At 47.1% G+C, this 71,459-nt stretch overlaps 3 protein-coding genes across 3 annotated transcripts; all 3 read right to left on the reverse strand.

The window, feature by feature from the left end:
• Positions 1-4,161: 4,161 nt before the first annotated feature.
• Positions 4,162-17,021, reverse strand: LOC135744238 (tripartite motif-containing protein 16-like). The gene is made up of 6 exons (XM_065262241.2): positions 16,394-17,021; positions 16,184-16,279; positions 15,741-15,974; positions 15,448-15,607; positions 15,305-15,343; positions 4,162-4,920 (listed from the first exon to the last, which is right to left on the reverse strand). Exons 1-6 carry the CDS (start codon positions 16,982-16,984, stop codon positions 4,391-4,393), a joined length of 1,650 nt encoding a protein of 549 aa, XP_065118313.1. The 5' UTR covers positions 16,985-17,021; the 3' UTR covers positions 4,162-4,390.
• Positions 17,022-53,430: 36,409 nt separating this feature from the next.
• LOC141282326 (N-lysine methyltransferase KMT5A-like) lies at positions 53,431-54,401 on the reverse strand. The gene is made up of 2 exons (XM_073815066.1): positions 54,183-54,401; positions 53,431-54,107 (listed from the first exon to the last, which is right to left on the reverse strand). Exons 1-2 carry the CDS (start codon positions 54,262-54,264, stop codon positions 53,698-53,700), a joined length of 492 nt encoding a protein of 163 aa, XP_073671167.1. The 5' UTR covers positions 54,265-54,401; the 3' UTR covers positions 53,431-53,697.
• A 2,658-nt stretch (positions 54,402-57,059) lies between these two features.
• LOC135744134 (uncharacterized) lies at positions 57,060-60,777 on the reverse strand. The gene is made up of 6 exons (XM_065262104.2): positions 59,095-60,777; positions 58,529-58,999; positions 58,261-58,430; positions 57,923-58,177; positions 57,573-57,821; positions 57,060-57,484 (listed from the first exon to the last, which is right to left on the reverse strand). The coding sequence occupies exons 1-6, from the start codon at positions 59,834-59,836 to the stop codon at positions 57,248-57,250; spliced, it is 2,124 nt and encodes a 707-aa protein (XP_065118176.2). The 5' UTR covers positions 59,837-60,777; the 3' UTR covers positions 57,060-57,247.
• Between the last annotated feature and the right edge of the window lie 10,682 nt (positions 60,778-71,459).

The raw sequence follows: 71,459 nt of genomic DNA on the forward strand, positions 1-71,459 counted from the left end.
TAATCTGCAAATCCCGCAACTATCCACAAGATGGCACCACTAGATTACCCAATTTATGAAAATACTGAAAACAAAACGTTATTTACTAATTTTAAAATCTTTTGATATTCATTCTGAATCTGATATCTAACAAAATTCCTTCACAAAAATGAAATTATTTCAGCTTTTTGCAAATTTTTTTTTTTTTTGGAGAAAATACGTAAGAGTTTATAAGCAGAAAAAATATAGATAGGATGAAACTGTTTTTCCCCGTTTATTTGTTTAGTGTTTGTTTGAAAGCAGAGGGTCTGTTGTTTCATTTGATATATTTCTATGTTTATATATTTTTAGAAGAAAATTTTCCTGGAAGGCATTTTGTGAAACTTTTATGAAAATCACAAACAAAACAAAAAAATGCTGGCTACTGAATTGTTTTGTTTCAAAAAGTTACGATATTCCCGCTGTAATAGACCACCTCTCACTGGTCTATATAAATGACATTTAAAATTCTTAGCTCTTAGGTTCTGTCCATTTTATTATGCAATTCAGACAATACCGTTTTGGCGCTAGAAAATATGATGTGACAGATCGATTTAGCACCTCAGTTCAAGTAAACCGATCATCTGTTATGTTTGTTTAAAGATAAAGTACAACTTACTCAAAGCTATATATGCCATTTACAATTATGGACAATTTTGTCACTGAACGTTACATTTACCTCAAGAAAGCCATTTAAAGACCATAGCAGGTTAGTTGAGAAAAATAACCATAAAAAGGAATATTTTGCTAAATATGTGCACTATATTACATATTTATTATATTTTCACTTGTGTGGTGCTTGTGTCTTTTTCTTTACTTGCATGCTCTTGTTTTTGCCATTATAAACTTAAATTTGAATCTTTCAGCCCTGGGTAAGAACATGAAACACCGTCACATTTTTTGGTGCAGTGTTTAGAACATATTGTTTCTATTTTTGTGCGTTTGTGACATCATCTGTGTTTTATTCTCAGGCTAGGGCCAGTAGGTCCGTATTATAGGACAGTGGAGAGGAGAGAGGGCATGAGGCAGGAGAAGAATGTGAAGAAGAGAGAGGAGATGAAAGTACACAGGACAGAGAAGAGAGGGAAAAAGACAAAATTCATGAAAGGCTTATCAGCATTGTCATGTGTAAGGAATCGACTGGACAATATTTAGTCTTGTTTCAGAGCTTTACTGAGAAGCTCAATTTGGATCTGAGCAAGTGCATCAGTCATGCTACAAATTGTGCATCTAATTTGCAGGCCAATACAAAGGCTTTTCTACTCAGATGTCCAAAGTGGCACCAAATCAAGTGCATGTTTGGTGTTATGCGCATGTACTCAACCTAGTTCTGGCTGACACAACACAAACAGTAATAGAAAGTGGTTCACTGTTTGCAGTTCTTAATGATATTGTTGTGTAATTTTGCGAGTCATACAAAAAGATGAATATGTGGGAAAGTAAGAGCCAGGGCAAGCACCAGAGGCGACTCTCACCAATTGGCGAAACAAGGTGGTGGGCCAAAGATAATGCTCTACAAAAAGTGTTTGGATCATTTGCAAATCCAGATAATTCTCTCTATGTGGATGTCATCCTTGCACTGACGGCGATACAAGAGGATATGACCATGAAAACAGCTGCTCGCGTTCAAGCACGAGGATTTGTTGAAGCTCTGCTTATGTATGATATGATACTGACAGCACAAACCTTCCTCAGGATATTTGAGCAGACATCACCACTGTCCAAATACCTCCAAACACAACGGATGGATATTTTCTCTGCCCACAGAATGATTATGGCAACACATGAAAGCCTTGAAAAGCATGTCAAGAGACTTTTTCTCAGTCAATGCAGCTGCAGAGAAATTTGTTCTGAGGGCAAATGAAAAGTTGCAGGAGCAAAAAAAGAGATAGAGCTGGAAGTTGAGTCTGCATTACCATCAAAAAGAGGAGGAAGAAGATAACCAGGGCTGGAGAGATTCCTCATGCTGAAACAGTCACAAATCCAGAAAAGATTTATGAAGTTACAGTCCATAATCAGATCATGGACACAGTTACTGAGACACTGCACAGGAGGTTTCTGGGTCATGGAAGACTCTATGTTGACCTTGCATTTCTAGACCCCAAGAACTTCACTCAGTTAAAGACGTCCTCTCTTTCACCATCGATGTTACAAGAGCTTAGCAAATGTCTGTTGAGGTTTGACAGTGAAGCAACTGCTGAGAATTTACAATTTGACATTAGATATTTTGTTCTACAGTGGGAAGAATTGAAAATGTATCCGCCAGATGAGTACAAGATCAAAACAGGGGGTTGAAATCAGATGCAAGGAGTGTTCCTCATGTAATGAATGTCCACTCTGTTGCTATCAGATTCTTGCGAGGTTCAATCTGATGTCAAATGTCTTCCACCTCCTAGATCTGGGATACAAGTTCCTGCTCACCCTGTCAATAACTTAGGTTGCCTGTAAATGCACATTTTCAACACTTAAATTAATTAAAACCAGACTCAAAAGCAAGCTCTCACAGGAGCACTTGGAAGCTTTTATGTTGATGGCAACAGAGACGGTAACACAGTCTCACCCCATTTCGTCAATATTTGACGACACTTGACCATTCGTCATATGTTGACGTGAAGGGTATACCTTTCGCGTAATTTTTTGACGAACTGGGGACTTCAATACTATTACGTCCGTTGCATTCTCTTTCCTATTTTATTACCATTTGCGCATCGGTTTAGGGTTAGATTACGCAAAATTAAACAGTGTACGCGAAATTAAACAGTGTACGCGAAATTAAACAGTTGTCACCTGGCGTTGGGGTTAGAAACAGTTGTCACCTGGCGTTGGGGTTAGAGTTAGGTTTGGGTAGGGATGTCATTATGTAAATCTAACCCTAAACCGACGCGCAAATGGTAATAAAATAGGAAAGAGAATGCAACGGACGTAATAGTATTGAAGTCCCCAGTTCGTCAAAAAATGACGCGAAAGGTATACCCTTCACGTCAACATATGACGAATGGTCAAGTGTCGTCAAATATTGACGAAATGGGGTGAGACTGGGTTGGAGACGGACATCCTTTTCTCACTTGACTCTGATGTAATCATTGACAAAGTTGCAGAGAAAACTGAACTGTTTTCTAAGCTTCTTCTGTATGCCCTGGCAGTGATGTTGCACCTCATGATATATAGTTACAGCAGACGTTTTGTACCCAAAGCATTAATATTTCTATTAGAATAATAAGCAGCACATCAATTAGAACCTTTAGATATTTACAATAAAGCCTGATAAAATCATTTGCATTTTCTTGGTTTATTATATTAATAGTTTGTTTCTTGGTTTTGAAAAGTAAATAAATTCAAATAATTTATTCAGTAATTTTACATGCAGATTAATGTATGTATAGACGTGTGTGTGTGTACTTGGTAATTATCACGTTGTGGGGACCAATTGTCCCCATAAAGATAGGAATACCAGTGTTTTTGTGACCTTGTGGGCACATTTTGATGTCCCCATGAGGAAACAAGCTTATAAATTAAACAAAATGATGTTTCTTGAAGATGTGAAGTAGGAGAAAGGTTCCTGTGATGGTTAGGGAATGGGGTAGGTAAGGGGAATAGAATATACAGTTTGTACAGTATAAAATACATTACGTCTATGGAATGTCCCCACAAAACATGGAAACCAGAGTGTGTGTGTGTGTGTGTGTGTGTGTGTGTGTGTGTGTGTGTGTGTGTGTGTGTGTGTGTGTGTGTGTGTGTGTGTGTGTGTGTGTGTGTGTGTGTGTGTGTGTGCGTACATGCATAGTGGGCCGGTCTGGATGAAGTCCAGGGCTAATTTTTTGTCCCAGTCTAGCCCTTAATTATAGCACTTAAACATAGAAAATTTAAGATTTTCATGGTATTTCGCCTTTAATGGTTTTATTGTACTTGGACATTTTATTTAAGTAATCTGCAATTCAAACATTAATTAACTTTAGTGATGGTCTTTAAACATATTGTTAGAAATGTTTACTATACCTGTACAGTAAATCCACTGTTGTATATTCACCATTGTATATTTTGGATTAAACTAATGTCAAACTAAATGTGAATCGAGTTTAATTACGAATTCAGATGCATACATTTTAGTGGCTTGTATAACATTTTATTAGTGGTTTATTAGTGATACACATAAAAGAATACATGGCTGTAGATGAATAATATTAACTGTGAATATAATTACTGTACAACTACCTCTGTTGACAGGACAAAATACAATTATTAAAATATAACATTACAATCAGTTATTTAAAATTGCTGATTACAAAATGAAAGACTTATTATTTCTTTGTTGTTGATTCATCATGTTCAGACTTCTAATATGACAAAATTATTTGTAGACTCTTTGTATCATCTATATTGTTATATCACACAGTTTCACTGATCCACAAACATTAAACCCAGGATAGAGAGGTTTAGTGAATGTGGTGTTGACTCTGTGGATGAGGGTCATTGTGTCAGAGACGCTGTAGAAGGACAGAGATCCTGCACTGTGATCCACATAAACTCCTATTCTAGAAGATCTGAACCCTACAGGGAGTTCAGTCTCAATTTTATTGTGCCAGAATGAACAACTGCAGCCAGAGCACCACAAACTCCAGGACTGATCATTATATCCAAACACACACTCATCACCCCATCCCCTCCTGCTGATGCTCTTATATGACACTGATATATCCACCTGACCACTCATCTCAACCTCCCAGTAACAGCGTCCACTCACACTCTCACTACACAACACCTGAGGATAAAGAACATGATCAAATCTGTCTGGATGATGAGGATACGGCTGCTCTGTGTAAGTGAAAGTAATCACTCTGTTCCCCTCAGACAGACGGAGATGTTTATGTGCTGTGTTTGGATCTGCAGTGAAGTGATGATAATCTGATGGAGACAAATCAAAAACATAATGTAAATGTAAAATTGTACATTTCAATAATTAAAATAAAACTTCAAGTCTTATTTTTTTAGTTTTTGAGGACTGTTAATGTGTTAAGAAGTGAACAGAAATCATTTACAGTATAGACAGAATCTAATCTGATTGTTTTACTGTTATATTCATCATAATCCTGTGTGTGTTAAAGGTTTGTGAATGTGTGAACATTGTTAAAGTCCATCTGTTCTGTAGTTGTACACTTTAAAATATATTTTGTTATCATTTAATATAAGTGTTAAGAATCTTTGTTTATAGAAAAACGTAATGGCTTATGAAATTTTAATATCAAATAAGAAACTTGATTTATTAACTACTATTTGATCTCACAGTTATGTTTCATTGTGGGCGAGCAGAGTTATTTATTTTCTGTTTATTCTGCACATTCAGTTTGATTCATGAGTATCATTATAGAGGAGTTTAAAATGACTGAAATAAAGATATAAACAGCACTGGTCCAGAAGCACTTCATGTTTCAGTTTTTAAACACTACATAAATGCTGGGATAAAATCCAACCAACAGAACATATAGAACTGAATCAAAAAGTTAAACCCACATTGGTAGCACTTTATTTTACAGTACGTGTATTTACCTTGTACATATATGGTAAATAAGTTGTACTTACCGACAAATGTGTGGTACTTACTTTTAGGTATCTACATGGTAATTAATTGGTATCATTACTGTACTTACCAGTGGTACATACTTGGTAGTTATTATGTAAATCTAGATAAGTACTGGGTAATAACAGATACATACTTATAGTGTAGGTATACTGTAACTAACTGGAACATTACTGTACTTACAAATAAATGTACAATATAAGTATTTAGTATTTACAGGCAAGTTAGGGTAAATGACAGGTATTTATAGTGTATATATATGATAACTAATATCAAACACTACTGTACTTACAAATTGTATATACACAATAAGTGTGTACTAGTGAATGTACCCAGTAGTTAATGCATATGAGTCAATAGTTGGGTTTGCCTCACAGTGACATGTATATGATGCTATATCTAAGGTGGTAGGTCCTATGTAATAACTGTGTAAAAAGCAACACTTTATTTTACAGTCCTGTATCCATGCAGGTACCATGGATGTACTAGTGAATGTACCCAGTAGTTAATGCGTATTATAGTCAATAGTTGGGTTTGCCTCACAGTGACATGTATATGATGCTATATATCTTAGGTGGTAGGTCCTATGTAATAACTGTTTAAAAAGCAACACTTTATTTTACAGTCCTGTATCCATGCAGGTACCATGGATGTACTAGTGAATGTACCCAGTAGTTAATGCGTATTATAGTCAATAGTTGGGTTTGCCTCACAGTGACATGTATATGATGCTATATCTTAGGTGGTAGGTCCTATGTAATAACTGTTTAAAAAGCAACACTTTATTTTACAGTCCTGTATCCATGCAGGTACCATGGATGTACTAGTGAATGTACCCAGTAGTTAATGCGTATTATAGTCAATAGTTGGGTTTGCCTCACAGTGACATGTATATAATGCTATATCTTAGGTGGTAGGTCCTATGTAATAACTGTTTAAAAAGCAACACTTTATTTTACAGTCCTGTATCCATGCAGGTACCATGGATGTACTAGTGAATGTACCCAGTAGTTAATGCGTATTATAGTCAATAGTTGGGTTTGCCTCACAGTGACATGTATATGATGCTATATCTTAGGTGGTAGGTCCTATGTAATAACTGTGTAAAAAGCAACACTTTATTTTACAGTCCTGTATCCATGCAGGTACCATGGATGTACTAGTGAATGTACCCAGTAGTTCCCTTTCAGTCGGTCACTACGACGTCACGTCGTGACCGACGAATTGGGAACTCGCTTAGAGAGACCAATCTGCTTCGAATACTACTAAAACGCCAATGAACTTGGCATTGAGATATTTGCATAATGCTGGCGCCGCCCCGCCAGGTGCGTATATAAGCAGCAGGTGCAAATGAGGAAATTAGCTTTTTATCGCTTCGAAAGCCGGCAGTATCTGCTACTGAGAAGCTACTCTACTCTGGTGGGATTCGATTGCTGAAGTTGGTTGGACTAGCAGTACCACAGCGGACGCTTCGCTTAATTCCACGACTCTACATCTTTATTTTGTTTTGAGTTTAGTGTGTGCGTTGCCTTCCTGTGCGCTCATCAACTAAGCATCTGAGTGAATTTCCCTAAAAGAGTGATACGAGAGAGCTTTGTGCCTTGTTAAAGGCAGCCACTCTCTCGTATATCCGGACATCAGCGTCCTTTTCAGGATGGCTTTTCGTCCGTGCGATCTTGGGTGCGGCAAGTACATGGGTCCGAAGGACGGTCACGAGCGTTGTCTTTCGTGTTTGGGCATCGAGCACGCAGAGGCAGCGTTCGCTGGGGGTAAGTGTTCTCACTGCGAGAACATGTCCCTTGTGGATTTGCGCAGACGGTTGTCTTTCCTCCGGGAAAAACGCAACCCTCGTCATGCGAGTGCTGAACGCCGCCACGGTGCGGCTGTGAAGCTCTCAAAAGACGACCTGCGCATCACTGTGCTGAGCCGAGCGGGGGATTCGTCCTCAGGCTCTCAGCCTTCTCGTCCACAGCCGGTTGATGTGCCGATGGAGACTTCAGCGTCGTGTTCTACGATGACTCTAGAATCCATCGTGCCGCCCTCCGGGTCCACCGACGCCGCAGCATCCGAGGGTGGGCCTCCTCCCCCTGACGTGGACCCCGACGCCCTTCCTCCCTCTGGTCGGGTTGGGACGCCGGAGTTCGATCCAGAGATGGTGGCCGTGCTCGCTCGAGCGGCGGAGACCGTAGGGTTAGAGTGGGTTCCCCCCCCTCAGCCCGAACCGTCCCGCCTGGATGATTGGTTCTTTGGAGCTGCCCGGGTTTCACAACCCTCTCCACCGGTGCCTTTCTTCCCCGAGGTGCACGAGGAGCTGACTAGAACCTGGAAGTCGCCGTTTTCCATGAGATTACGGCCGTTTCAGCCCTCCCCCCTCACCTCCCTCACCAGCGGAGCCGCTAAGGGTTATACGGGGATCCCTCCCGTGGAGCGTGCCGTCGCGATGCAGCTGTGTCCGGCACACGCTCCCTCTTGGAAGGACCGCCCAACCCTCCCCTCTCGTGCCTGCAGACAGTCCTCCGGTTTAACGGGCGCTGCCCACCAGGCATGTGGAGAGGCGGCCTCAGCCCTGCACGCAATGGCGTTGCTGCAGGTTCACCAAGCCAAAGCCTTGAGGGATCTGCACGAGGGAGGACACGACTCGCCTGTCCTTTCGGAGCTCCGGGCTGCCACTGACCTGGCTCTTCGCGCTACGAAGGTGACAGCGCAGGCGATTGGTCGTGCCATGTCCACGATGGTGGTCCAGGAACGCCACTTATGGCTATGTCTGGCTGACATGTCGGAAGCGGACAAGAACAAGTTTTTGGACGCTCCAGTGTCACAGGCTGGCCTCTTCGGTGAGTCGGTGGAGTCCTTTGCCCAGCAGTTCTCCGCCGCCCAGAAGCAGACAGAGGCGATCGCACAGATCATGCCCCGGCGCAAGCGACCTGCATCTCGCCCTCCAGCGCCGGCGGGCCCGTCTGCTCCTCGCCGAGGGCGCCCTGCGGCGGCTGCCTCCGCCCCCCCCACTAGAAGATCTTCCAGGCCACGGAGGGGGAACAGCCGTCGACAGCCCGCCCCGCCCGCCCCACCCGCTTCCCGTGGCAAACGGAAGACGAAGCGGCCCTGAGACGGGCGACCTGGGATTGGATGGGATCACTCTACGGGAGACGGTGATGGCATCGCTCCCTCCACCGGTAGAGGGCCGGGTGGAGAATCTTTGGTTTCCTTTTGTTTCTGTTCCGCCGGCTTCTCAGCCGGCACCCACAAAACCACAAAAAGAGTGCATTCCTATTCCTTCTCCAGGTCTTCAGAGGATCGAGAGAGATGTGAGCGGGCATTCACATGCTCTTCCTCCCTCTCCTCTATCGCCAGCGGGTGTTCTGAGGAGTTCCAGCTCTCCGCTGAGGAGACGGGACCACCAGCACCCTCCTCGGAGTCTGTGCTCTCCGCTGAGGAGACCAGACGACCGTCACCCTCAGCGGGCTCAGGTCAGTGTCACACACACACATACTGTAGATACTTATGCTGCCTCAGCAGACGTACCGGCAGTACCACCTGTCCCGCTCAGCCGCCCCACCGCGGGTACCCCGACAGTGCCGTTAATTCCCCTCGTACGGTCCCTGGGGGCGTGGCTTCAGCTTCCCAGCCCGTCTCGTTGGGTTTTACGCACTGTTCGCCTCGGTTACGAAATTCAATTCATCCGGCACACACCCAAATTCTCGGGCATTCGTTTCACCACGGTGAAAGCGTCCGATGCACACGTACTGCGTGCAGAGGTCGAAGTCCTGTTGGCGAAGGACGCGATCGAGCCGGTCCCTCCAACCGAGATGAGATCGGGCTTCTACAGCCCGTATTTTATAGTACCCAAAAAAGGCGGCGGGTTGCGACCGATCTTGGATTTGCGCGTTCTGAACAAATCTCTGCAGAAGAGATCCTTCAGGATGATAACACCGAAGCAAATATTCAATTCAATTCGCCCCCAAGATTGGTTTGCGGCAATAGACCTGAAAGACGCGTACTTTCATGTATCCATAATCCCTCGTCACAGACCGTTTCTCCGGTTTGCGTTCGAGGGACGGGCATACCAGTACAAAGTTTTACCGTTCGGGCTATCCCTCTCTCCCCGTGTGTTCACGAAAGTAGTGGAGGCGGCGTTAAAACCCCTCAGAGAGAGCGGCGTTCGCATATTGGCTTACCTCGACGATTGGCTTATAATAGCGCATTCTCGACGGACGCTGTGCGAGCACAGAGATTTAACGCTTCGGCATCTCGCCCGTTTGGGTCTTCGGGTCAACTGGGAAAAGAGCAAACTCTGCCCCACGCAGAGGATCTCTTTTCTCGGGATGGAACTGGACTCGATCGATTTATCGGCGCGTTTGACAGAAGAGCGCGTCCAGTCAATTCTGACTTGCCTCGCCTCATTCCGAGGGAAGAATGCGGTCCCGCTGAAACAATTTCAGAAGCTCCTGGGGCATATGGCTGCAGCAGCGGCCGTGACACCGCTCGGACTGCTCCATATGAGACCGCTTCAGCGTTGGCTTCACGATCGAGTCCCGAGGAGAGCGTGGCGCGCCGGCATCCATCGTGTAACCATTACACCTGCGTGTCGCCTAACATTCCCCCCGTGGTCGGACCCCGCGTTTCTCAGGTCCGGTGTGTCCATGAGACAGATCGCTCAGCATGCTGTTGTACACACAGATGCGTCCGACACGGGCTGGGGTGCCACGTACGACGAGCTTACGGCTTCAGGGGTGTGGACAGCACCCCAGTTGCACTGGCATATCAATTGCCGAGAGTTGTGGGCAGTATATCTGGGACTCGTACGCTTCGCTACGGAGCTGCGAGGGAAGGATGTACTAGTACGCACCGACAACACTGCGACCGTTGCGTATATCAACCGTCAAGGCGGTTTGCGCTCCCGTCACCTGTCGCATCTCGCTCGTCATCTCCTCCTTTGGAGTCAGAAGCATCTGAGGTCCCTTCGTGCCATTCACATTCCGGGCTCGCTCAATACAGCAGCGGACGCGCTTTCTCGAGCTGCGCGCCCCGGCGAATGGCGACTCCACCCCCAGACGGTCCAGCTAATTTGGAAGAAGTTCGGTCGTGCGCAGATAGATCTGTTTGCGTCGCCGGACGATACCCACTGTCGCCTGTTTTATTCACTAACCGAGGGCAGCCTCGGCGTGGACGCATTGGCACACAGCTGGCCTCGGGGGATGCGCAAATACGCATTCCCCCCAGTGAGCTTAATCGCACAGACACTGTGCAAGGTCAGGCAGGACGAGGAGAACCTTTTACTGATCGCCCCATATTGGACGAGCAAGAATTGGTTTCCAGAGTTAATGCTCCTCGCGACAGCCCCTCCCTGGCGGATTCCCCTGAGGAAGGACCTTCTTTCTCAAGGAGGGGGCACATTATGGCACCCGCGCCCCGACCTGTGGGATCTCCATGTGTGGTCGTTGAGCGCGCGCAAGGTTTAAGTGATTTACCGCAAGCGGTATCTAACACAATCAACGCAGCACGAGCTCCGTCTACGAGACGGGCTTACGCGTTTAAATGGAACCTTTTCGTCACCTGGTGCTCTTCGCAACGCGAGGACCCCAGAGAATGCCCTATTAACACCGTGCTTTTATATCTTCAACATAGGTTAGACGGTAGGCTGTCACCCTCCACCATTAAAGTTGATATCGCCGCTATTTCTGCTCATCACTCACTTATTAACGGCAGAACAGTTGGCCAGCATGATTTGGTTGTTAGATTTCTAAGAGGCGCTCGTAGGCTAAACCCCTCGCGCCCTCCTTCTATTCCTCCCTGGGACCTGTCCATGGTGCTGAAAGCCCTGCAGGCCCCCCCGTTCGAGCCTTTGCAGTCTGTGAGTCTGAAGCTTTTATCAATGAAAGCTCTGACCCTGCTAGCATTGGCCTCAGTGAAGAGAGTAGGGGATTTACATGCATTCTCTGTTGACGACTCGTGCCTTCAGTTTGGTCCTGCTGCCTCAAGTGTAACATTGAGGCCCAGACCAGGTTACGTGCCCAAAGTTCCCACTACTCCTTTCAGAGATCAAGTGGTGAGCTTGCAAGCGCTGCCTCCGGAGGACGCAGACCCAACCGTGGCTTTGTTGTGCCCCGTACGCGCACTGCGACTCTACGTGGATCGCACGCAAAGCCTCCGGACCTCAGACCAGCTCTTTGTTTGTTATGGTGGCCAGCAGAAAGGGAAAGCTGTCACTAAGCAGAGGATGTCTCATTGGATAGTTGATACTATCGCCCTGGCTTATAATCTTCAGGGCATTCCTTGCCCCTTTAATTTGAGAGCGCACTCCACACGGAGTGTTGCCTCATCTTGGGCTCTAGCTCGTGGTTCCTCGCTAACAGACATCTGTAGAGCTGCTGGTTGGGCGACACCTAATACGTTCATTAGATTTTACAGTGTTCGTATCGAGCCTGTATCCTCTCGTGTTCTTTCCTCACCAGGGAGGGCACGGAGAGCAGACTCGCAGGTCGGCTTGCAGCCTCCAACTGATGCTTCATAACTGTGTCAGTATGGAAGGCCTTCAGAGCAAAAATGCGTAATGGTTTGAATTGCTCTTCCTCCGCTGCCTTGGCAGCCTTTGTTGCGGAGCATTGGCTGTCAGCCTTCACTAGCTGCATCCTCGCGAACCTATGTGTTGGCTCGGGCTCCACATTGTGTCCCACCGGGTTCCTTTGTGAGTATTTTTCCGTGGGGTTAATCCTACTAGCCCACGTTTCCCTTAGCAGAGCACTGCTTTGCTTACACAGCCACGGCTGTCATTTTACCTCAACTACGGTTGACTTTCGCCCACCATTAACCCTTAAGACGGGTGGTGGCTTCCGCAGCGTTCCTATCCCGCTCAGGTAGGGCGCTTCCCAGTCGCTGGCACTTCTGTGGGGTTAAAGGAACATCTAGTGCCCGGCCTTCTGCCTTAAAACCTAATTCTCCTTATCCTTAAGTGGAACCGGAGGGCTTTACGCAGACACTGGAAGAGGTCAGCCCCTAGTGGCGTTTTGGTAGGGATTCCCAATTCGTCGGTCACGACGTGACGTCGTAGTGACCGACTGAAAGGGAACGTCTCGGTTACGGATGTAACCCTCGTTCCCTGAAGGAGGGAACGGAGACGTCACGTCCCGTCGCCACAGGTGCTGCCACCTGCTGTTACGGCCGGTCACACTTTCCGGCTTTCTCAGCGAAAAAGAAGCTAATTTCCTCATTTGCACCTGCTGCTTATATACGCACCTGGCGGGGCGGCGCCAGCATTATGCAAATATCTCAATGCCAAGTTCATTGGCGTTTTAGTAGTATTCGAAGCAGATTGGTCTCTCTAAGCGAGTTCCCAATTCGTCGGTCACGACGTGACGTCTCCGTTCCCTCCTTCAGGGAATGAGGGTTACATCCGTAACCGAGACGTTAATGCGTATTATAGTCAATAGTTGGGTTTGCCTCACAGTGACATGTATATGATGCTATATCTTAGGTGGTAGGTCCTATGTAATAACTGTGTAAAAAGCAACACTTTATTTTACAGTCCTGTTTCCATGAAGTAACCATGGATGTACTAGTGAATGTACCCAGTAGTTAATGCGTATTATAGTCAATGGTTGGGTTTGCCTCACAGTGGCATGTATATGATGCTATATCTTAGGTGGTAGGTCCTATGTAATAACTGTGTAAAAAGCAACACTTTATTTTACAGTCCTGTTTCCATGAAGTAACCATGGATGTACTAGTTAATGTACCCAGTAGTTAATGCGTATTATAGTCAATAGTTGGGTTTCCCTCACAGTGACATGTATATGATGCTATATCTTAGGTGGTAGGTCCTATGTAATAACTGTTTAAAAAGCAACACTTTATTTTACAGTCCTGTATCCATGCAGGTACCATGGATGTACTAGTGAATGTACCCAGTAGTTAATGCGTATTATAGTCAATAGTTGGGTTTGCCTCACAGTGACATGTATATGATGCTATATCTTAGGTGGTAGGTCCTATGTAATAACTGTGTAAAAAGCAACACTTTATTTTACAGTCCTGTTTCCATGAAGTAACCATGGATGTACTAGTGAATGTACCCAGTAGTTAATGCGTATTATAGTCAATAGTTGGGTTTGCCTCACAGTGACATGTATATGATGCTATATCTTAGGTGGTAGGTCCTATGTAATAACTGTGTAAAAAGCAACACTTTATTTTACAGTCCTGTTTCCATGAAGTTACCATGGATGTACTAGTGAATGTACCCAGTAGTTAATGCGTATTATAGTCAATGGTTGGGTTTGCCTCACAGTGGCATGTATATGATGCTATATCTTAGGTGGTAGGTCCTATGTAATAACTGTGTAAAAAGCAACACTTTATTTTACAGTCCTGTTTCCATGAAGTAACCATGGATGTACTAGTGAATGTACCCAGTAGTTAATGCGTATTATAGTCAATAGTTGGGTTTGCCTCACAGTGACATGTATATGATGCTATATCTTAGGTGGTAGGTCCTATGTAATAACTGTTTAAAAAGCAACACTTTATTTTACAGTCCTGTATCCATGCAGGTACCATGGATGTACTAGTGAATGTACCCAGTAGTTAATGCGTATTATAGTCAATGGTTGGGTTTGCCTCACAGTGACATGTATATGATGCTATATCTTAGGTGGTAGGTCCTATGTAATAACTGTGTAAAAAGCAACACTTTATTTTACAGTCCTGTTTCCATGAAGTAACCATGGATGTACTAGTGAATGTACCCAGTAGTTAATGCGTATTATAGTCAATAGTTGGGTTTGCCTCACAGTGACATGTATATGATGCTATATCTTAGGTGGTAGGTCCTATGTAATAACTGTGTAAAAAGCAACACTTTATTTTACAGTCCTGTATCCATGCAGGTACCATGGATGTACTAGTGAATGTACCCAGTAGTTAATGCGTATTATAGTCAATAGTTGGGTTTGCCTCACAGTGACATGTATATGATGCTATATCTTAGGTGGTAGGTCCTATGTAATAACTGTGTAAAAAGCAACACTTTATTTTACAGTCCTGTTTCCATGAAGTAACCATGGACATACTACTGAATGTAACCAGTAGTTAATGCATACGGTTATTTAATGCTTGGTTAAAAGGACAAATATACTGAGTACCAAAATGGCATATCAGTAATGTTTGTTCTTAGTTATAATATACGTATGGTATAAGTATGGTATAAGTATAACTTACCACACACTTATTTGTAAGTACAGTAGTGTTTCTTGTTAGTTACAGTATACATACACCATATGTGCCGGTCATTAGCTTACACTGGCCTACAGGTACCACACACTTCTCATGTATATACAATTTGTAAGTACAGTAGTGTTTCTGGTTAGTTACAGTATACATACACTATGTATGTATCTGTTATTACCCAGTACTTATCTAGAGTTACATAATAACTACCAAGTATGTACCACTAGTAAGTACAGTAATGATACCAATGAATTACCATGTAGATACCTCGGGTAAGTACAACTTATTTACCATATATGTACAAGGTAAATACACGTACTGTAAAATAAAGTGCTACCCAAACATCTTTAATATATTTGTTAAATAAAGAAAACGGTTACAAGAAGTGTTTCTGGACCAGTGTTGTTTAAATGTTGCAAAATGGTCTATTATCACTGTTCATGTCTTTATCAGCATCAGTGTGTTTATTTGTTGTTTATTGAGACTCACATTTTAGGAACTGTTCCCTGGTCTCAGGTTCAGGAGTAACTATGTTGAAAAAATATTCATTCAGAATCAGTGAGTAATATTCTCTCTATTTCTACAAAATATAATATTATTTTTACATGATATTTTTGAAATAAGTGCTTTACCTTTATAAAAAAATTTCTCTATCTCTTCTCTACAGAAATCCTTCAGTTTCTCTCTCATATGAGACACAGATTTTCCTACATCATCAAAAGAGATGAGAGAGCTGACAGTGATGCTGAGTGAGTCTGAAGATCCAGGAGGAACAGAGAGAGACTGAAAACTCTACACAAACACAAAGACAAACAACACAAACATAAACTGATGACACTGAAACATTTCATAGAAAATATAATCTCAGTAAAACATGCTCTTCACTTCCTAAAGATCACTGTTGTGTTTTTCAGATCTCTGTTACCTGGAGGAAATGGATGTGATCATCTGTGTGTGAAAGCTGCTCCAGCTCAGCGTCTCTCCTCCTCAGATCATCAATCTCCAGCTCCAGTCGCTTCAAGAGTCCTTCAGCTTCACTCACTGCAGTCTTTTCCTGATCTCTGATCAGCTGTGTCACCTCAGATCGTCTTCTCTCAATGGTTTGGATCAGTTGATTAAAGATCCTCTCAGTGTCGTCCACTGCTGTCTGTGCAGAGCGCTGTTAGGACACACAGAGAGAGGAGCATTAGAATCAGCAGCATTCACTCAGCTCTTACTGGTACATCACACAGTCTGTTACCCACAGTGAACTTCAGTGAAAGTCATCCAGCACTGAACTCCTCACTGACTGATTGGATGAGAGTCCTAACTGAGTCTGAAACAGATCTGAAACAGCAGACAGCAGTTGTTCTTCTGATCAAAACTCACCTTATGAGTCTTCACAGCATCTCTCAGCTCCTGAAGCTTCTTCTGGCTCTCCTGGATTCTCTGCTGGTATTTTCTCTGTGTCTCCTTCAGTTTTTTCTGTTGAATGTGGAAATAATAATTAAACAGATGAAATGTACGTTAGAGTGCTTTTTGCTAGTTTATCTCAGATCTGATCACATTAACACATCATTCAGTGTTTTTATCTTTTACCTGTTTCTCAGTCCTCTCTTCTTTAGCTGGTATAGTGTTGTGATTTTTGTGCTTCCCCACCATACACAGATAACATATACAGAGCTGATCAGTTTTACAGTAAATCTCTAAAAGTTTCTCATGTTGAGGGCAGATCATCTGCTGAAGTCGTCCAGTGGCGTCTATCAGGTTGTGCTTCTTGCCTTTGAAGAATTTCTCATGTTTTTTAAGATGATTTTGACAGTAAGAGTTCAGACACACCAGACAGGACTTGACAGCTTTGTGTTTTCTCTCAGTACAGACGTCACACTTCACATCTCCAGCTTTATCATAACTGAGAGAAGTTCGATCAGTTTGGAGTTTTGTCTTCTTCAGTATCTCCACCATCTCGGTAATCACCACACTCTTATTTAAAACAGGTCTTGTAGTGAAGGTCTGTCTGCACTGAGGGCAGCTGTAGTTTCTCTTCTGATCATCTTGATCCCAGCAGTTTGTAATACAGCTCATACAGTAATTGTGTCCACAGGGAATGGTCACTGGATCCTTCAGTAGATCCAGACAGATTGAACAGATGAACTGATCCTGAACCACTGAAATACTGGCTTCTGCCATTTCACCGTATGTACTCACAGAAAGAAAGACGAAAAAACAACAGCCCAACAGTTTTAGTTTCCCTTAACTCAAAGTATTTCCTGGTTGTGTTTATGAAATGTGTGCAAACAGGTGTGTCAGACATATGATAAACAAGTCCACTAGATGTCAGTCTCATATAGAAAGTCACAGTCTCGCGTAGCCAAACCTTTCTGAAAATGCTCTGTCATAAATGCATAAATATGAGTTGAATTTTGTGGTGAAATAAGAGAATAACAGATCAAATCCCTCTGATGTGTGTCACTAAACTGATTCAACATCCAAGCCAGTGTGAGTGTTTGTCCTCTAGTGATGAGATATTTAAACATACAATTCACATTTGGAATAAAAATGTACATAGAAGTTTAAACTACAGATAATTGATTATACACTTTTTAAAATGAATTCATTAAAACAAACATAAGCTCCTATAATGTTAAAAAAAAAATGGCCTGGTTTTACAGACAGAGATCAAGTCAGGAATAAGTTTTAGTTAATGATGACTTTTAAGTAGCTTTTAGTTGAAATGTGTCTCAGATAAAAACAGGAGTCTACTGGTGTGCAGTATGACACCAAACAATGGCACACTGTTAGACATTTTCAAGGATTTTTACAGTAACCTACTGGCAACACTGTTGCCAGTAGGTTACTGTAAATAAGATTTACAGTTCTAAACTGTATTTCCATTTTACAGTATTTAAATGCTATACTGTAAATATGTAATACAGTGTGCTTCTGTAAAAAAAACAGGTTTTCAGTATACTACTGTATACTATACTACTGTTCTTTTTATTTTTTATACATTCATTTTTATTATATTTAAATTAGCTATCATTTTTAGATAAAATTAATTTTTACATTTTAACCTACAGATACTGCTAACATTTAATTCAAAGAGACAATTTCAAATATTGAAGCCTTTATTTAAAACAATACAAATACTTTAAGAAGTTGTGTGAAATTACATTTAAAACATACACATTTCAAATCATTTGCAGTAATACATTTAAAATAACACAAATTATAAACATACATACGTATAACACTGATTACAGGTTTAGTTAATCCAAAAATGATAATTTTATAATTTAAACAATGATTTTCTTTGGTTTTCCAGTTACAATGGGAGTAGTCTGTGACCGCATTATAAAATGGCTCCACATTATACGTGCTATATATTTCAAGTGTCCTAAAGACATACAAAAAGGGGTGATGAAAATATAATCAATATAATCAATTTTGACCCATCATTTCTCTAAATAAAGTAAAGTAAAGTTTACTGTCAGGTCTTCAACAACCAGGATATACCAACAAAATATACACATCATGAAGAATGTGTAGATGCAGTATTTAGAGAGTCTTTGGCATAGGACTTCACACGGAATCATGTCTGTACTGTAAAAAAATTCCATAGAAATTGCAGCTGGGTTGCCGGTAATTTACCGTAGATATAAGTTTATGTTGTTTACTGGCATCATTTTGTTCAAAGTTAAATGAACATTAAACATTTACAAGTCTTTGTCTTTACAGAGTAAAACTAAAATAACAGCATCAAGCAAAACATTCTGGGAAACAAAATCTGAAGCAAAAAACAGAAAAAGGTTGATGATGAATTCTGGTTCCCAGAATGCTTTGCATGAGGCTGTTATTGTATAGTTTTATTCTGTAGATATAAAGACTTGTTAATATTTAACATTTATTTAACTTTGAACAAACTCTTGCCAGTAAATAACATAAATTTAAATCTACGGTAAATTACCGGCAACCCAGCAACAATAACATTGTAATTTCTACGGAATTTTTTTACAGTGTGCCTTTAGACGACTTTAAATTATGTCAAGTTACATGGAGTTATGCTATAATGATTTGGTGTTATAAATGTTGCATCCTACTTTTGAAGCTAGAGAGGTGATCATGATCCACTACCACTGTAACCAGAAAACCCATAACACCACAAAATCAGCATCATAATAGCAAAATAAAAAATTTTGTAACCCTTTTATTTAGTCTAGTTAAGTTCTCTTAAAATAGAACTGGTTTAAAATGAAACAATGACTGTCTGTCTTTTCATTTATCTTCACATTTACAGAAAAAGGCAAATAACATACAGTGCAATGCAAAGTATAATTTTTTTATCAGCATGTGCATTCCCTTGTTCGAACCCATGGCATTTTATGTTTAAAACATGTTTTTTAAACATTGCGAGTACATTTAAACATGACATTGTCTGAAAATAAAATGTAACATTCATTCGCACAATCAAGAAACATTCCTAAACAATTTAAAAACTGGACACTTTTATGTTGGCTTAACATTATTGGGTACTTTGGGAACGTTGTTAGAACTTAGAACTAGAGGAGATATACTCTTTAGCCTTTACTTACAGTAAATACAGTAGATGTACTTACCAACTTACAGTTCTGAATGCATATCAAAATGAATTGTCATAAGAAATAATACAGTTGCTTCAAAAAAATACCATACTTCTGCCTGGTATAAAATAATCAGTCTTGTTAAAAAATTATCCTGTGAGTCCTGTAAGCAAAAGAAAGATGGTCATAATTATTTTGAACCACAGTTTTTTACAGTACTGTTTGTTACAGCTGTTAGTTAATTAGGGAGACCTAACTAACCCATATATGCAGCACATACTGTATCTTATTCAGAAGTGTCTCACCTAATACAAGTTGTTTCACTCAAACTCTGTGAGGTGGTGAAGAAAGGATGGATATTTTGTTGTCCTCTTCATCCTCACTTGTCTCTCATTCCAGTTCTTGCAGTGTATTTTGTTACATGAATTTTAGACAGCAGAATAAATGCAGGGAAAAAAGGACATATTTAACACATTTAATAGATGATGCTAAACACTCATATTTTTCAGTAAATACTGTTTTGAAATGATAACCAGAGTAGATGTTCACTACTCGAATCACTGCACCATTGCCACAGGTCTGTGTGTTATGAAAGTGGGACGTGGTTTTCTGATCGAGGCTGAATATTTACTGTACAGCTACCTTGGCCTCAAAAGCAATTTAATACAAAAAAAAAACACATTTTAAAACTTTATTTTATGCAAATTAGGTTTCAGCCTTTATGTTTAAACCTATTCACATTGAAAATATAATGTTTTTCCAATTGGCCACCACACACACATAACATACGCTCATATGTTGAAGTCGTTTGTAAAACTAAATGTTAAGCAAACTCTTATTATGTTCACATGGGACCTTCTAAAATGCTTAACGTAGTTTAACGAATTTGAAAGATAAAATTAGTTATACACCTTAATAATAACGCATAATTTATGTAACAGGTAAAGCCAAGCGGATGAGAATATAAACACAACGTGGTAACTTACACATTAAGAGTTTTCCTCCCAGCTTCATGTAATTTAGGGTACTTTTTAACTCTTTCACCGCCAGCGTTTTTAAAAAAAGTTGCCAGCCAGCGCCAGCGTTTTTCATGATTTTCACCAAAGTTTAATGCCTTCCAGAAAATGTTCTTCTTTAAATATATAAACATACAATATACCAAATGAAAGAACAGACCCTCTGCTTTCAAACAAAAAAAACCGTTTCATCCTACCTTTAGTGGTTCTTTTGCAATCAGCTTTTGAATATGGGTAGGTTTTTGCAAAAACACCATATTTTGAGCAAAAAGCAGAAATAATTCCATTTTTATGACGGACTTTTCATAGAGATCCGATTCAGAGCGATCTTTAAAACAGACACGGACATGCAGCAGCTTGGCATAGGGAAATACTTCCGGTTTTAAAAAGTTGCGGAAGGGCGCCACCTGGTGGATAATAGCGGTATTGCGGAAAGACGGAATATCTCGTCATTGGCGGGGAAGCGTTTTCTCTTAATTGACGAGAAATCTCGTCAATGGCGGGGAAAGAGTTAAATATGCTTTTATATTAATAAATTATTCTCTCAGGTAACGTTATATGCTAAATCTGATCTTTTCATATCATTGACGTATACATTAGGCTACGTTAAGCATTTCTTCATAATAGTTTTATAAAAGGAAAACACTAGCGTACTAGTAATTTAACGCACCACGCGTGCTCGTAGGCTTGCATACACATAGTATGATTTATTAATAAGGTTTATACTGACTTTGGTAAACTAATATTACCGTTATACGTTAAGCAACGCGTCCGGTTAACGGTTTTAAAATGTCCCGTTCGGGTAAACAACAACCGCGGGTCTGATAATAAATAACTTATATAGAATATAGCTGTAGACAGCGATACGGGGCCAAGCAACAATGGTCCTGCAACTCGCAACGAAGCTGAAAGGACATGCAATTGAAGAATGCAATGTAGCAGATATGTATGGGAACTATCAGCACACAGGACTCAGATGAGAATGAACATAATGAAAAAATAAAAATTTTGAAGTATAATATTTATTTGCATGCTGAAAGAAGGACCGATTAGTCCAATGCTGACCTAGAAAACAATTGAACCACCAAAGCATCATACATGTTACACATGAGACTTAAACCAAAAGAGCACAAACGAAATAAAACCTGTAAAACTAATAAAGTAAAATACAAATCATGAATTGAAACTTTTGACTCTAAAGTAAGAGACTTCAATTGCTGCCCTAGCCAGGATTTGAACCCATGATCTCCAGGTTTCACGCCTGTCACTCATCTGGTTGAGCTACAGGGGAGACCACATACATACAGACAGCTGCTTAAGCTAGATTGCTGTAGTGACAATGTGTATGTTCAAGTTTGGAGAGATTTTTCTCAAGAACAGAATATTTTTTTAAATCCCCTGTAGGTAGTCAAACCTGTTCGAACATTTGACTCTACATGACACAAATTTGTCAACCATTTTAATTGTTGCCCTACGCTGGATTTGAACCCGCAACCTCTGGATTTCATGCCTATCACGCATTTGGTTGAGCAGTCGTAATTGCTCGTACTAATACAGATTTTTGCCCTTTTCATTCCATGTCCCGGTATCTGGGTTTTCGCCCTCATGCACGTCCTGACGAACCGTTATTCATAACTGAGGAGAGAAAAGCCATGTCGAGATCCTGGTTTGCTGCTCGTCTACGCTTGGCCTGCCAATCCTGCGGTCTCTCACCAGAACTTTACACCTCGCACTCCTTTCGTATCGGAGCAGCTACAACAGCAGCTTCGGTTACAACGATCCCCACATTGAAAAATTTGGGACTATGGTCCTCTGTAGCATACGAACGTTACGTTTGTCCAGGAATCAAGGACATTTTAGATGCGCAAAAAGTAATGGATTCAATGTAATTATGGTCTGTCAATTATGGTTTTTTTATATATATATATTTTATTTAACCTTTCTTTGTTTTTGTTTTTTGTTGTTGTTTTTTTTTTTCTTTCGTGTTGTTGTTTCTCTCCTCTCTGTATGTTTTGAATATCAAGCCCCATGAGCAACCAGCGTTTTCCACAGGGCGCATGCTTCCCCTGTCGTGATATAGGGTTGGATGTGGATATAGGCTACAACACGCTTGTTGTTACATTGCTGCTGCAGGGGTGTATTAGCTTCACACTTCACGATTCCCCCTTTAATTGACTCCGCAACATGCTTGTTGCAAATATGCCGCTATTTGCTCCGCACGGGGTGACGCTTCCCCTGATCTCGATTAGATCCGGTTGTACTAGCTTCATACTGCAACAGTTATGTTGGGGGTTTTTTCGGCATATGGTTTGTTTTGGGGGTCTTTTTATTTTCTAGCCGCTGCTCTCCAGGCTCTGTCTATGCATGCGCATGGACAGGCGAGTGAAATCTTCGCCCTGAACAGAACCATACCGCCAACACTAACTGTATGCATATAATTTAATAAATATTTATTTGACAAAGTGGTCCTGACTGAAATCAAGCATCGCGTTAGTTCAGGCATGCCACGTCAGTCAAGCATGCATAAGCTGATGATCAGCTGTTCATGACGCGCACCAATCATCCACGACATCCGTAACAACCGACCTTTTAAATTCCCATTCATTGAGCCCAGTGCTTTAAGTGGCCCAAAAGAGGTGCCGGTACTCTATTTTTTTTTTTTTTTTTTTTGCTGACTCGACCCTATATTGAAGGGGTTTTATATTCAGCAGTCAACAGACGACCTTGTAAAAAATAATAAATCATTTTATAAATTTGTGGATTTGCTTGAGCTAGAAATAGCTACTGAACATAAATAAAATGTGCAAAAGGATTTTGAAAAAATACCATTAGAGCTACTGTAGAAAGAGCTTTTGAACATAAATAAAATGTGCAAAAGGTAGATATGTGAGTAAAATTTTCAGCATGGTTAAATGCTAAAACTAGTTGTTCAGATAGAAAGAGCTTGAAAAAAAACTTTAAAATGACACCAAGACCATGTCTATGGGTTCAAGAATAACAAAATACTGGCCATTTGAAACTCTAAAGTCATTTATTTTGTCCCATTGTTTTCCATTTTGCGGGTGATAAAACTACTGTGCACGTCGTTCAAATTCATTGAAATTTCGTTTACTTGTAATTTAGCAATTAAACTAAATGTATATTACAATTTCAAGAATGTTTTCTGCACATCGCCTGAGGAAATCCGAAGTTGCTTCGAGGGGAACCAAACTGACAGCCGCGACAGCGGAGATTATCACGTACCTACAAGGCTTGCGTCTGACCTGCAGCTATCATTCTGGCTTGGTGGGATGTCAGCGAGTCCTCTGATTCTGACGGTGTTTTTTTTTACTACTCAGAGTCTAAAACAAGGAGGGCATATTACGTGTTCATTGTATTTTCATTTTAACCGAGCAGCTATGGTTGCGCGTTTCACACACAAACACACACCTCTCCATAGCACGTTGACACTGACTGACGGACGCATGCGCTTTTAACTTGTTAACACAAGGGTGTATGGGTAATGTAGTCTCTGCTCGCGGTGGGACGAATTAGGAAGCGTATAAGGGCACTCTGAAAAGCGGCAGCGCAGCCAAATTATTAAATTAAACCTCTGTTTTTTACGGTACGCTAAAAGCACGTTCTGGGCGCACGGAGAGGTGGTGGTACGCTCAAGAGCTATTTTTAGAAGTGGCGGTACTGAGTACCGGGGCGTTCCGGCCCACTGAAAGCATTGATTGAGCCGCTTTCTAGCGCATTGCTACTGTCGCTGCTGCTGCTGCCATTCAATCTCCCTCCTCCAACCCCGACTCCACCTGTTGTTCGTTTGTACCAATTTAACGCTATCTTCATTCTTCCCTCTCTCTCTCTCCCCCTCTCTTATTTTTATTTATTATTAATATTTTACACTTTTTTTATTTTATTTTATCGAACTTGTAAGTTTGCACATTAATACTATGTATGATTAGCCTATTTGTTGTTCTGTTCTATGGGGGGTCTATTTTATTTTCTAGCCGCTGCTCTCCAGGCTCTGTCTATGCATGCGCATGGACAGGCGAGTGAAATCTTTGCCCAGAACAGAACCATACCGCCAACACTAACTGTATGCATATAATTTAATAAATATTTATTTGACAAAGTGGTCCTGACTGAAATGATATCAGGAAAACAGCTACAAAAGGCCCATTTTAAAGAAAAAAAAGGTGATTTAGAAAAAGACTAAAGATCAAATGTAGAGAGGGGGCTAAGGATCTGAAGTGCATAAATAAATATTATACTATGAAATATATATTTATAATTTTATTTCATTATGTACATGATCTAAGTGATGATAGAAAATCTCTGACCACTATGCCATGTCTATGATTTAATGGTGTTTCACCTGATGAAGTCTGTGCTTCACCTGTGTCACTCTGTGGGTCAGTGTTAAATCATGCCTGGGCTTCATGGGTGTCATTCTGTGGGTCAGGTTAGATGCACAGACACTGCAGGCAGGGGTAACTTCTGTCCCTCAGTAATTATTATTATGATAGGCATCATGTGTTTCTATTTGTTATACCCATTTACTGTAACATTGCCACATTGTCACTTAAGTAACATATGTTAAGATTTCTGGCTCAATAATGACAATGTATTTTCACACACATTTATTAGAATTTTAGATTCATCTCAAACGTTAGTAAAGGAAAGAGATTGATGTGGTTATTTAATAATTGACAGAATTGTTATGGAAAAGTACTTTATTGTTAACATTTATTACTCTGATGGAATTGTGTTTCATTAATCATGGACATAATTAAATGTTCAGTATTTAGTCCGAACACATATATGAATCAATGTTTATTAATAATGGGCATAACTAAATGTACTTAGTACAATCACAAATATCCAGTGGCGTGTTTACCCACCACGCAAACCACGCAATTGCGTGGGGCCTCGCGGGCTTGGGGGGCCCCCTACTGGCCACAAGGTGTGGGAAAGTATGTCACATTTATTCAGACCTGAATCTAAGGTAAGGCTAAAGCACGCGCGAGCGAGAGATGTGGGAGTATGCACGTAGAATAATATTTGCGCTCATCCTCGCAAGGGCACATATAGGCTACTTCATGAGCGAAACTCTACGGGAAAGCGCACCTCTGCTCAGCGCGCACAAATGCAGCCACACAAGTGCTGGAATGAGCGCTCGCTCGACTCTCTCTGTGCTCTCGTAACTGCACAACATTCACTCGATGGTCAAGTTTACTTTAAAGACTTTGGGCTTCACACCTGTGATTGGTGGTTCGGTTTGATGACACGCATCTTTTGTTCCACACTCGTACAGGTATAAACATGATAAAGACACCACGCAGGGGTTTAAATCACGTCGAAAATACATAAATCATATTCTGTATCTCATCATTGTCATTAAAATATCATCTTTAGTGTATTTCTAGTCTATATGCTTGTTGTATCTCACAGTAAGTTTGTTTTTGCAATATGAACATGAGAGTTATGTGATTCCCATCCATAAATTCAAGCAATAACCAACTTACAATGTTGTTTGCTGGTGTTAATTGGTTCAGTTTGTTAGATCAGTATGAATCTTAATCTAATGCTTCCTCTTTTTCCTCATTTAGTTTTTTTTAGTAAGATTTCAGACACTGAAGTTGCAGTTTTAATTACATTGTTTTAAATACATCCTATAATATATTTGCAAGCAAAATATATATCTGAGAGGGGCGTGAAAAAATTTTTTAAGCCAAAAATTTTTGTCATACCAAACTAACAATTTAGTGTTATTTTAAGCAGTGTAAAACAAAATAAACCAGGTTTATATATCTCACTTAATTCTATATACTGAATATTACTGTTGTGCAATTCAAATGAAAAACCTTGGGCAATGCTGGGGCATGGGGGCCCCGGTTCTTGGACTTTGCAAAGGGCCACCAAAATGGTAAACACGCCACTGCAAATATCAATCCATGTTATTTAAAAAATCATATATTTTCTAAGACAGCAATAAATATTCGCGACTGTAAATGTAATAAAATAAATGCTTTAACATTGTAATATTATGCAAAATACATGCTTCCACCCCCGCTGCACGCTCATCATAAGTACACGCATGCGCAGTCATCCTCCGGAGCCTCGTTTTATAAACTAAAATGAACTTACCCTGCAACATAACCTGCTTCGGAGCAGGTTATCTTCAGGGAGTCAGTTGCTATGGTTACATACATAACCTGAAAGTTACCTCTGTGTTTGGAACCGAAAGCAGAGGTTATCCGGTTACTTACTCCTAAATTTACCCGGGTAAGTCACATAACCTGCTTTCTGGAATACACCCCAGAAAGGCAATGTAGTTTTTCTCTGCGTGTGTTTAGGGGTGGGAGACACATATCTGACGATGACTGGTGTGTGTGTCTTAGAGGGGGTGGGATAACCACATAGCTGATGATGATGACTGGCTTAATTTCCATCGTAAGCCAACAAGAGGCAGCAGAGTTCATACACAAGCACGAACAGTCAGTCCGAGCAGAAATTATTTTACAGTGTAAAAAAAGTCTGCGCAGTCTTGCCAACTTGGTGACTTCGTCGCTAGATTAAGAGCAGAGGTGTAAAATACTTGAGTATTTTTACTTGATTACTGTACTTAAGTATTATTTTTTGGGTATTTTTACTTTACTTGAGTACAATTTAAAATCAGTACTTTTACTTAATTACATTTTTTAAGAAAAAAAAAGTACTTTTTACTCAAAAATTTTATTTACAGTCAAAAAGTACTTATTTTTTAGAGATCACTTTATTCTATTTTCCCTTACTCCGTAGCCCAGAGGGGTGACTCGAAAGCGGGCCTGACAGGGCGGCCCTCCCTCCTGGAAGTCCGGTTCCTCCAGGGCACCCGTCCCTACCTCCGTAGCCCAGAGAGGTGACTCCGAGGCGGGCCTGACAGGGCGGCCCTCCCTCCTGGAAGCCCGGTTCCTCCAGGGCACACATCCCTACCTCCGTAGCCCAGAGAGGTGACTCGAAAGCGGGCCTGACAGGGCGGCCCTCACTCCTGGAAGCCCGGTTCCTCCAGGGCACACGTCCCTACCTCCGTAGCCCAGAGAGGTGACTCGAAAGCGGGCCTGACAGGGGGGCCCTCCCTCGCGGAAGTCTGGTTCCTCCAGGGCAGCCGTCCCTACCTCCGTAGCCCAGAGAGGTGACTCGAAAGCGGACGCGGGGGGTGTACGTGGCGCCCCCCCAAGGCCGAAGAGAGGTCTCGTGAGCGGACGCGAGGGTGTACGACAGAAGGCCTGGAAGTCTCGGACTCGTTTAAAGGTCAGGCGGTGGTATGCCGTATCTCGCCCGGGCTTAGGGTTAGAGAGAAGCGGGTTGGCTCGTTGGAAAGGTCCCCTCCAGTGGAGCAACCGACCCAAAGGGCGAGTCGATCCGAGCAAAGGCACCCGAGCTGCGGCCGTGGGAAAATCCGCGGAGGGACCGCCGTATCTCGCCCGGGATTAGGGTTAGAGAGAAGCGGGTTGGCTCGTTGGAAAGGTCCCCTCCAGTGGAGCAACCGACCCAAAGGGCGGGTCGATCCGAGCAAAGGCACCCGAGCTGCGGCCGTGGGAAAATCCGCGGAGGGACCGCCGTATCTCGGCCGGGCTTGGGATTAGAGAGACGCGAATTGGCTCGTTGGAAAGGTCCTCTCCGGTGGAGCAACCGACCCAAAGGGCGAAGTCCTGGGACTTAGTGCGCCGGAGCTACGGGCGTTTAAAAGTCAGGCGGTGGTACGCCGTATCTCGCCCGGACTTTGGGTTAGAGAGACGCGGGTCGGCTCGTTGGAAAGGTCCCCTCCAGTGGAGCAACCGACCCAAAGGGCGAGTCGATCCGAGCAAAGGCACCCGAGCTGCGGCCGTGGGAAAATCCGCGGAGGGACCGCCGTATCTCGGCCGGGCTTGGGATTAGAGAGACGCGAATTGGCTCGTTGGAAAGGTCCTCTCCGGTGGAGCAACAGACCCAAAGGGCGAAGTCCTGGGACTTAGTGCGCCGGAGCTACGGGCGTTTAAAAGTCAGGCGGTGGTACGCCGTATCTCGCCCGGGCTTTGGGTTAGAGAGACGCGGGTCAGCTCGTTGGAAAGGTCCCCTCCGGTGGAGCAACCGACCCAAAGGGCGAGTCGATCCGAGCAAAGGCGCTCGAGCTACGGCCGTTTAAAGTTAGCCCCTGGGACAGGCTGGGGAGGGACCGCGGGTCTAGAGGCTCGCGGGTAGGCTCGTTCGAAAGCTCCCCTCCGGCAGAGCGACCGACCCAAAGGGCGAAGGCCCCGGTCTCGGGGCGCCCGAGATACGGCCGTGGGAATATCCGGGCATAGACCGCCGTATCTCGGCCGGGGAAGGGGCTAGAGGCTAGAGGAAAGGGCCCCTCGGGCGGAGCCGCCGACCCGAAGGGCGAAGGCCCCGGACCCGAGGCGCCCGAGAAACGGCCGTGTGAAAATCCAGCGGGGGGCGGCCGTATCTCGGCCCCGGAAAGGGCTAGCGACGCGCGGGTGGGCTCGTTCGAAAAGCCCCCCGCGGCGGAGCCACCCACCCGAAGGGCGAAGGCCCCGGACCCGGGGCGCCGGGGCGCCGGAGCAGCGCGGTAACGAAATTCAAATTTTCGACCGGAAGTATCTCGGGCCCCCGGGGTCGCACGGACCCGCGGCCGGTCGGATGAAGGCCATCTCGGGTTAGGAGGAATGGTCTACCCCAGAAATGCTTCCAATTGTCTATAAACCCTACATTATGCTGAGGGCACCACTTTGACATCCAGCCATTGAGAGACACTAATCTACTATGTGTTTCATTTCCCCGGTAGGCGGGGAGGGGACCAGAGCATATTACATTGTCCGACATTGTTTTTGCAATTTCACACATCTCCTTAATAGTATCTTTGGTGATTTCCGACTGTCGGAGTCTTGTGTCATTTGTTCCGGCGTGAATAACAATCTTAGAAAACTTCCGTTTAGCATTAGCCAGCACTTTAAGTTTGGATCTAATGTCAGACGTTCTGGCTCCCGGTATACAGTCGACCAGGCCAGCTGACAGTCTTGCCTGGGCCCGGGACAAGATCATCTTAGAGGGCCCCCCACCCCTTACTTTTTACTGGTAACAAGAGATTTGGCATTATCAGATTCAGGACCCACGAATATTGCATATTATACATTGTATAAAACATTTAGTTAAAGGTGCTTTTCGTAATTTTTAGAAGGATCTCTTGACAGAAATGCAAAATAATATACTAAACTATATTATCAGGGGTGTATAAAGACCTTTTTATAATGAACCGTTATGTTTTTATTACATTAGAATGAGACGTTTTTATCTACATACACAGAGGGTCCCCTTATGTGGAGGTTGCCATTTTGTGCTGCCATGTTTCTACAGAAACGTTTAACGGACAAACTTTTTTTACTAAGTTGTCTCTGACGATGACATGTTTTACTGTAGCTTATCTATGCGTTTCAAAAGCGAGGGGTGAGCAGTGCTGTGTTTGGACTAAATATTGAATAAATATTACTCCTCTCTTTAGAAATTTGAAGTAAACATATAAACTCAATCAATATTTCTCCAAACATGCACGCCTTTGAACCAAAAGTCCAGAGGGATATTATTTTGTAAAGAGCTTTCATGATGAGCATGCATTAGATTTTTCTCAATGAATGCGACTGAGGGTAGAGCCCTGCATTTCAGCCCAAGCCCGACCCGACCTTTTTACACCCCTCAGGTCGGGTTTCGGCCAATTTTAACGTCACAGCTGATACGCGGGCGGACCTCGGGCTTATAGGCTTCTCCATCTTTTTATATTTTTCAATTTAATTAAAATAACATTTTGACAGACGATGATTGCAAAACAAACGTAATAAGACTTTTAACCTATAGCACGAGTCCGCTATAAGCACAGCCAGCCACACATTTACAATGCAGCTGTTGCGTATTTAACAGCAGGGCTTCAGCTCACCGGGAAAAAATATTAATGGAGGACTTGATTAAAACCTTGGATACTGCACATAATCTATGCAAACAGCATCCAAGACATAATCTATAATATATATATATGCATAGCGAAGTTGTAAGATAAGGCAGGTTGCATGTTTATTCATTTCATGTTTATTTCGTTTCGTTTTGTAGCTATAGCCCTTTTCATTTTTTTATTTCTGCACCCGTTGCAGCTGCAAGCAGCAGAGCAACCTGCCTCCGCTTTTTAAAAATAGTGTGTGTTGATAATAAACGTTTAAACTAACACTGTGATATGCTGAAAATATATATTTTATATAGTTGTTATTATAGGCAAGTGAAGTGTTGATTTGAGAGTTCAATTCATCAAACATGTCGTCAACTTGCTGTCGGCTGCGAACCGCTTGTTGGAACAAACAAAAATACTCTAAAATGTAAATAAAAAAAGAAATATAACTATTTTGCCATTTAAAACAAATCTGAACTGCTTTAATTGCTGCAAGAGTAGTACAGCTGTGTAAGGAATCTGTGTAAGGAGTTATTTTTTCTATTTCTGCGGATTTCTTTTGCAGAATCTATGCGGAATTTTGCAGAATAATTAAAAATGTTTTAAAACGATCTGAGAGAATGTGCGCTGTGAATATTACAAAACAATAAAATATTTTATAATTACATTTTATTAAAGGATTACCCTGAATTAAACTGGACCAACATGAACCAACAGATAATGGACAATGTGCTGTCACGACCATAGAGTTTTATTTAAAATACATATATTACTGTCTACCGTGTAACAGTAAAAAGAAAAGGCTTCTCATAATGAATGTAGCCTATATCAAGATAATTTCAGCTGTTTAACAACACAATGTATATTTATCTTGTAAACGGATTTGAAATAATAAATAATTTTCGCATCACTTAGCAATAGAGACGATAGCGAATTCATTATCTTCTCCGCGGTAAGTTTTATTTCAAATTCAAGTTTTACATATTAAATATTAAATATATAGTGCTTTCTCTCATAAAAACCTCACAGCAAACAGCACAGACTTCTAAACACATGCGATGCAGTGACTATATCTACGGTCACAGATTCCTAACGGGGATAATTTGGAATTCTATTTTCCTCTATAAGGCCTATATTTTCTTCTTTTCTTTTCTTTTCTTTTCTTTTCTGAGCACCGGACTTGTGCTGAGTCTGACCGGACATTTTGAGCGTACTGAACTTCAAATCAAATGAATCAAATATTTTCTTTATTATTTATCAATTATTCCATAGGTTCCAGTTCTGGGCCCCCCTCTGGGCCCCACCCCACCCTGGGCCCGGGACAACAGACCCGTTTGTCCCCCCCTGTCGGCGGGCGTGCAGTCGACTATGGTGTTTGGTGCCACAATGTTAGTGTTCCTGAGTATAGAATCTCCAATGACCAGGGCACTTTTAACAGGTGTTTCAACTAGTGTATTCCTTAGGGGATCGAATCTGTTAGAAAGTACCGTAACGTTATGGGTCTTAGAAGGACGCCGTTTATGACTATGCCGCCTGACAGTCACCCAGTTAGACCGCCGACTTGACTCTGATGTCGGAACCGAGCCATGTGTATTATGATAAACACTATGCGCGCTCGATACAGTATTTGTAATGTTTACATTAGCATCTGATGTCGGAACACTATGCGCGCTCGATACAGTATTTGTAATGTTTACATTAGCATCTGATGTGGGAACACTATGCGCGCTCGATACAGTATTTGTAATGTTTACATTAGCATCTGATGTCGGAACCGAGCCATTAGTCTTTTCGCTCGATACAGTATTTACAACAGTAACATTAGCGGTTTTGCTATCCTCAACTAGCGTTCGGATGCGCGATTCTAGTTCAGCAACCTTCTCAGTTAACCTTAATACTTCAATACACTTAGTGCATGTAAACCCCTCTATGCTAACAGCAGAAGCTAAACTATACATGTGGCAAGTAGTACATGTTACAATAACAAGCGGAGTCTTACCGCTTTCTTGCTGGGCGATGGCGTCTTCGTTTACCCGAACGCGGTCCCCGGAGCTGCATCGCGTGGGGTGTTCGGTTGTGACCCGCCTCGGTCGCCTGCGAACGTCTGGGGCGAGGGTGATGTTTGGCTTGCTGAATCTGCGAAGGCCCGGCAGCGTCTCCTCCACAGCTTCCCGATCGCTTTCATGTCGTTCACGGTCCGTGAAGCTGCATCGCGTGGAATGCTCGTTTGTTGCGCGCCTCGATCGCTTGTGGACGTCGGAAGGCAGGGTGAAGTGGGCGCTGTACCTCGCCTTGGATCTGCTAAAACCGGGAAACAACTCCTCCACAGCTTCCCGCTCAGGTGAGGACAGGTCAGAAAAGCATATATCAGATGAATCCGCCATTAGATCGGAAAATGCTAGCTTCAGCCTCCACCGTTTGTGTGGATGCTAGCGGGCTATATGCTAACACTGGGTGTTTATTAGTGATAAATAGTTTCACGTGGTAGTACTGCTCAATAATCGTCACGGTAAAGTATTCCTATGTAAAACTAATAAGTTATATTATATAAATAGGAATAAGATGGTAAAAAAAGCTTTTAGATGATGAACTCGACGGAGCTACGATGCACGCTCTCTTTAGTCCCATTAGACAAGAATGGGACAACATTCCCATTCCCATTTATGTTAAATTGCAAATGACTTTAGAGCGTAACCGTTTCGGGTGCCGCACCGCATGCCCGTGACGTGCCAGCTCCTGCGATTTCGTACAAGTACCACCAAGCGGGTTCGTACGGGAGCTGTCCCATTCCCCCATTAAACCAATGCGTTTTTCAAAATGAGTAGGCCACAAAAAGGACAAAGGGATAAATTGGACGTGGACTTAAAACTAGGGTAAGGGAACCCCGCGGGTTCGTGTCAAAAATGCCATTCGCAGAATGTGACAGTGTCCCCATCGTGGGGGCGAGGGATCGTACGGCTCAATTGTCAGCCCCGACTCCATTAACTTAGTGACCGATCGTCACCCTACCATTACCCCGGCCCCCTCCCTGACCATATCCATAGCGGCCGTACGGACGCCTCTAGGGGCGCCCTAGGGTCACGGGGGTGCCCCCCACCACCCCCCCGAGCCCCCCACTGACACGAAACCACTATTTGTCCATTTGCCCATTATCTGTGCGGATTTAGTGTCCAACCCCTTCCGACACTCGGACACGCCCCCCAGGACACGCCCCCAATGACACGAACCCACTATTTGTCCATTTGCCCATTATTGGTGCGGATTAACCCCCTGACCCCTGCTGAGGACTAGGTGCCCGAAATTCGGCGTGCGGTCCAGTAGAGGGCCCGCACGCCGAATTTCGGGCACCTAGTCCTTTTCCCGGCCTCGCGGGAGCACTGACAGTTTCCCGCTAAATTAGCAGGTTCGCGGACGGTGTCCGATCGGGTCGAAATTCGGCACCCGCGCGCTTGGGGGCCCCGCCGTACGGGCCCCCGAAGCGCAGACCTCTGGGACCTTCGGAAAAAAAGTTAGCGAAACGGAGCTCGAATGGAAAGCAACATGGTGTAGTGGTCTAGGCCATCAAGAGGATCATGATGAGTGATTTTGAGAACATTTGGACAACCTTGTCTTATTTTGGAGCTACGTTATCCAGATTCGGATATGTCGATCGGGGGCCCCCCAGAGGTCATCTGACATCGCGCGGGGTCACGAGGAGCGCGTCCACAAACCCATTACGGAAAATAACATTGGTTTAATGGAAAAGTGTCGCGACCCCCGCGCGGTCCCCGAACGTCACGCGGCCCCGATACGCCCGTCGTAAAGTCCCACAGGGGGCCCGGCCGGGGACTCCGTAGGACTCGGCAGAGAGCCTATCGCGAGCCGAGTAACGAACCCTAAATCTGGGATTTCGCGCCGCTCCTGTGCGGCCTTGGCACGCGGGTTTCGAATATGTCGGGCCAGAGCCGTCCGGCAGACCGCGTGCCGAATTTGGCGAGCCTACGACTTTTCCCGTCCACGCGGGAGACCCGACAGTTTCCCGCGTTTCGGCACGCGGGTTCGTGTCGGCTTCCGATCGGGCCGAAACTCGGCACGCGCGCACTCCGGGGTCCCAAACGACGGAACCCGGAAGCGCAGACTCGAGCGACGTTCGGAAGAAGAGCTATAGGGCCGTATCTCGCGCGGCGGTCGCACTTTGCGGTGGGTTTACGCGGTCGCGAAGACTCCGATTTGACCGGGACGCGCGCGGGTCTGTTAGTCCGGACGTCCTCTCCGCGGAACGCCGAGCGTCGCGGCCGAGACCCCTTCGCGACTCGACTTGCCTGCCCTAGTTTTAAGGTTTTCGGCAGGGCGTAGCGCGCGCGCCTTACGCCGTCGGTGCGCGGGTTCCGGATATGTCGCGTTAGAGCTCTCCGGCAGCCCGCGCACCGATTTCGGCGACCTTTCGACTATTCCCGGCTTAGCAGGAGACCTGACAGTTTCCCGCTACCGGCCGTGGGTTCGTGCCGGAGTCCGATCGGGTCAAAAATCGGCACGCTCTATGTCGGAGTTCTCCCGAGACGGACCCCCGAAGCGCGGGCCGCTGCGGCGTTCCAGAAAAAATAGATTCCAAAAAAGCAACGCAAAAGCAAGGCCTGAGGCCTATGGGAATTATAATGGGGGAATTTTATGTTTTCGGACGGCGGCCAAATTTTTTCTTTCGCGCCACGACGCCCGTCTTCGGATATGTCGTAGAGGGGCACTCGGCGAGCCAGGGCCCCGAATTTGGGGCCCCTAGGCCCTTCCGGGGCCCTTCGGTGAGGCTGCGAAAATCCTCATTTTTTCACGTTTTTTGTATGGGACTTATTCAGGGGCGGAGCTAGGGGCATTTAAATATCAGAAAAGTGTGAAAAAGGCAAAAGTTTAGGGCTTTTTTGCTCAGCCCAGGAAGGTCGTAGACACTCGAATGAGGGTTCATTGAAAAGCCCCCGACGAGACCTTTCCAACGAGCCCAAGGTCGAGGGCGTGACACTCTCTGGGGCGGAGCTAAGGGCATTTGAATAAAATAACTCATTTTTTATATCTCCGGAAGGGAAGATCCTAGAGACTTGGGGGTAGGGGCGTTTTGAAGGGCTCGGAGAGACCTTTCGAACGACACCAGACTCGAGTCTCTACGACGTTCCCTCGCCGAGATATAGTTTTCGACTTTTGAATTTTTTTGAAAAAGGCTTGTTTTCAGAGCTCGTTTACTCGGCCTGGGAATGACGTAGAGACTCCATTCTGATGTCGTTGGACAGCCCCGGACTAGGCCTTTCCAACGAGCCAGGGTTCGAGGGCGTGGGTTTCTTAGGGGCGGAGCTACGTTAAATTGAAAATCAAAAATGTGTGACAAATCTCAAGTTTAGGGGTCTATTTCTCGTCTCTGGAAGGTCGTAGAGACTCGAGTGAGGGTTCGTTGGAAAGGCCCGGACTAGGCCCTTCAAACGAGCCCGAGGTCGTGGGCGAGGCACCCTCAGGGGCGGAGCTATGCGCATTTGAATATACGTTTTAAAAACAATGGTATTTACTAATGGGGGGGGGCATCAAGATTTTTGGGTGGGCGTCTATTGGAGGGGGCGGCGAGAGCTTTCAAATGACACCCCTACCAAGTCTCTACGACATTCCTTGGCCGAGATAGGATTTTTATTTTTTTTGGTGAAATGTTCAAAAAAGGCTTTCTTGGAGATTTGCCTCAATTTTTTTTCAATGCGAATAAATGTAAAAAATGCGTAATTTCAAAGCTCTATTTCTCGCGACGAGACCTTTCCAACGAACCCAAGTTCGAGGGTGTGGCCCTCTCGGGGGAGGAGCTAGGGGCATTTGAATATTAGGACTTTTTCATCATATCTTTGGAAGTGGAGGTCCTAGAGACTTGGGGGTAGGGGCGTCTCGAAGGGGGCGGCGAGAGCTTTCAAACGACACCACCCCCACGTCTCTACGACGTTCCGGGGCATTGTTACATCACTGACAGTTTGCAGGTACTCGTGCATGCCATAGATTGCCATTGGACGAATAGTGGGTCCGTGTACTTCTTCCGCTCTAGGTTTTCAGCAGTTCCGACCGCGTTACCCAAACACGGACGACGCCCAGGGTGCGCGAAGGTCACTTTCGTGAACTTTCGACAACTGACACGAACCCACGTTTTTTTTTTTAATGGAATCGATGACACGTGTCAGGCCTCTATCTCGGCACAGGAACGAGCTAGGAGGGTGGGACCCGCGCACCCGTCTTAGTCTCGGCACGGTCGACGCGTGGTGCGAGTTTGGTGAAGATCCGAGGAGGTCGAAAATTTGGTCCAAAAAAGACCAAAGGGGTACTCCATTTTTTGGACCAAATTTCAAACTTTGCCGGATTTGGCTCAAATCGCTCACACGTGACGAGGGGGTCGCGCCGTGCGCGAGAACGCATGTCCCGGGGCGGTGACTCGTTGTGGGGCGGAGCTACGGCACTGACACGTGTCAGCGATTCCATTCAAAAAAAAAATAGTGTGTTTGTGTACACGTCGAAATTGCGCGAAAGTTACCTCGACGCGATCCGGGCGTCGTCCGCGTCGAATCCACGCGGTCGAAATCGCTGAGGCTCTAAAGGAAAAAAATGACACGAACCCATTATCCGTCCATTGCCAGACTATTTGCACGTACGTGTCAGGCCTCTATCTCGGCACAGGAACGAGCTAGGAGGGTGGGACCTGCGCCATCGTCTTAGTCTCGGCAGGCTCGACGCGTGGTGCGAATTTGGTGAAGATCGGGCGAATAATGGGCAAATGGACGAATAGTGGGTTCGTGTCATGGGGGGGGTCGGGGGGGTGGTCAGGTGGGGTCAGGGGGTCATCCCGCACAAATAATGGGCAAATGGACAAAGAGTGGGTTCGTGTCAGTGGGGGGGGTCGGGGGGGTGGTCAGGAGGGGTCAGGGGGTCAATCCGCACCAATAATGGGCAAATGGACAAATAGTGGGTTCGTGTCAGTGGGGGGGGGTCGGGGGGGTGGTCAGGAGGGGTCAGGGGGTCAATCCGCACCAATAATGGGCAAATGGACAAATAGTGGGTTCGTGTCAGTGGGGGGGGTCGGGGGGGTGGTCAGCAGGGGTCAGGGGGTCGATCCGCACCAATAATGGGCAAATGGACAAATAGTGGGTTCGTGTCATTGGGGGCGTGTCCGGGAGGCCAATGGGCAAGTGTCACCATAGTGGGTCCAGGGCCCCGTGAACACGCGCCCCCTGCGGGCAGAGCGCATATCGCACCGAAAACAGGCCTCGGAAGAGGGCCCCTGGCTCGGCTCGGGGGGGGGGCAGGGTCGCGGAAACGCCCGTCGGCCTCACCGCCCGACCCGAACCTTTGATCCGCGGCGCCCTATTGGCCGTGAAAAATTTCGGCGGGCCGGCGCGCAGCGGACGCGAACCCGCGTACATTTCCAAACGGCTAACAGCTCCGTGTCCTCAGTTCCCTAAGGCGAGGCCGAGATACGGCGGATTGTCGCAGAATTATCGCTCGTTCGGAGCTCCGGCGTCCCTAGCGTCCGCCTCGGAGGTCGCCCGGACACGCGGCCGGTGTCGTTCGAAAGGTCCGTCCCGGGGCTTTCCGACAAGCCCGGCCTCGAGTCCGTGCGACCCCGCCCGCCGGAGATACGTCCGGTCGAAGCTCGCGGAGATTCCGACGGCCGTATCTCGGGCGCCCCGGGTCCGGGGCCTTCGCCCTTCGGGTCGGTCGCTCTGCCGGAGGGGGCCTATCGAACGAGCCCACCCAAGAGCCTCTAGCCCATTCCCCGGCCGAGATACGGCGGTCTATGCCCGGATTTTCCCACGGCCCTATCTCGGGCGCCCCGGGTCCGGGGCCTTCGCCCTTCGGGTCGGTCTCTCTGCCGGAGGGGAGCTTTCGAACGAGCCTACCCGCGAGCCTCTAGCCCTTTCCCCGGCCGAGATACGGCGGTCCCTCCCCGGATTTTCCCAGGGGCTAACTTTAAACGGCCGTAGCTCGAGCGCCTTTGCTTGGATCGACTCGCCCTTTGGGTCGGTTGCTCCACCGGAGGGGACCTTTCCAACGAGCCGACCCGCGTCTCTCTAACCCAAAGCCCGGGCGAGATACGGCGTACCACCGCCTGACTTTTAAACGCCCGTAGCTCCGGCGCACTAAGTCCCAGGACTTCGCCCTTTGGGTCGGTTGCTCCACCGGAGGGGACCTTTCCAACGAGCCAATCCGCGTCTCTCTAACCCCAAGCCCGGCCGAGATACGGCGGTCCCTCCGCGGATTTTCCCACGGCCGCAGCTCGGGCGCCTTTGCTCGGATCGACTCGCCCTTTGGGTCGGTTGCTCCCCTGGAGGGGACCTTTCCAACGAGCCAACCCGCTTCTCTCTAACCCTAAGCCCGGGCGAGATACGGCGTACCACCGCCTGACCTTTAAACGAGTCCGAGACGTCCAGGCCTTCTGTCGTACACCCTCGCGACCGCTCACGAGACCTCTCTTCAGCCTGGGGGTGCGCCATGTACACCCCCTGCGTCCGCTTTCGAGTCACCTCTCTGGGCTACAGAGGTAGGGACGGGTGTCCTGGAGGAACCAGACTTCCAGGAGGGAGGGCCGCCCTGTCAGGCCCGCTTTCGAGTTACCCCTCTGGGCTACGGAGGTAGGGACGGGTGCCCTGAAGGAACCGGACTTCCAGGAGGGAGGGCCGCCCTGTCAGGCCCGGTTTCGAGTCACCCCTCTGGGCTACGGAGGTAGGGACGTGTGCCCTGGAGGAACCGGACTTCCAGGAGGAAGGGCCGCCCTGTCAGGCCCGCTTTCGAGTCACCCCCCTGGGCTACGGAGGTAGGGACGTGTGCCCTAGAGGAACCGGACTTCCAAAGGTCTCGCCCGGGGCTTTCCGACGAGACCGGCCGCGGGTCCGTGCGACCCCGGGGGCCCGAGATACTTCCGGTCGAAAATTCGAATTTTGTTACCGCGCTGCTCCGGCTCCCCGGGTCCGGGGCCTTCGCCCTTCGGGTGGGTGGCTCCGCCGCGGAGGGCTTTTCGAACGAGCCCACCCGCGCGTCGCTAGCCCTTTCCGGGGCCGAGATACGGCCGCCCCCCGCGGGATTTTCCCACGGCCGTTTCTCGGGCGCCTCGGGTCCGGGGTCTTCGCCTTTCGGGTCGGCGGCTCCGCCCGAGGGGCCCTTTCCGAGGAGCCCTCCCTCGAGTCTCTGGCTTTTTTCCGGGCCGAGAGACGGCGGATCGTCGCGGAATTATCGCTCGTCCGGAGCTCCGGCGCTCCTAGCGTCCGCCTCGGAGGTCGCCCGGACACGCGGCCGGTTTCGTTCGAAAGTTCCGTCCCGGGGCTTTCCGACGAGTCCGGCCTCGAGTCCGTGCGACCCCGCCTGCCGGAGATACGTCCGGTCGAAGCTCGCGGAGATTCCGACTGCCGTATCTCGGGCGCCCCGGTTCCGGGGCCTTCGCCCTTCGGGTCGGTCGCTCTGCCGGAGGGGGCCTTTCGAACGAGCCTATCCGCGAGCCTCTAGTTCTTTCCCCGGCCGAGACACGGCGGTCCCTCCCCGGACTGTCCCAGGGGCTAACTTTAAACGGCCGTAGCTCGAGCGCCTTTGCTCGGATCGACTCGCCCTTTGGGTCGGTTGCTCCAACGGAGGAGACCTTTCCAACGAGCCGACCCGCGTCTCTCTAACCCAAAGCCCGGGCGAGATACGGCATACCACCGCCTGACTTTTAAACGCCCGTAGCTCCGGCGCACTAAGTCCCAGGACTTCGCCCTTTGGGTCGGTTGCTCCACCGGAGGGGAACTTTCCAACGAGCCAATCCGCGTCTCTCTAACCCCAAGCCCGGCCGAGATACGGCGGTCCCTCAGCGGATTTTCCCACGGCCGCAGCTCGGGCGCCTTTGCTCGGATCGACTCGCCCTTTGGGTCGGTTGCTCCCCTGGAGGGGACCTTTCCAACGAGCTAACCCGCTTCTCTCTAACCCTAATCCCGGGTGAGATACGGCGTACCACCGCCTGACCTTTAAACGAGTCCGAGACTTCCAGGCCTTCTGTCGTACACCCTCGCGACCGCTCACGAGACCTCTCTTCGGCCTGGGGGTGCGCCACGTACACCCCCTGCGTCCGCTTTCGAGTCACCTCTCTGGGCTACGGAGGTAGGGACGGGTGTCCTTGAGGAACCAGACTTCCAGGAGGGAGGGCCGCCCTGTCAGGCCCGCTTTCGAGTTACCCCTCTGGGCTACGCAGGTAGGGACGTGTGCCCTGGAGGAACCGGACTTCCAGGAGGGAGGGCCGCCCTGTCAGGCCCGCTTTCGAGTCACCCCTCTGGGCTACGGAGGTAGGGACGTGTGCCCTGGAGGAACCGGACTTCCAAAGGTCTCGCCCGGGGCTTTCCGACGAGACCGGCCGCGGGTCCGTGCGACCCCGGGGGCCCGAGATACTTCCAGTCGAAAATTCGAATTTCGTTACCGCGCTGCTCCGGCTCCCCGGGTCCCGGACCTTCGCCCTTCGGGTGGGTGGCTCCGCCGCGGGGGGCTTTTCGAACGAGCCCACCCGCGCGTCGCTAGCCCTTTCCGGGGCCGAGATACGGCCGCCCCCCGCGGGATTTTCCCACGGCCGTTTCTCGGGCGCCTCGGGTCCGGGGCCTTCGCCCTTCGGGTCGGGGGCTCCGCCCGAGGGGCCCTTTCCGAGGAGCCCTCCCTCGAGTCTCTGGCCTTTCCCGGGCCGAGATACGGCGGATCGTCGCGGAATTAACGCTCGTCCAAAGCTCCGGCGCCCCTAGCGTCCGCCTCGGACGTCGCCCGGACACGCGGCTGGTTTCGTTCGAAAGGTCCGTCCCGGGGCTTTCCGACGAGCCCGGCTTCCAGTCCGTGCGACCCCGCCCGCCGGAGATACGTCCGGTCGAAGCTCGCGGAGATTCCGACGGCCGTATCTCGAGCGCCCCGGGTCCGGGGCCTTCGCCCTTCGGGTCGGTCGCTCTGCCGGAGGGGGCATTTCGAACGAGCCTACCCGAGAGCCTCTAGCCCCTTCCCCGGCCGAGATACGGCGGTCTATGCCCGGATTTTCCCACGGCCCTATCTCGGGCGCCCCGGGTCCGGGGCCTTCGCCCTTCGGGTCGGTCTCTCTGCCGGAGGGGAGCTTTCGAACGAGCCTACCCGCGAGCCTCTAGCCCTTTCCCCGGCCGAGATACGGCGGTCCCTCCCCGGATTTTCCAAGGGGCTAACTTTAAACGGCCGTAGCTCGAGCGCCTTTGCTTGGATCGACTCGCCCTTTGGGTCGGTTGCTCCACCGGAGGGAACCTTTCCAACGAGCCGACCCGCGTCTCTCTAACCCAAAGCCCGGCGAGATACGGCGTACCACCGCCTTTCTTTTAAACGCCCTTAGCTCCGGCGCACTAAGTCCCAGGACTTCGCCCTTTGGGTCGGTTGCTCCACCGGAGGGGACCTTTCCAACGAGCCATTCCGCGTCTCTCTAACCCCAAGCCCGAGTCACCCCTCTGGGCTACGGAGGTAGGGACGTGTGCCCTGGAGGAACCGGACTTCCAGGAGGGAGGGCCGCCCTGTCAGGCCCGCTTTCAAGTCACCCCTATGGGCTACGGAGGTAGGGACGTGTGCCCTGGAGGAACCGGACTTCCAAAGGTCTCGCCCGGAGCTTTCCGACGAGACCGGCCGCGGGTCCGTGCGACCCCGGGGGCCCGAGAAACTTCCGGTCGAAAATTCGAATTTCGTTACCGCGCTGCTCCGGCGCCCCGGGTCCGGGGCATTTGCCCTTCGGGTGGGTGGCTCCGCCGCGGGGGGCCTTTCGAACGAGCCCACCTGCGCGTCGCTAGCCCTTTCCGGGGCCGAGATACGGCCACCCCCCGCGGGATTTTCCCACGGCCGTTTCTCGGGCGCCTCTGGTCCGGGGCCTTCGCCCTTCGGGTCGGCGGCTCCGCCCGAGGGGCCCTTTCCGAGGAGCCCTCCCTCGAGTCTCTGGCTTTTTCCCGGGCCGAGAGACGGCGGATCGTCGCGGAATTATCGCTCGTCCGGAGCTCCGGCGCCCCTAGCGTCCGCCTCGGAGGTCGCCCGGACACGCGGCCGGTTTCGTTCGAAAGTTCCGTCCCGGGGCTTTCCGACGAGCCCGGCCTCGAGTCCGTGCGACCCCGCCCGCCGGAGATACGTCCGGTCGAAGCTCGCGGAGATTCGGGGCCTTCGCCCTTCGGGTCGTTCGCTCTGCCGGAGGGGGGCTTTCGAACGAGCCTACCCGCGAGCCTCTAGTTCTTTCCCCGGCCGAGATACGGCGGTCCCTCCTCGGACTGTCCCAGGGGCTAAATTTAAACGGCCGTAGCTCGAGCGCCTTTGCTCGGATCGACTCGCCCTTTGGGTCGGTTGCTCCACCGGAAGGGACCTTTCCAACGAGCCGACCCGCGTCTCTCTAACCCAAAGCCCGGGCGAGATACGGCGTACCACCGCCTGACTTTTAAACGCCCGTAGCTCCGGCGCACTAAGTCCCAGGACTTCGCCCTTTGGGTCGGTTGCTCCACCGGAGGGGACCTTTCCAACGAGCCAATCCGCGTCTCTCTAATCCCAAGCCCGGCCGAGATACGGCGGTCCCTCCGCGGATTTTCCCACAGCCGCAGCTCGGGTGCCTTTGCTCGGATCGACTCGCCCTTTGGGTCGGTTGCTCCACTGGAGGGGACCTTTCCAACGAGCCAACCCGCTTCTCTCTAACCCAAAGCCCGGGCGAGATACGGCGTACCACCGCCTGACTTTTAAACGCCCGTAGCTCCGGCGCACTAAGTCCCAGGACTTCGCCCTATGGGTCGGTTGCTCCACCGGAGGGGACCTTTCCAACGAGCCAATACGCGTCTCTCTAACCCCAAGCCCGGCCGAGATACGGCGGTCCCTCCGCGGATTTTCCCACGGCCGCAGCTCGGGCGCCTTTGCTCGGATCGACTCGCCCTTTGGGTCGGTTGCTCCCCTGGAGGGGACCTTTCCAACGAGCCAACCCGCTTCTCTCTAACCCTAAGCCCGAACGAGATACGGCTTCCAGGCCTTCTGTCGTACACCCTCGCGTCCGCTCACGAGACCTCTCTTCGGCCTTGGGGGGGCGCCACGTACACCCCCCGCGTCCGCTTTCGAGTCACCTCTCTGGGCTACGGAGGTAGGGACGGCTGCCCTGGAGGAACCAGACTTCCGCGAGGGAGGGCCGCCCTGTCAGGCCCGCTTTCGAGGCACCCCTCTGGGCTACGGAGGTAGGGACGGGTGCCCTGGAGGAACTGGACTTCCAGGAGGGAGGGCCGCCCGGTCAGGCCCGCTTTCGAGTCACCCCTCTGGGCTACGGAGGTAGGGACGTGTGCCCTGGAGGAACCGGACTTCCAGGAGGGAGGGCCGCCCTGTCAGGCCCGCCTCGGAGTCACCTCTCTGGGCTACGGAGGTAGGGACGGGTGCCCTGGAGGAACCGGACTTCCAGGAGGGAGGGCCGTCCTGTCAGGCCCGCTTTCGAGTCACCCCTCTGGGCTACGGAGGTAGGGACGTGTGCCTTGGAGGAACCGGACTTCCAGGAGGGACGGCCGCCCTGTCAGGCCCGCTGTCGAGTCACCCCTCTGGGCTACGGAGGAAGGGACGTGTGCCCTGGAGGAACCGGTTTTCCAGGAGGGACGCCGCCCTGTCAGGCCCGCTTTCGAGTCACCTCTCTGGGCTACGGAGGTAGGGACGTGTGCCCTGGAGGAACCGGGCTTCCAGGAGGGAGGGCCGCCCTGTCAGGCCCGCTTTCGAGTCACCTCTCTGGGCTACGGAGGTAGGGACGTGTGCCCTGGAGGAACCGGACTTCCAGGAGGAAGTAACATTAAAGTGTTGGTGGAAATTTGACCATTTAAAAAAATTGCCATAGGACGGATAGTTGGTGCGAAGGATTGTACTACCGATTTGGATCCCTCCTGTCAGTAGGATAATCTACAGGAAGGCACCTAGAGCTTACCCGGGGTAAGATGCATTGTTTCCGTACCCCCCCCACATAGGACCTGTGTGGACGCCACCGGGGGCGCACTCGCTCCACGGGGCCTTTCGGGTCCCCCCAACCGCTTCCACAAACCCGTTAGTCGTCCACGGCTGATCGATCTCATTGCCTCGCGTGACCGCTGACCCTCTAAACGTGCGCCCTGTCCATTATGTGCATTGGGATCGGGCTGGGGGGGTCGCCCCTGGGTGGGGGCGTCCTGGCCGCGCCCCCCAGGTCCACCGACCCATTATCTGTCCTCCTAAACACTATCACGTCGGATTGGCCCCCCAGGCAATTGGGGGGGTCCTGGCCACGCCCCCAGGCCCATCGACCCACTATTAGTCCTCCTAAACACTATCACGCCGGATCGGCCCCCCAGGCAATTGGGGGGGTCCTGGCCACGCCCCCAGGCCCATAGACCCACTATTGGTCCTTCTGAACACTATGTTGCTGGATTGGCTCCTCGGGCACAGGGGCCGGTCCTGGTCAAGCCCTTAGGCCCACAAACCAGCTATTTGTCCATTTAAACACTTTTTTTTGCTAAATCGCCCCCTTATCCCTGTATGCCGTCCGGTGCCCCCCGAAGGGTGAGAATCTGGAATTTGGTGCCCCTCCCCCCTTCCTAGAAAATTCCACACATAATTTAAATGAATGGGATTTTCCTAATGGATTCGTGGAACATGCTCAGGATGCCCCGAACTACCCGCGAACGTCGCTGTGCTCTCGTCACCGGCCCCTGGGAAGGGCGGAGAAGTTACGCGACCCTGCGGCTTCGTTAGGTGGTCAAAAGCTCAAGAAAGAGAGGGATTCCTCGAAACCTTTAATGAGAATTACATTGGTTTAATGGGCAGGAGGGACGGCTTCCGTACGGAAACGCCACGACGTAGGACCTCGACGTTCGGGGTCCCGGACGTCCAGGGCCCCGTCTGTCTGCCCTCACGACGTCGAGACCCCTGGCAGTTTTTAAACACGGACCCTCTTTCACCACCCAGATGCTGACAAAGCTCTTAGAAGCTTTCAGACAGAGAGGACAGTGTGAGGCATTTCTTTGAAGGAGAGCAAAAAAATTTCCCAGGGCTCTGGAGACGCGCGGTCTCGGTATGTCGTCCGGGGCACCCCGAAGGGCCAGAATCTAGAATTTGGGGCCCCTCCCACATTCCTGGAAAATTCCACGCTCAATTTATATGAATGGAATTTTTCTAGCGGATTCGTGGAAAGGGCTCAGAAAGGCCCGAACGGCCCGCGGACGTGGCGGTCCTCTCGTCAGTGGCCCCTCGGGCAGACGGAGAAGTTTCGCGACCCTGCGCCTTCGTTCGGGGGTCAAATGGTCAGAAAATGGTCAAAACTTTGTTTTTCAGGAATATGCCATTTAGGTTTCTTTTAAGGCACTTCCCGGACACCGACGACATGCAGACTTTGACACCCCGTTGCTGGGGTCCCCGACTGTCCACAGACGAGGCCCCTAGCTCGAGGGCCCTTTCTGACCACTTTTTTGAGACCGACCACGAAACCAGTATTAAAAATCATTGGATAAATTGCAGGTGGAACATCCAGAAAACACGGTCAGAATGGTCCGGGGACGCCAAAACTTTGCAGGTGTGAACTTGGCGGGCCCCCGAACCGGGCACCCGTGTTCGGTGGCCCTGGATGCATTTTAAGGGTCCTTAAGGTGAATGTGTTTTAGGATGAAATCGGGCCTGTTTCTGAGTGTCTGCCATTGAAGTGAATGGGCAGGCAGAGCCATACATTAAAAATGATAAAAAATATTTATCTCGGCCCGGGGCCTCAGCCCTTCGGGTGTGTCGCCCAGGGGGACGCGTCGCAACTCTGTGTGCGATTTCAGAACACCCGGACACACGGGGGCCGTGCGGAAAGGGTGCAAGTGTCATCAAAAAACTGTCCACCCGCAATCGGTTTAGTTGACCACGTGTAGTATGTTCGCGGACACACGTGTTTTTGCAACTTTTTAGCGATTTCTCGCCAATTAATCAACACGAGAGTGCCCGATAGGGTATGCCGAGTGAAATGCATCAAGATTTGTCCAAAATGACCATTCTAAAGGTCGGGGAGTCGTCCTGTAACGCATTGTCCTTGAAAAGCATACATGCGGTCCATCAAATAAATCGCAGGTGGAAACTTCCTGTTATGAAGGAAGTGACCTCCTGCAATCTATTCGATGGACCATGTGTAGCATGTTCGTGGACACACATGTTTTGAACCCGTTTAAGCACTCTATGTGGTGTGAGGCAGGTACGTGCACCTCCAGGGGCCCCAGGAGGGAAAAAAAATTCCCCAGGCTCTAGAGACATGCGGTCTCGGTATGTTGGCAGGGGCCCCCCGAGGGGCCAGAATCTTGAATTTGGGGACCCTCCCACCTTCCTAGAAAATTCCACCTGCAATTTAAATGAATGGGATTTTCATAGCGGATTCGTGGAATAGGTTCAGACAATACTTCTAAATAACATAATTAAAATTAGGTGAGACCAGGGTAAAGATGTGTCACCTGTGGAGAATCTTATCCTGATCTCACCCAAATTAAGTGAGACCGGGGTAAACATGCATCCCATGTGGAGAATTTTATCCTGATCTCACCCAAATTAGGTGAGACCAGGGTAAAGATGCATCCCATGTGGAGAATTTTATCCTGATCTCACCCAAATTAGGTGAGACCGGGGTAAAGATGCATCCCATGTGGTGAATTTTATCCTGATCTCACCCAAATTAGGTGAGACCAGGGTAAAGATGCATCCCATGTGGAGAATTTTATCCTGATCTCACCCAAATTAGGTGAGACCGGGGTAAAGATGCATCCCATGTGGTGAATTTTATCCTGATCTCACCCAAATTAGGTGAGACCGGGGTAAAGATGCATCCCATGTGGTGAATTTTATCCTGATCTCACATTGGTCTAATCTAATAGGAATAGTAGAAGGGCAGCCTAGTATTCCCATGGCCTCGGAGGGTGCCAGTATAGTGTAAAAAGTTATTATTATTATTATTATTATTATTATTATTATTATTATTATTATTATTATGTGGCATTGGTCAATCCCAGTATCACCTCATTTTGACTACGTTATGAACAGGATGCTGTTTTGGACTTAGAGTTTTTAGGAGGACAGATAGTGGGTTGATGGGCCTGGGGCGTGACCAGGACCGCCCCCTGTGCCGGGGGAGCCAATCTGGCATCATAGTGTTTAGGAGGACAGATAGTGGGTTGATGGGCCCGGGGGCGTGACCAGGACCGCCCTCTGTGCCCAGGTGGCCAATCCGGCATCATAGTGTTTAGGAGGACAAATAGTGGGTTGGTGATAATCTTGTCCGGTTGTAACTTATTTGACGGACTCAGCATAAGCTGTTGTTGGACACGATCGTGTCCGACCATGGGGCTTCCTCGTCGGAAGGGCTGGGTGGGTCGAGCACCCTGATTCATGGAGGTGCATCCCCTGCCCGTGTTCCAACTGCAATTTATTTGAACATCCAGACTAGGCTGTTGGTGGACACGATCGTGTCCGACCATGGGGCTTCCTGGTCGGAAGGGCTGGGTGGGTCGAGCACCCTGAATCATGGAGGTGCATCTCCTGCCCGTGTTCCAACTGCAATTTATTTGACCATCCAGACTAGGCTGTTGGTGGACACGATTGTGTCCGACCATGGGGCTTCATGGTCGGAAGGGCTGGGTGGGTCGAGCACCCTGAATCATGGAGGTGTATCTCCTGCCCGCGTGTCACCTGCAGTTTATTTGACCATCCAGACTAGGCTGTTGGTGGACACGATCGTATCCGGGCATGGGGCTTCATGGTCGGAAGGGCTGGGTGGGTCGAGCACCCTGAATCATGGAGGTGCATCTCCTGCTCGTGTCCCACCTGCAATTTATTTGACCATCCAGACTAGGCTGTTGTTGGACACGATCGTGTCCGACCATGGGGCTTCCTCGCCGGAAGGGCTGGGTGGGTCGAGCACCCTGAATCATGGAGGTGCATCTCCTGCTCGTGTCCCACCTGCTATTTATTTGACCATCCAGACTAGGCTGTTGTTGGACACGATCGTGTCCGACCATGGGGCTTCCTCGCCGGAAGGGCTGGGTGGGTCGAGCACCCTGAATCATGGAGGTGCATCTGCTGCCCGCGTCCCACCTGCAATTTATTTGACCATCCAGACTAGGCTGTTGGTGGACAAGTCGTACCCGAACATAGGGTACCCTGGACCCCGAGATGGACACCCTGGAGCTCCACAGAGACCATACCCGGCTCTCCATTTGGGCCCGGGCATCCCACTCTTAAGCACCCCCCCTCCGGACAAAGCCCCGTCCTCCCGGCCATTACGGAAATTACGACCGTTGGTCAACCCGAAAAGACCTGCCACCGTTGGTCAACCCAAATCGACTTAGGTTTTGGAGCCTTGGCAAATCCCAGTGTCAACTTATTTCGACAATGTATAAAAGTTATGAACGGGATGCTGTTTTGGACTTAGGTTTTGGAGCGCTCGTTTCTCCAGCCGTTGGTCAACCCGAATAGACTTAGGTTTTGGAGCGCTCGTTTCTCCGGCCGTTGGTCAACCCGAATCGACTTAGGTTTTGGAGCGTTCGTTTCTCCGGCCGTTGGTCAACCCGAATAGACTTAGGTTTTGGAGCGCTCGTTTCACCGGCCGTTGGTCAACCCGAATCGACTTAGGTTTTGGAGCGTTCGTTTTTCCGGCCGTTGGTCACCCTAATCGACTTAGGTTTTGGAGCGTTGGTCAATCCCAGTATCAGCTTATTTTGACAATGTAAAAAGGTTGTGAACGGGATGCTGTTTTGGACAGAGCTCTCTGCTGATCTTGTCCGGTTGTAACTTATTTGACGGACTCAGCATAGGCTGTTGTCTGACACGATCGTGGGGCTCCCTGGTAGGAAGGGCTGGGTGGGTCGAGCACCCTGATTCATGGAGGTGGATCACCTGCCCGTGTCCGGCTGCAACTTATGTGACGCGACCAAAATAGCCTGTGGTTGGACACGGTCCTCCTGTCATACCGGAAGTGACCACCTGTAATCTATTTTGAGGACGACGTGTAGTAGGTTCGTGGACATACATGTTTCGAACCCCTTTAAGCCCTCTATGTGCTGTGAGGCAGGTACGTGCACCTCCAGGGGCCCCAGGAGGGAAAAAATTTACCCAGGCTCTAGAGACGCGCGGCCTCGGTATGTCGTCCGGGGCACCCCGAAGGGCCAGAATCTAGAATTTGGGGCCCCTCCCACATTCCTGGAAAATTCCACCCTCAATTTATATGAATGGAGTTTTCTTAGCGGATTCGTGGAAAGGGCTCAGAAAGGCCCGAACGACCCGCGGACGTGGCGATCCTCTCGTCGGTGGCCCCTCGGGCAGACGGAGAAGTTTCGCGACCCTGCGCCTTCGTTCGGGGGTCAAATGGTCAGAAAATGGTCAAAACTTTATTTTTCAGGAATATGTCATTTAGGTATTAATTAGGGCACTTCCCGGACACCGACGACATCCAGACTTTGACACCCCGTCGCTGGGGTCCCCAAGTGACCACAGACGAGGCCCCTAGCTCGCGGGCCCTTTCTGACCCCTTTTTTGAGACCGACCACGAAACCAGTATTGGAAATCATTGGATACATTGCAGGTGGAACATCCAGAAAACACGGTCAGAATGGTCCTGGGATGCCAAAACTTCGCTGGTGGTAACATCGTGGGCCCCTGAACCGGCCCCCGGGTTTCGTAGCTCTGGGTGCATTTTCAGGGTTTTAAACATGGATGGTTTTAGGATGAAACTGGCCTGTTTCTGACTGTCTGCCATTGAAGTGAATGGGCAGGCAGAACTATACATTGAAAATTATAAAAACTGTTTATCTCGGTCCTGGGCCTTAGCCCTTCGGGTATGTCACCCAGGAGAACGTGTCACAACTATGTGTGCGGTTTCAGACCAACCAGACCCCCGGGGATCTCACCCAAATAAGGGTGATACCAGGGTAAAGATCATCCCTTGTGGAGAATTTTATCCTGATCTCACCCAAATTAGGTGAGACCAGGGTAAAGATGCATCCAATGTGGAGAATTTTATCCTGATCTCACCCAACTTAGGTGAGACCAGGGTAAAGATGCAGCCCATGTGGAGAATTTTATCCTGATCTCACCCAAATTAGGTGAGACCGGGTGAGATCAAGATAAAATTTTCCACAGGGAATGCATCTAATCGGAATCTAATAGGGTCTAATCTAATAGGAATAGTAGAAAGGCAGCATTTTGAACTGTTAAATGATCAGGGACGTGACAAGCCATTTCGGCAAATGTTCCGGGAAGTGACAAGCCAATTCGGCAAGGTGTGACATGCCATTTAATGTCCCGGGACGTTACAAGCCATTTTGGCAAAGTTTATCATGCAATATAAAGTGCCAGGACGTAACAAGCCATTTCGGCACGGTGTAACATGACATTTAATGTCCCGGGACGTTACAAGCCATTTCGGCAAAATTTAACATCACACGTAATGTCCCGGGACGTGACAAGCCATTTCGGCAAGGTTTAACATGACATTTAATGTCCCGGGACGTGACAAGCCATTTCGACAAGGTTTAACATGCCATTTAATGTCCCGGGACGTTACAAGCCATTACGGCAAGGTGTAACATGCCATTTAATGTCCCGGGACGTGACAAGCCATTTCGGCAAGACTTAACATGCCATTTAATGTCCCGGGACGTGACAAGCCATTTCGGCAAGGTTTAACATGACATTTAATGTCCCGGGACGTGACAAGCCATTTCGACAAGGTTTAACATGCCATTTAATGTCCCGGGACGTGACAAGCCATTTCGACAAGGTTTAACATGCCATTTAATGTCCCGGGACGTTACAAGCCATTACGGCAAGGTGTAACATGCCATTTAATGTCCCGGGACGTGACAAGCCATTTCGGCAAGATTTAACATGCCATTTAATGTCCCGGGACGTGACAAGCCATTTTGGCAAGGTTTAACGTGCCATTTAATGTCCCGGGACGTGACAAGCCATTTCGGCAAGGTTTAACGTGACATGTAATGTCCTGGGACGTGACAAGCCATTTCGGCACAGTGTAACATGCCGTTTAATGTCCCGGGACGTGACAAGCCATTTCGGCAAGGAATATTTTAAAATTAAAAATCAACTTACAATAAAGCAATAACCTGTTTTGCCCCCATAACGAGAGTTTATGATGTCTATGCCAGAAAACATACGTTTATTTACACGTATGTAAAAAAAGTTGAAATTTAAAGAAGAAGCCCAAGCTTGGAACAAAACCTTGGTTTATTCACACAAACACACACACAGGCATCAAAACAGTTTACAATATAATTTAACTTCAATTGAACTTGACAAGAAAAGAACATTAATTTTAACAGGAACACTCTAACACGATTCACACAAAACAACACTACAACACAATAACTATTTACATAAAATATGAACTATATATGCACTACTGTTGGTGGCTCTTTGTGGTTTTAAGGAGGGTTTTTTTGGCTTTTGATTGCAAATATATTTAAAAACATGCAGTATATATATATTTGTGTTCACTCATCTAGCCATTCGAGGTTCAGACCTTCTCCTCGAAAAGAGTTGTGCTTGACGCCGTAATCAAACAGCAACTCCTCACATATATGAATATCTCTAATAGCCTTAAAAAGGATGACATACATCCTTCCTTCAGGGAAGTTCATCCTGCAGTGGACTGGCATCAGGTTTGCTCTCTTGGAGGAATGATTGATCCTTCGGCCAATGGTGTTTTCTGTTGGGTGGCCCTCGCAAGGGAAAGTCTCGGCGTCCACACATAGAGATCCAGTTCACCATCACGAAAAAAAAGGTAGCCCAATATCACCCTGGATGGACTCTTCTTCCGGCCCTCTGCTCCTGCAATTACCTTGCCAACACTCTATTTAAATTTGCGACGACACCTTGTTGACAGTCGGGGATCATCTTGAACACTGGGCTGTCAAAGACAAGTGTTAAATTAATATTTTTGTCAAAAGTTGGAATTATGTTACTTTGATGTTAGAAATAGTTTTAGCCTAATCCCCGAGTGACTGACTTTATAGACACTGAGGTAAGACTGTAAAGTAAAAGTACTTACTGTAAATGCAATCACTGCATCTGGTCACTGAAAGTATCTCAGGACTAGGATGGGATGGCTTCACAAAAGTACCGGAACAGTGTCCTGTGGTCTTCTTCCACGTGCTGCTGATCCAAGAGCCTCCTGTGGATGTCCAGCATGTCTGTCTGTGTTACACGGAGGACTCTCTGGCAGTCTTGGGGAGTCGGCTGAGCAGACCTAGAATGATAAGATGAAACAAAAAACAATTTAGGAGGCAAGTTAGAGATATTTCAGTGGGCGTGCCTGGTGCCTGCCTTTAAAATTTAAATTTAATGACTCTGCATAAAATTAAATGTAATACTAGTGAATAACAACTCACTTTTTGTTGTGTGTTTCCACTGCAGCACCTGGTGGTCTGTGACTGGATTCAGACTGTGCTTCCATGGGGCCATTCGGCAAGGTTTAACATGCCATTTAATGTCCCGGGACGTGACAAGCCATTTCGGCATGTAATGTCCCGTGACGTGACAAGCCATTTCGGCACGGTGTAACGTGCCATTTAATGTCCCGGGACGTGACAAGCCATTTCGGCAAGGTGTAACATGCCATTTAATGTCCCGGCACGTTACAAGCCATTTCGGCAAAGTTTAACATGCCATTTAAAGTGCCAGGACGTAACAAGCCATTTCGGCACTGTGCAAGATGACATTTAATGTCCCGGGACGTTACAAGCCATTTCGGCAAAGGTAAACATGACATTTAATGTCCCGGGACGTGACAAGCCATTTCGGCAAGATTTAACGTGCCACGTAATGACCCGGGACGTGACAAGCCATTTCGACAAGGTGTAACATGCCATTTAATGTCCCGGGACGTGACAAGCCATTTCGGCACAGTGTAACATGCCATGTAATGTCCCGGGACGTGACAAGCCATTTCGGCAAGGAATATTTTAAATTTAAAAATCAATTTACAATTAAGCAATAACCTGTTTTATCCCCATAAAGAGAGCTTATGATGCCTATGCAAGAAAACATACGTTTATTTACACGTATGTAAGAAAAGATGAAATTTGAAGAAGCAGCCCAAACTTGGAACAAAAACTTGGTTTATTCACACAAACACACACACAAGCATCAAAACAGCTTAGAATATAATTTAACTACAATTGAACTTGACAAGAAAAGAACATTAATTTCAACAGGAACACTCTAACACGATTCACACAAAACAACACTACAACACAACAACTATTTACATAAAAAATGAACTATATGCACTACTGTTGGTGGCTCTTTGTGGTTTTAAGGAGGGTTTTTTGGCTTTTGATTGCAAATATATTTAAAAACATCCAGTATATATATTTGCGTTCACTCATCTAGCCATTCGAGGTTCAGACCTTCTCCTCGAAAAGAGTTGCGCTTGACGCCGTAATCAAACAGCAACTCCTCACATATATGAATATCTCTAATAGCCTTAAAAAGGATGACATACATCCTTCCTTCAGGGAAGTTCATCCTGCAGTGGACTGGCATCAGGTTTGCTCTCTTGGAGGAATGATTGATCCTTCGGCCAATGGTGTTTTCTGTTGGGTGACACTCGCAAGGGAAAGTCTCGGCGTCCACACAGAGATCCTGTTCACCGTCACGAAAAAAAAAAAGGTAGCCCATATCACCCTGGATGGACTCTATCATCTTACGGCCCTCTGCTCCTGTGATTACCTTGCCATGGTAATCACAAACTATGGAGCCTTTGACAAAGGATTTGGTTGCAACAACTCCTGGGGTCAAAAGAATGTGGAATTAGTTTTCACTCCAGGAACACAAATATATGCCCACAAGAAACATTAACATACCTTGCCCTTTTGCGTCGAAGTCTTTGAAGGCCAAGCCGGTCCACTTCTGAGTATGGATTGAAGCGAGGATCCATGGATCCATCTCGACCTGTACCTTACTGGCGGGTTTCCATCTTGCGACTATGTCCTCAGGACGAGGACAGTTGCTAGTCCAACCCTCTTTGTCAATTTGCCAAGACACCTTGCTGACAGTCGGGGGCCGTCTTGAACACTGGGCTGTCAAAGACAAGTGTTAAATTAATATTTTGTCAAATGTTGTAATCAAGTTACTTTGATGTTAGAAATAGTTTTAGCCTAATCCCCTAGGATATTACAAAGATGTGTATTCGTTTTTTATAATAAAGCACATCAACTTACACAAGAGGTGCTCCTCGCGCTTGGCCAACTGCAAGGCCCTCCACCTGTCATAAAACACCCTGTCAGGTGGAAACCCTGCAGCGGTCCGCTGTTTTTTTTTTGGGCGGGGCACTACCCGTCGTTACTGGAAAGCACTGTAGAAACGCTCCAAAGCCCCCGTCATCCTGGTCAGCTGCGCCTCTGCCTCTCCTCTTTTTACGACGTGTCCTCTCTTCGGACGGCTCATCAGAATAAGAGCTGAATATTTTAAAGATTTCATGTTCAAACGTACAAAAATTTTGACAGACCATGGAAGCAGCTGACAAACAGAAAATATATGAATGTTGTGTGTTTTGGATGATGACACGTACCACGGCATAGTGCTTTGGGCGCTTATGGCTTGCTGACTCGAACAGCTTGGTAAGTTGTACCTGCAACGAGGAACAAAACAGATAAATCTTCAAATGTTTCAGTGTATTTTTATTACAGAAAATAATATTATTTGAACTGTATGTACTACGTAAGTCAAACTATCAACTTAATCGTTTGATATTATACGTGATTCTGCTAAAACTTACTGTTCATGCAGACGTCTGAGGTCGCTCGTGATGTTGCGAACAGGCTTTCCCTGTTTGGACAGGAAAAATCTGCCCTGGTCGTCCACACCGTCCTGCAGACATCCAGGACGAATCTGCCGGAAGTATGTGTCCAGCATCTTTGGAGATCAAACAGGAAGTTGATACTTGAAAAATGGTCTATTCTGATGCTACAGTAATTCATACATGTTAAGACAACAATGTCTCTGGTTGCTACACATGCAAGGAATAGCTTGCTATTGGGGTCTTCCAATCATAATCAGGCTGTTAGAGAACTTACAACAGCGTCCTCCTCTGTTAGGGAAAATGTTGCTCTCTGCTTTGTGGATGCTTTCAGTTCACTGACCCCCACGTGGATTTGTCCATCAATAGTCATCTTGTTCAGCCAGTCTGAAGCCTGGAAAAAAAATAAAGAACACAGTGAGTGACTGACTTTATAGACACTGAGGTAAGACTGTAAAGTAAAAGTTCTTACTGTAAATGCAATCACTGCTTCTGGTCGCTGAAAGTATCTCAGGACTAGGATGGCTTCACAAAAGTACCGGAACAGTGTCCTGTGGTCTTCTTCCACGTGCTGCTGATCCAAGAGCCTCCTGTGGATGTCCAGCATGTCTGTCTGTGATACACGGAGGACTCTCTGGCAGTCTTGGAGAGTCGGCTGAGCAGACCTAGAATGATTAGATGAAACAAAAAACAAATAAGGAGGCAAGTTAGAGATATTTCTGTGGGCGTGCCTGGCGCCTGCCTTTAAGATTTAAATTTAATGACTCTGCATTAAATGAAAAGTAATACTAGTGAATAACAACTCACTTTTTGTTGTGTGTTTCCACTGCAGCACCTGGTGGTCTGTGACTGGATTCAGACTGTCCCTCCATGGGGTCATTAAGAATTAAAAAATGCCTTTCACGAAGGTCTTCCAGAAGAGCCTGCCTGGAAGCCTCATCGGGGTACCGCTTGACCATGGTGTTGTAGTCCCAGGTTCTGCCTCGGAGGGTCCAGGCCTTCATGGACTTTTTGGCTCTGTCCACTTCTTCATTCCTCTCTTCATTAGTCTTGTCCTTCATGCAGACCCTTAACAGGTGGTTAGGCAGCATCTCCTGTGGCCTGAAACACTGTAGACAATAAATGATGCGACGATCCTTGTCACTGTGAGAAAAAGCAAAAGAATACAGAGAGTTGGCCTGTGAAAGACTTGAGAGTTGATGGAAACAACCAGCAGGGCACACTCTTGATATTTTTTACTTTATCATAACGAATATGCATGCTGATGTTTTTTGAAATATACAAACAAAAGTCATATTACATTCATAGGATAATATCAAATATTTACAGTTTATTATGTCAGGTATATCAAGTTATCTTAACTTACCGCTTGGGGGCCATTCTTCACACCGGTGGAGAATTTTATCCTGATCTCACCCTGGTCTAAGCTAATTGGAATATTAGAAGGGCATCCTTTTGAACTGTTAGATGTTTAGGGACGTGACAAGCCATTTCGGCAAATGTTCAGGGACGTGACAAGCCATTTCGGCAAATGTTCAGGGACGTGACCTGCCACTTCGGCAAATGTTCAGGGACGTGACAAGCCATTTCGGCAAGGTTTAACATGCCACGTAATGTCCCGGGACGTGACAAGCCATTTCGGCAAGGTTTAACGTGCCACGTAATGACCCGGGACGTGACAAGCCATTTCGGCAAGGTTTGACATGCCACGTAATGTCCCGGGACGTGACAAGCCATTTCGGCACAGTGTAACATGCCATTTAATGTCCCGGGACGTGACAAGCCATTTCGGCAAGGAATATTTTAAATTTAAAAATCAATTTACAATTAAGCAATAACCTGTTTTATCTCCATAAAGAGAGCTTATGATGCCTATGCAAGAAAACATACGTTTATTTACACGTATGTAAGAAAAGATGAAATTTGAAGAAGCAGCCCAAGCTTGGAACAAAAACTTGGTTTATTCACACAAACACACACACAAGCATCAAAACAGCTTAGAATATAATTTAACTACAATTGAACTTGACAAGAAAAGAACATTAATTTCAACAGGAACACTCAAACAAGGTTCACACAAAACAACACTACAACACAACAACTATTTACATAAGAAATTACCAATATGCACTACTGTTGGTGGCTCTTTGTGGTTTTAAGGAGGGTTCTTTTGGCTTTTGAAACAAGCGAGGCCGCTTTCTGCAACTTTGGGGAACCCCTAAAGGGGCTCAAGTTTAAGGGAGAAAGCTGTATGACCGCCCTCCGGGAAAGCTTTGACGAGGAGGTCCTCGGCTTGGACTCTGCTGAGGTACCTGGTTGCGGGTACTCTGTCGGTTCCTCGTCTGGGGCCTCCTCATTGCTGCCCTCCTAGAAAAAGCAAGTGAAGAAACGGATGAGCTGTTGGTCTTGAGTGTGCAAAAACATCACACAGGGATCTTGTGGAGAGAGATATTACCGTGTCAACCTTGCGCTTTTTGCTTTTTGACTTCACAGGAGAGCCCTTACTCGCCTTCCTCTTCTTGGTGGGGGTCTTCTTGACGGGGGAGGATTCAGGTCCCTGGAGCAGCATGTCAAAGAGCCGCCGGTGATCTGTGGCCTGGCTGACATCCAGGTTGAGTGCATAAAAGCGGTCAGCTGTAACGGTGTCGTGGCACATGAACTGTGCCACTTTGTGGCGGTCATCTGCCGTGTGGGTGTTTTTTGCCTGCGTGGGGAGAGAGATAGAGAGAGAGAAATAGAAAAAAAACGAGGTTTAGAACAGGCCGGGCTGTCAATAAAAACAAGGTCTATAGGTGGAACACTCACATGGGTTGAGATGGAGGTGCGGATGTCAGTAAAGGTTGGAGTTCCGGTCAAACCCATGCTGCTCCAGGCCTCTTGAAAATACGCATTGAGGTTCCGGCAAAAGTTCGGCTTGGAGGTGAAAAAGAAATACTTCGCCTCCTCGCCGCCCGTCAGCAACGACCTCATGCTGAGGAAATCCGTCATCCAGCCGTACTCCTCCCCCGTCAAGGACATCTGTGCCGCCCCAAACTGCTGGTTGGTCTTGTGCGTTGCTATCTGCAGGGGAGAGAGATGAGAGAACAGGTAAGAGACAGGTCAAAGTGACTCGCGAGAGGGAGAGAGAAAGAAAGGGGTCTTACGTTAATCAGGTAGGAGTCCCCTGTGGAGCTTTTGCGGGCACCCTCCACCTCCTCTATCGTCATATTCTGGTAAACACCGCCTCGGTGGCCGAAGATGGATGCCAGGTATGCAGTCATGTGCCCGTAAAAGCTCCACTGGTCTTTGGAGCTTATTGTTTCTCTGAGGCGGGCTGTGGAGAGAGAGCAACAAAGACAGAGTGTCATGCAGTGCAGCGGGGAAATGCGATGGCCAAGGTTTCTTCAGCGGAGAGTGCTGATGAATACTCACCCAAGATTTCCGGAATCGCCGCCCTCGCCTTGGAACGGCACTTGAGGAGCTCCGCCTTGGGGATCAGGCGCCCTTCTTTGGCCGTTTTCACGGCGACCTGGTGGACCACCACTTTCCTCCTCATAGACTTTATTGCAGTGCGTATCTCCCTTTGTATGGATACCATGGCCTTCTTAGAAAGGCGGCTGGTCTGCGGAGGTGTTTGGCTCAAGTAGTCTACGAACTGTGCCGCATTTTTGACATAGTGTTGGATGGTGGTCTCGGTAATCTTGGCCCGCCTCAGAAAGTTCACCCAGGACCTTACTCGCTGCGTGTCCTCCAGGAAGAGGAAGCTGGAGAGGTTGGTCTTCCCGTCCGCCATGTAGCCAATGAAGTTTTTGATCCTGTAGATCTTCGAGGCGACATTGTTAAGGAGCTTCGCGGACGGGTCGGACCCCTCTTGGTGTCTCTTGTACTCCTCTAGCAGCTCGTCTGCGGTAAAGAAGAGAGAGAGAAAACAAGGCACAAGTCAGTCAAGGACGCAGAAGGGCATTAGAGTGACAAAGAGCACAAAGGGTGGTACTCACTCAGGGCCGCCACGTGCTCGGGGTACTGGGGCAAGTGCTCCGATGCCTCCTGAGGGGTGCTCGGCTCGGGGGAGGGATATCTAAGAGTGGTCTCCTGAGGGGTCTGCTGAGGGGCATCCTGCGGCGTGTCTTGGCCTTCCTGTGGCTCATCCAGGGCGGACAGCAACTTCTTGGTTACGCTGGTCAGCTGGGCAGAGGAGGAGGGCCTAAAATTTCGTTTCAACGACCTGTACCTGCGAGTTACGTCGCGCAAGGCTGTTGTAAGAGTGTCGACCTGCTGGTTTAGGTTAGCCACCTCCTCCCTGGCACGCCGGCAGAGTTGTTTTGGGCACTGCGCCTCCTCTTCCTCTTCCTCCGGATCCAGAGGAACCGGCTCGTCCTCAAGCTCAACGAGGTCGAGCCTCGAGGCCATGGGGACTGCGGGGTCGGAGGCTCGGAGCTCGGACAGCTGTTTCAAAATAACATCTTTTTTGCACCTCTTGACCGCATCCTTCCTCGCCCTCTTAGAAAGTTCCGAGTGTGTCTGGATGTGCCGGTCCAGCCGGGTGGTGACCTTGTCGCATCCAGGCACGGAGCACTTGCCCTCTCTGTACTTCACCCTGCCTGATTCCAGGGCCAGTAGAAGCTTTCTCTCCTTCACGTTGACCACTTTGTGGTAAACACGTAGATGCTGACTCAGCTGTGCATATGATCTACCACAGATCGGGCAAAACTGAACCATCGTTCCGTCTGCCAAACACATAAATCTTAACAAGTTAAAATACTACATTGTTTATGGTTTGTTCATGTTAGCTAATGCATCTATTACCTGTAATGCATACATACATAGTACTACATTTGGTTGTTTTTAAGTATTACAATTAAATAAGCAGCTTGTTCTAACAAAATTTAGTCTGAAATATAAGAGCTCATTGCAAATGTAAAACTGTATCAATTTTGACTTACTTCCTTGTGATCAACAAAACTCCAGAAAAATGACACTGAAGCACAAAGTGATGGCAGTCCAGGCTTTAATAACTTGCAACCTGACCAGTTTCAGTTTCTCACATTTAAGCAGTGTGTTTAATGTTATAACATGCTCCTTGACGTAACGCGCCATGTCGGCAATGTAAAACTTTCAGTACGTAACGCACCATGTTGGCTTAAACATTTAATGCCGCAAAATTTTCCGGTACGTGATGCGCCATGTCGGCAAAGTGTAACATGCAATTTAATGTCCCGGGACGTGACGAGCCTTTTCGGCACGGTGTAACATGCCATTTGATGTCCCGAGACGTGACGAGCCGTTTCTGCAAGGTGTAACATGCCATTTAATGTACCGGGACGTGACGAGCCGTTTCGGCAAGGTGTAACATGCCATTTGATGTCCCGGGACGTGACGAGCCGTTTCGGCAAGGTGTAACATGCCTTTTGATGTCCCGGGACGTGACGAGCCATTTCGGCAAGGTGTAACATGCCGTTCGATGTAACCTACGTGATGCGCCATGTTGACAGTGTTTTCAATGCAGTAAAATGTGCCGGGACGTAACGCGCCATATCGCTGTATTTAAAATGCCGCAAAATGTTCCGGTACGTAACGTGTCATGTCGCTGTATTTTAAATGCAGTGAAACATTACGGGACGTGACGTGACATGTCGACTGTTGTTTTCAATGCAGCAAAATGTTCCGGTACGTAACGTGTCATGTCGACTGTTGTTTTCAATGCCGCAAAATGTTCCGGGACGTGACCCGCCATGTCGGCAGTGTTTTCAATGCAGTAATATGTGCCGGGACGTAACGCGCCATATCGCTGTATTTTAAATGCCGCAAAATGTTCCGGTACGTAACGTGTCATGTCGCTGCATTTTAAATGCAGTAAAACATTCCGGGACGTGACGTGACATATCGACTGTTGTTTTCAATGCAGCAAAATGTTCCGGTACGTAACGTGTCATGTCGACTGTTGTTTTCAATGCCGCAAAATGTTCCGGGACGTGACCCGCCATGTCGGCAGTGTTTTCAATGCAGTAATATGTGCCGGGACGTAACGCGCCATATCGCTGTATTTTAAATGCCGCAAAATGTTCCGGTACGTAACGTGTCATGTCGCTGTATTTTAAATTCAGTAAAACATTCCGGGACGTGATGTGACATATCGACTGTTGTTTTCAATGCAGCAAAATGTTCCGGTACGTAACGTGTCATGTCAACTGTTGTTTTCAATGCAGTAAAATGTTCCGGTACGTAACGTGTCATGTCGCTGTATTTTAAATGCAGCAAAATGTGCCGGGACGTAACGTGCCATGTCGACTGTTGTTTTCAATGCAGTAAAATGCTCAGGGACTTAATGTGCCATGTAGTGTGTTTTTGGATGCAGTGACATTTGTAATTTATCATTATTGGTTTGATATCCTCGAAAATATTATTTTGGAAATTACGTTTTTTTTCAGTCATTTGTTAATTATATTGCGATTTAATTAAAATTACATTTATCATTTTACTTTAACTTTTATTAATACTTTTATGATTATTATTATTGGTTTGACTGCCTCTAAAACATTATTATAGAAATGACGTTTTTTTTCGTGATTTGTTAATTATATCGCGATTTCAATAAAAATATATATCAGGGATTACTACACCTTTTGATAGGACTTTTATTATAAATTGGAATACTGTGAAGAGTATCGATTGAAGGTAAGTGGAAAGGTGTTGTTTACATTTATGCTTATTTACCTAACTGGGTTGCAGTCTCTGTTTATTGCAATGCTGACAGAAACGTCAGTTTACTCTTTTAAAACTATTAATCAAATTTCTTGTCAGTGTTAATGCAGAAACGACTTAAATTACACAACAGTTAGCGGCTATGCTTGTTAACTCCGCTGGTTTGCAACAACAAACATTATAATTAACCCCTGAGACACAAAAATGATTTAAATCCGTCAATTATACTGCTAACTGGTTTGGATTTCATTCTGTGACTGATTTAAAACTTTTAATTTATTGTCAGTGTCAATGCAGAAACGACTTAGTTAGCAGCAATGTTTGTTTACATCGCTGTTTGCAAACACATACATTACAATTAACCCCTGAGACCTTTAACTTTATCTAAGGACAACAAACGATTGAATTTCGCTTGTTTTCTGTTATGATTTTAAAAGAGCTGTCAGTTCAGTAATTTAAAACTTTTTATTATAATTATTTAAAGTTTGCATCGTAATAACAAGTCAGTTATAGTGCTTATTCGTTTGGATTTCATTATGTGACTGCTTTAAAACTTTAAATCATCATTTCTTTTCAACATCAATGTAGAAACAACTTAAATTAGGCAGATATGCTTGTTTACATCGCTGGTTTGCATCAACAAACATTACAATTAACCCCTGAGACCTTTAACTTTATCTAAAGGACCAAAAATGATTGAATTATACCTGTTTTCTTTTGTGATTTTACCAGAGCTGTCAGTTCAGTAATTTAAAACTTTTTATTATAATTATTTAAAGTTTGCATCGTAATAACAAGTCAGTTATAGTGCTCATTCGTTTGGATTTCATTCTGACTGCTTTAAAACTTTAAATCATCATTTCTTTTCAATATCAATGTAGAAACAATTAAAATTAGGCAGATATGCTTGTTTACATCGCTGTTTGCAACAACAAACATTACAATAAACCCCTGAAAGCTTTAACTTTATCTAAAGGACCAAAAATGATTGAAATCAGCCTGTTTTCTATTGTGAATTTAACAGACCCGTCAGTTCAGTAATTTAAAACTTTTTTTATTATAATTAGTTACAGTTTGCATGCTAATAACAAGTCAGTTACAGTGCTTATTCGTTTGGATTTCAGTCTGTGACTGCTTTAAAACTTTTCATTACTGTTAATTTTTTTATTTTTTTCAGATGGAGGTTACATGTGCATTGTGCCAGCTGAAGCTAAAATGCATAAGCCAGCACCTTCGTTTCAAACACAATGTGATAAACATTATTGAGCGAAGGCTAATTTTGAATATGATACGGGGCAAGGTCCGTATTGACAATATGACTTGCCCTGTGTGCAAAAAACCAGTGCGCCATTTAGAGGTGCACATGAGGGTGGGGCACAAAAACATCAAGGTAAGTGACCTGACCGAGAGGCTTTTGTGAGATGTTATGAGTAAAAGCGTCATGATGTCATAACAAATTTCAACAATTGTTTCAGGAAAAGCAGAGGGCCCAGATGCTCATGGGCCTAAGACAAGAGGCAACTAGAAGTAGGCTTCAGGCCCTGTCAGCCACAAACCCCATCGTGCCTCTGGCGACACAGTGGGGTGATGAGGGGCTGGAGATGGCAGACCAGCCAGCAGACCAGCTGGCAGTCCAGCCGGCAGACCAAGGAATGCAGGGGCAAGTGACAGGGGAGGAGGGTGAGCAGGCAGTGAAGCATTCAATTCTATCTGAAATACGGAAATTGATGCTCTCCGTCAAGCCCCCTATCCAAGAAGATGCACGATCGCTGCCGAGTAAGTGTCCGTTCGCGAGTTTCACGAACTCTGAAATCATTGCGTTGACTCGAGCGACCAAATGCCAAATTCGATGTCTTTACTTTTGTCTTTCAGTCCTAGAGGAGCAGCTGGTAGCGGCGCCCTCCCCGCTTGCGTCCGACATTTTGGCGGAAGCGCTCCACGAGGCCCTGCATGGTAGGTCACGAGTTTAACAACGAAAACGCCGCGAACTCTCGCGCGAACAAAGGCTAAATTTAATGTCTGTTTCCCTGTCGCAGTCCCAGAGGAGCAGCTGGTAGCCGCGCCCTCCCCGCTTCCGTCCGACCTGTCGGACGAAGCGCTCCACGGGGACGTGCATGGTAGGTCACGAGTTTAACAACGAAAACGCCGCAAACTCTCGAGCGACCAAAGGCTAAATTTGATGTCTGTTTCTCTGTCTTTCAGTCGTGCACGATGTCCCCGCAGTCCAAGAGGAGCAGCTGGTAGCCGCGCCCTCCCCGCTAACATCTAACATTTTGGCGGAAGCGCTCCACGAGGCCCTGCATGGTAGGTCACGAGTTTAACAACGAAAACGCTGCGAACTCATGAGCGACCGAAGACTTAATTTGATGTCTGTTTCTCTGTCTTTCAGTCGTGCACGATGTCCCCACACCCCCAAAGGAGGAGCTGGTAAACGCACCATACCTGTTTTTTTCCACCCTGTCGGACGGAGCGCTCCACGGGGACATGCATGGTAGGTCACGAGTTTAACAACGAAAACGCTGCGAACCCTCGAGCGACCAAAGGCCTAATTTGATGTCTTTTTCTCTGTCTTTCAGTCGTGAGTGAAGTACTCGGAGCCGCAGAGGAGGAGGTGGTAGCCGTGCCCTCCCCGGTTCCATCCGACCTGTGGGACAAAGCGTTCCACTGGGACATGCATGGTAGGTCACGAGTTTAACAACGAAAACGCCGCAAACTTTCGAGCGACCAAAGGCTAAATTTGATGTCTGTTTCTCTGTCTTTCATTCGTGCGTGAAGTCCCCGCAGACACAGAGGAGGAGCTGGTAGCCACCCACTCCTTGCTTTTTTCAGACATGCTGGACGGAACGCTCCAAGGGGACCTGCACGGTAGGTCACGAGTTTGACAACGAAAACCCTGTGAACTATCGATCGACCACAGGCTAAATTTGATGTCTGTTTCTCTGTCTTTCAGTCGTGCGCGAAGTCCCCGGAGCCACAGTGGAGGAGCTGGTCGCCCCGGACAGGGAGCTGGCTGCCCCGGACTGGGAGCTGGTCGCCCATGAGAAGGGGCTGGTTGCCCCGCTCTCCCCGCTGCCGGTTTCCCCGCCCTCCCAGCTGCTGTCCGGCTTGTCCGGAACCTCTCAGCCTTGCACACCTTGAGACCAGGTTAAAGATGCATCCCCTGGGAAGAATTTTATCCTGATCTCACCCAAATTAGGTGAGATCAGGATAAAATTCTTCCCAGGGGAACAATTTTATCCTGATCTCACCCAAATTAGGTGAGACCAGGTTAAAGATGCATCCCCTGGGAACAATTTTATCCTGATCTCACCTAAATTAGGTGAGACCAGGTTAAAGATGCATCTCCTGTAGAGAATTTAATACTGTCCTCACAAAAGCAAACAAAGTTTGTTTTTGGCTTTAAAGTTTGGTTTGGTGTGTTTAGAAAATGTTAGATATTTGCATGTTTGTTTTGCTGTGTACAGTTTTATAAGGTTTTGCGTGTTTGTTTTGAAGTGTTGTGTGGTTATTTTAAGGAGTCTTGTTATTTATTTTTATACGGTGTTTAAAATTTAACTTATTTTAATAAACTGCTTTTCCAGAATTTCTACTTCTCATTTATTCAGACCTGACCAAACAATTGCAGGGCAGCACCACACATTCACCAGGCTCAATGTTCACTCCACTGGTCTGTCGAGTATCCAGAATCTCTTGAATCATCTGCAATACAGAAAGTACTCTGGTTAACCAATGTTAATCCTGGCTGTTTACTGTAAATGTGATAATTGTGTTAAATAAACAGCTGGTTGGAGGGCAGAACATCCTAATGTCAGATTAATAAAGAGGAGGTCTTTACAAGGTGTGTTGACTATGCTAAATAAACTGCAAGAAGACACAATAATGGACTGATTGCCCCATGGATGGCAAAGGGTCCAACCTACATGTTATTACACTGGCATAAGGGCAAGTGCACACCTGGTAGGTACAGTAATGTTTGAGGACAACACTTTTATACATGGCTTTTTACTGTCATTTTGCCCAAATTAGGTGAGACCAGGTTAAAGATACATCCCCTGGGAAGAATTTTATCCTGATCTCAACCAAATTAGTTGAGACCAGGGTAAAGATGCATCCCATGTGGAGAATTTTATCCTGATCTCAACCAAATTGGTTGATACCAGGGTAAAGATGCATCCCATGTGGAGAATTTTATCCTGATCTCAACCAAATTAGTTGAGACCAGGGTAAAGATGCATCCCATGTGGAGAATTTTATCCTGATCTCACCCTGGTCTTATTTAATAGGAATATTAAAATGGCAGCCTTTTCAACTGTTAAAACATATGCAAATTATCTTATGAGGTCAAACATGTCTTCCTGTATGTGTACAACCAAAAAAATTGAAAACTTTTAAATAAACTAATTAAAATCAGGTGAGACCAGGGTAAAGATGCATCCCATGTGGAGACTTTTATCCTGATCTCAACCAAATTAGTTGATACCAGGGTAAAGATGCATCCCATGTGGAGAATTTTATCCTGATCTCAACCAAATTGGTTGAGACCAGGGTAAAGATGCATCCCATGTGGAGAATTTTATCCTGATCTCAACCAAATTGGTTGAGACCAGGGTAAAGATGCATCCCATGTGGAGAATTTTATCAAGATCTCACCCTGGTCTTATTTAATAGGAATATTAAAATGGCAGCCTTTTCAACTGTTAAAACATATGCAAATTATCTTATGAGGTCAAACATGTCTTCCTGTATGTGTACAACCAAAAAAATTGAAAACTTTTAAATAAACTAATTAAAATCAGGTGAGACCAGGGTAAAGATGCATCCCATGTGGAGACTTTTATCCTGATCTCAACCAAATTAGTTGATACCAGGGTAAAGATGCATCCCATGTGGAGAATTTTATCCTGATCTCAACCAAATTGGTTGAGACCAGGGTAAAGATGCATCCCATGTGGAGAATTTTATCCTGATCTCAACCAAATTAGTTGAGACCAGGGTAAAGATGCATCCCATGTGGAGAATTTTATCCTGATCTCACCCTGGTCTTATTTAATAGGAATATTAAAATGGCAGCCTTTTCAACTGTTAAAACATATGCAAATTATCTTATGACGTCAAACATGTCTTCCTGTATGTGTACAACCAAAAAAAATTGAAAACTTTTAAATAAACTAATTAAAATCAGGTGAGACCAGGGTAAAGATGCATCCCATGTGGAGACTTTTATCCTGATCTCAACCAAATTAGTTGAGACCAGGGTAAAGATGCATCCCATGTGGAGAATTTTATCCTGATCTCAACCAAATTAGTTGAGACCAGGGTAAATATGCATCCCATGTGGAGAATTTTATCCTGATCTCAACCAAATTGGTTGAGACCAGGGTAAAGATGCATCCCATGTGGAGAATTTTATCCTGATCTCACCCTGGTCTTATTTAATAGGAATATTAAAATGGCAGCCTTTTCAACTGTTAAAACATATGCAAATTATCTTATGACGTCAAACATGTCTTCCTGTATGTGTACAACCAAAAAAAAATATTTGAAAACTTTTAAATAAACTAATTAAAATCAGGTGAGACCAGGGTAAAGATGCATCCCATGTGGAGACTTTTATCCTGATCTCAACCAAATTAGTTGAGACCAGGGTAAAGATGCATCCGATGTGGAGAATTTTATCCTGATCTCAACCAAATTAGTTGAGACCAGGGTAAAGATACATCCCATGTGGAGAATTTTATCCTGATCTCAACCAAATTAGGCGAGACCAGGGTAAATATGCATCCCATGTGGAGAATTTATCCTGATCTCACCCAAATTAGGTGAGACCAGGGTAAAGATGCATCCCATGTGGAGAATTTGATCCTGATCTCACCCTGGTCTTATTTAATAGGAATATTAAAATGGCAGCCTTTTCAACTGTTAAAACATATGCAAATTATCTTATGACGTCAAACATGTCTTCCTGTATGTGTACAACCAAAAAAAATTGAAAACTTTTAAATAAACTAATTAAAATCAGGTGAGAACAGGGTAAAGATGCATCCCATGTGGAGACTTTTATCCTGATCTCAACCAAATTAGTTGAGACCAGGGTAAAGATGCACTCCATGTGGAGGATTTTATCCTGATCTCAACCAAATTGGTTGAGACCAGGGTAAAGATGCATCCCATGTGGAGAATTTTATCCTGATCTCAACCAAATTGGTTGAGACCAGGGTAAAGATGCATCCCATGTGGAGAATTTTATCCTGATCTCACCCTGGTCTTATTTAATAGGAATATTAAAATGGCAGCCTTTTCAACTGTTAAAACATATGCAAATTATCTTATGACGTCAAACATGTCTTCCTGTATGTGTACAACCAAAAAAAAATATTTGAAAACTTTTAAATAAACTAATTAAAATCAGGTGAGACCAGGGTAAAGATGCATCCCATGTGGAGACTTTTATCCTGATCTCAACCAAATTAGTTGAGACCAGGGTAAAGATGCTTCCCATGTGGAGAATTTTATCCTGATCTCAACCAAATTGGTTGAGACCAGGGTAAAGATGCATCCCATGTGGAGAATTTTATCCTGATCTCAACCAAATTGGTTGAGACCAGGGTAAAGATGCATCCCATGTGGAGAATTTGATCCTGATCTCACCCTGGTCTTATTTAATAGGAATATTAAAATGGCAGCCTTTTCAACTGTTAAAACATATGCAAATTATCTTATGACGTCAAACATGTCTTCCTGTATGTGTACAACCAAAAAAATTGAAAACTTTTAAATAAACTAATTAAAATCAGGTGAGACCAGGGTAAAGATGCATCCCATGTGGAGACTTTTATCCTGATCTCAACCAAATTAGTTGAGACCAGGGTAAAGATGCATCCCATGTGGAGAATTTTATCCTGATCTCAACCAAATTAGTTGAGACCAGGGTAAAGATGCATCCCATGTGGAGAATTTTATCCTGATCTCAACCAAATTAGGTGAGACCAGGGTAAATATGCATCCCATGTGGAGAATTTATCCTGATCTCACCCAAATTAGGTGAGACCAGGGTAAAGATGCATCCCATGTGGAGAATTTATCCTTTAATTAAAATGAGGTGAGACCAGGGTAAAGATGCATCCCATGTGGAGAATTTATCCTGATCTCAACCAAATTAGGTGAGACCAGGGTAAAGATGCATCCTATGTGGATAATTTTATCCTGATCTCACCCAAATTAGGTGAAACCAGGGTAAAGATGCATCCCCTGTGAAGAATTTTATCCTGATCTCAACCAAATTAGGTGAGACCAGGGTAAAGATGCATCCACTGTTATTTGGCACGATAACACCAGCTGAACCCTTGGGTCCAACGCATACCCTCTGGTGTTGCCGGTTCTGTGGTACAAGGGACGGTGCCTTTCAAATGAATAAGTAGGAGGTCATTACAAAGTTCGATGGAAAGGCCCCCTCCAGTAGAGTAACTGACCAGAATGGCGAAGGACCCGGACTCAAGTCGCCCGAGGTAAGACCGTGGGAAAATCCGGGGTGTGATTGCCGTATCTCGAACGGGGAAAGGGCTAGAGACTCGATGGTAGTCTCGATGGATAGGCCCCCTCCAGTAGAGTAACTGACCACAATGGCGAAGGCCTCGGACCCAAGTCGCCCGAGGTAAGACCGTGGGAAAATCCGGGGTGGGATTGCCGTATCTCGGCCGGGGAAAGGGCTAGAGACTCGAGGGTTGGCTCGTTGAAAAGGCCCCCTCCAGTAGAGTAACTGACCAGAATGGCGAAGGACCCGGACTCAAGTCACCCGAGGTAAGACCGTGGGAAAATCCGGGGTGGGATTGCCGTATCTCGACCGGGGAAAGGGCTAGAGACTCGATGGTAGGCTCGATGGATAGGCCCCCTCCAGTAGAGTAACTGACCACAATGGCGAAGGCCTCGGACCCAAGTCGCCCGAGGTAAGACCGTGGGAAAATACTGGGGGAAACCGCCGTATCTCGGTCGGGGAAAGGGCTAGAGACTCGAGGGTCGGCTCGTTTGAAAGGCCCCCTCCAGTAGAGTAACTGACCAGAATGGCGAAGGCCCCGGACTCAAGTCGCCCGAGGTAAGACCGTGGGAAAATCCGGAGTGGGATTGCCGTATCTCGACCGGGGAAAGGGCTAGAGACTCGAAGGTAGGCTCGATGGATAGGCCCCCTCCAGTAGAGTAACTGACCACAATGGCGAAGGCCTCGGACCCAAGTCGCCCGAGGTAAGACCGTGGGAAAATACAGGGGGAAACCGCCGTATCTCGGCCGGGGAAAGGGCTAGAGACTCGAGGGTCGGCTCGTTTGAAAGGCCCCCTCCAGTAGAGTAACTGACCACAATGGCGAAGGCCTCGGACCCAAGTCGCCCGAGGTAAGACCGTGGGAAAATACAGGGGGAAACCGCCGTATCTCGGCCGCGGAAAGGGCTAGAGACTCGAGGGTCGGCTCGTTTGAAAGGCCCCCTCCAGTAGAGTAACTGACCACAATGGCGAAGGCCTCGGACCCAAGTCGCCCGAGGTAAGACCGTGGGAAAATACAGGGGGAAACCGCCGTATCTCGGCCGCGGAAAGGGCTAGAGACTCGAGGGTTGGCTCGTTTGAAAGGCCCCCTCCAGTAGAGTAACTGACCAGAATGGCGAAGGCCCCGGACCCAAGTCTCCCGAGGTAAGACCGTGGGAAAATCCGGAGTGGGATTGCCGTATCTCGGCCGGGGAAAGGGCTAGAGACTCGAGGGTCGGCTCGTTTGAAAGGCCCCCTCCAGTAGAGTAACTGACCACAATGGCGAAGGCCTCGGACCCAATTCGCCCGAGGTAAGACCGTGGGAAAATACAGGGGGAAACCGCCGTATCTCGGCCGCGGAAAGGGCTAGAGACTCGAGGGTCGGCTCGTTTGAAAGGCCCCCTCCAGTAGAGTAACTGACCAGAATGGCGAAGGCCCCGGACCCAAGTCTCCCGAGGTAAGACCGTGGGAAAATCCGGAGTGGGATTGCCGTATCTCGGCCGGGGAAAGGGCTAGAGACTCGAGGGTCGGCTCGATGGATAGGCCCCCTCCAGTAGAGTAACTGACCACAATGGCGAAGGCCTCGGACCCAAGTCGCCCGAGGTAAGACCGTGGGAAAATACAGGGGGAAACCGCCGTATCTCGGCCGGGGAAAGGGCTAGAGACTCGAGGGTCGGCTCGTTTGAAAGGCCCCCTCCAGTAGAGTAACTGACCACAATGGCGAAGGCCTCGGACCCAAGTCGTTCGAGGTAAGACCGTGGGAAAATCCGGAGGGGACCACCGTATCTCGGCCGCGGAAAGGGCTAGAGACTCGAGGGTCGGCTCGTTGAAAAGGCCCCCTCCAGTAGAGTAACTGACCACAATGGCGAAGGCCTCGGACCCAAGTCGCCCGAGGTAAGACCGTGGGAAAATACGGGGGGGACCGCCGTATCTCGGCCGGGGAAAGGGCTAGAGACTCGAGGGTAGGCTCGGTGGAAAGGCACCCTCCGGTAGAGCAACCGACCCGAAGGGCGAAGGCCCCGTACCCGAGGCGCCCGAGTAACGGTCGTGGGAAAATCCGGGGTGGGACCACCGTATTAGGGTTAGGGTTACCAAATTAGGTGAGACCAGGGTAAAGATGCATCCCATGTGGAGAATTTATCCTGATCCCAAC

The sequence above is a fragment of the Paramisgurnus dabryanus genome, chromosome 6 (genome assembly GCF_030506205.2).
Source record: "Paramisgurnus dabryanus chromosome 6, PD_genome_1.1, whole genome shotgun sequence".
Classification (NCBI taxonomy): Eukaryota; Metazoa; Chordata; class Actinopteri; order Cypriniformes; family Cobitidae; genus Paramisgurnus; species Paramisgurnus dabryanus.

Coding starts and splice junctions, on each gene's coding strand:
- LOC135744134 (XM_065262104.2), bottom strand. CDS start 59,836: ATGTGTTTGGCAGACGGAACGATGGTTCAGTTTTGCCCGATCTGTGGT. Junction 58,431..58,528: donor GGCGATTCCGGAAATCTTGG/GTGAGTATTCAT, acceptor CTCTCTCCACAG/CCCGCCTCAGAGAAACAATA. Junction 58,178..58,260: donor GGGACTCCTACCTGATTAAC/GTAAGACCCCTT, acceptor TCTCCCCTGCAG/ATAGCAACGCACAAGACCAA.
- LOC141282326 (XM_073815066.1), bottom strand. CDS start 54,264: ATGGATCCATGGATCCTCGCTTCAATCCATACTCAGAAGTGGACCGGC. Junction 54,108..54,182: donor CTTCGACGCAAAAGGGCAAG/GTATGTTAATGT, acceptor TTTTGACCCCAG/GAGTTGTTGCAACCAAATCC.
- LOC135744238 (XM_065262241.2), bottom strand. CDS start 16,984: ATGGCAGAAGCCAGTATTTCAGTGGTTCAGGATCAGTTCATCTGTTCA. Junction 15,608..15,740: donor ATCACATCCATTTCCTCCAG/GTAACAGAGATC, acceptor GTGTTTGTGTAG/AGTTTTCAGTCTCTCTCTGT. Junction 4,921..15,304: donor CAGGGAACAGTTCCTAAAAT/GTGAGTCTCAAT, acceptor TGTCTCCATCAG/ATTATCATCACTTCACTGCA.